General features: G+C 37.4%; 1 protein-coding gene across 2 annotated transcripts; it reads left to right on the top strand.

The window, feature by feature from the left end:
• The first annotated feature begins 19,639 nt into the window (after positions 1-19,639).
• Positions 19,640-46,770, top strand: PEX2 (peroxisomal biogenesis factor 2). Of its 2 annotated transcripts, none has more exons than XM_040546094.1 (2): positions 19,640-19,800; positions 41,551-46,770. In XM_040546094.1, the coding sequence occupies exon 2, from the start codon at positions 41,577-41,579 to the stop codon at positions 42,489-42,491; it is 915 nt and encodes a 304-aa protein (XP_040402028.1). In that variant the 5' UTR covers positions 19,640-19,800; positions 41,551-41,576; the 3' UTR covers positions 42,492-46,770. The 2 variants fall into 2 exon arrangements, with proteins under 2 accessions (XP_040402028.1, XP_040402027.1); XM_040546093.1 differs by lacking the exon at positions 19,640-19,800 and adding an exon at positions 20,040-20,212.
• Positions 46,771-72,089: the final 25,319 nt, after the last annotated feature.

Here is a 72,089-nt window from a genome sequence, read left to right as displayed (position 1 = left end):
AGGATATGCTTGGCATCTTAATAGGAACATTCCAGGATATTCACTGTTCAGGAAAGGTTTTACTTGTTTTGACAGTGTTGTCTTACTTTTTTTTTTCCCCCTCCATTTAGGTTGAGTGAGCTGGTGGCCTTTATCAGATATGCACCACAGAAACACTGTGATAGCAAATGCATGAGCTATCCTGGAAAGAGTGGAAATCTCCCTGAAGAAGTCCAAAATGGACAACATAAAAAATAATATTCTCGGTTGATGTTGCACATACACAACAAGTGCTGCCTACTGTCATGATTTTGGAGCTCTGCTAGGCACTTATCATGAACAAAATTTTTCAAAGTGATTAGTTTCCAGAGTTTATACACAGAGCTGTTTAGCAAAAAGTCATTTAAGCATTCAGGACTTACTTCCACATTGCTAACATATCGTAACAAAGGAATATCAATAATGTACACACATTTAACATTCAATAGTTAAACTGTGACCGTTCCTTCTTTCCATTGTTGCACTATCACCATGAATCTTAGAATTAGTATGGAAACACTAATCACAGTGATCCGTATCAACACACCCAAAGTATTTCCTAACATTTTATTTGTCCATAAGGAAATGGTAGAAGGTTCACTATGAAGAAGAGTTCATGTGCACCATAACAGGTTAAGTGTACTGAGAAGGCCAATGAAAATGATTAGAGAGCTGGCGATATTGCTTGTAAAGGAAAACATTTCAAAATTAAAACCACACAATCTCCCTGCAGAGGATTAATAGGCAACACATACAGCCACTTTGATACTAATAATAACACATAATATTTATACGGCTAATATTTTGAATTATTAAAGAATTGCTTAGAAAAGAAAAACAAAATACAAGCAGTAATAAATAAGTACAGAAAAAAATCTGCAGCTGAGTATCATGAAAAACTACTTGGCAATGAGATCTGCAAAGCAGTACAAAAGCATCCCAAGGGAAGTAGTGGAATCTCCATCATTTGGGATATTTAAAACCAAACTAGACAAAATGTTGGAAAATGTTCTATAGGGAATAGTCCTGAATTGGTAAGGAGACAGACTGGATGACCTAACAGGTCTTTTTCCATCTGTAATGTCTATTACTCTGTAATTGTCTCATGTCCTCAATCCACACATTAAGCAATCCTCACATAGCTCCAGTGCCAAATGGTTTGGTTCCAAAGCTCCCACTCTTTCTTTACTCATCATTTAAGACTAGCAGAGCAAATCCTACTTAGCAATGAAAATGTTCATAGCAAGATGAACAGGGAAAAGAAATGATTCTGAGGCCCATGTAATGTTTCTTACACCACAGGTTCTCAGACTGCTAATGCGCACCATTCATAATGGTACCATTAGAATATGAACAGCTTCAAAATGGTATGCAGCTCACCTCAGTGCTTCTGCTTCTTAGTACTACTTGCATTTGTTAAGTCAGCATTTGGTAAATCCTGCTGCAACTATGCATGACTTTCAAACATTTCTATTAGGCAGACAAAAGCTTTTCAGCTTTGAGAAAATGAGTAGAGTTGTCAGATCACAACCACACCTTGCTGAACACCTGTGAGATTCTTGGGTTTGGCTTTTTGTTTAACTGGAGCTTAAACAAATGTGGTACTTTAAATGTTCATGCTTAATGGCTCTGTTATTCTCATGATTGTACTATATTGTTGTTCATCAAAAGGAGCATATATTAAGAACATCTAAAAGTAAGAAATTTACTTGTATTGAACACATTTCATTTAATAACAGTTCAAATCTATGGATTTTGAAGGGTTTGATTTCAATTTCCAAAAGATAAATGTTTTGCATTACATTACATATATATGTATACTTTATATAATTCAAAATACTGGATTAAGTACTATAAAATCAAGTCATAATTTTATTGTCTCTGTAGAGCAGGGTAATTCCACTAAAACTTTTTTTTTTTTTTTGGGGGGGGGTGTTTTTTGTTACATTTTATAGCAATGTTAACATGTTTTTTACATGGATTTCTGCTTTGCTTCCTTTTACATTCACGCTGGCAGAATTAACCTGTTAGCATGGGCAAGCTTAGGTCCTTTCCTGGCACAGCACACAGAAGTTATCACATGGCATACATACTTCCAACTTATTACTCACATATTAGGAAGAACATCCAATTTTGAAGACAGAAATTATAATAAATATGCTAGTTACGTACATTTTTAACACTAAATAATAAAAATATCATGCTGTATAACACTGAATTTTCCATTCTTGATTTTGCTTCACGGAAAAAAAAAAAACACAATATTTGACAGTACCTCATTGATACATCATTATAATTGCCTGTTTCATTCGAGGTAACCAAGTATAAACGGCAGAAATAATGTATTTATATAAGATGACAGATTCATGTATATTACTTATGTATGTACAAATTAGCAGGAAAATTCAAAATATATCTCAGGTTTAAATTAAAATTCAACCATGTTTATTCAAGCTATTTGTTCTTTATATGAAGGACCTATTTTATTTTATTTTTAATGGTTTTAGGTAACATTAATGTTTAAAATGTCCTTGTTTTAATTATGATGTCTAGAAAAGTTTTTGTGGATGTAGTGCATTGTCTTCCCAAACGCACCATCAAAAAACTACCACACTACACAAAACTGGAATGGCAGAAGCCATATTAGTCGCAAAAAGCTTAAACAATTAAAAGCGGAAGTGCATCTTGTCACTGTATGGAGAAAGGTATTAAGCAGTACTGAAAGCAAGCATTGGATATCATTAAGTAAACAGTAAATTAAGAATAAGCAAAAAAGTACCATTCGATATCAAAACGAGATTCACCTCACAGATCTAACTTTTAAACTTACTGAGAGCAACCCATATAGACAACGGCATTAGCTTTAGAATAGTGTTAGCTGTCCCCATCAGCTGGCAAAGTTATCTTCTATAACTCTAGAAATTGGTCCCAGGTTAGTAGAAACATCAGCAGTGCCCAAAAGTGACAGGCTACTTGTTAGCTCAGCTAGACTTTACATGACACAGAGATAGAGCTGAAGAAAATACTATTAAATTATATGGAACTTAGAAAGCATATCTAGTAACTCATAAGCATTATCAAATTTGTTTCAGATAAAGAACAATAAGTCCATTCACAGTATTTGAGTTGCATTTTAGAATCCTTTTTCTAACTCTTCATCTTGAATCATGTTACAGTTAAATGTAGATGTAAGCATTACTACTTTCATGCAAATACAAGTAAAGATTTTTATTTTTTTTTAAAGACCTTTCTAAAAACATCCAGTATCCCATATGCACATTTTGCTTCATACATGGCAGAGAAGCTGCAAGACATGGCTATCAACATGGCTGCCTCCAAAAGGAAGAAGTGGCTGTCTGAAAACTTGCTGCTTCCTGCAGCTGACAGCTGCTTCCCGTTCAAAGGTTTGGATGGCTACCTCTAATCTCTACTGCGACTGACTTCCATTTCTTGAGAATCATGCACCTATTCTGAAGAACAGGTGCATTTCTCTCTTTCTGAGAACAAAAGAATGGCATAGGATTAAGGTCCTGTTCAACAGCACCAGTACTTGGTGCCAGCCTCTCTTCCCTTATATCATACTCCTGACCTTCACATCTGTTGTTGCACTGTGAGCTGACAGATCAATTTGTTTGGTTTTCGTATGTGGTCATTTTTGTATCCCTATATACAGAAAACAATGCAAAGGTTTAATTATACCATGTGAATGCCCTGATAAAATCAGACATATTTGGTCTGTAAAAGAAGGATGAAGCGAGTGCTTTCTTTCCATTTGTAACCTAGTTACTTTGCTTTCTTATTAGAAAACAACATAGTAAAAGGACTGAAGAGATGCTGGAGTGGTCACTTCACGTTTATCAAACCTTTTCCCCACAAAAGATAAAATAAGTATGGCTAACAATACTAGTAGTAGTAGTCCACGTCTGGACGCCTACCTGGGCAGCCTGCTCTAAGGAGCCTGCTTTGGCAGGGGGGTTGGACCCGATGATGTTTCGAGGTCCCTTCCAACCCCTTCGATTCTGTGATTCTGTGATTCTAGTAGCCTGTAGATCTACCAACTGCATACAAGTTAAAATGAGATACAGAGTCATTGAAACTAGCACTAGCATCATTTTTAGCTGGTTAGTCTTTTTTTTTTTGCTGACCTGTCATACCATAGTGTTAAATGACCTCCAATTCCAGTTTATAAGACTTCAGACTCTATCATATTCCATCATATTCCTACAGCATTTGTTCAACAGGTATAGTGAGTACCCTCACTATAAAAATTAACTCTCACCTAAATCTGCCCAATTTCACCTAATGTCCATTGACGTGCTTAGTTTTCTACTAGGTGTACGAGCCTACTATCAGCTACCTCCTTTGGGTTTTTGCAAGTTCTAATTAAAGCTTTTCTTAAGCTTCTTTAGTTAAATTAGCTTTTTTGTTTTTCTCAATCATGGTATTGTGAGGGAGAAGATATAATCTATTTTAGCAAATATTTTGGAGAATCAGTAAACTCAACTTATATGGAGAAAGATATGGGAAAAAATATACACGGGAATAAAAAGAGAGAATAACAAGCAACCACAAAGCTGGAGAAGGGGGGAAAAAAAAAAAAAAAAACCTCCTGCAAAGAAAATTCTGTTTACAGCAAGTCAGCAGTGATGATCTTATATTAGCTATTTAGTCTGCTTTCAAAATGTTCAAAATGACAGCATCCAGAGAAGCTTTATCACTGAACTCTCTTTCAAAATCTTCAGCTGTTTGAAGCAAAACTCTATTGCGGTCACTTAGATGATTTATACAGAACTGAAACTCATATTTGCACATGAGCTGAAAATAAAAGACAAATTAACCCCACACCCATAAAAAAAAAAAAAAAAAAAAAAAAAAAAAGGATCACCTTGTTCAAAATTTTTACTAGAGTTAAAAAGTAAAAAAAACTTGAGTTAAAAAAGAAATTGTTCCTCATCCTTCTACATTATTTCATCATTCTTTCTTTTATTTTTCCCCCTAATTGTCATAATAAGTGTGCCCATGTCACTTAATATGTACTGAAATAAAAACAACTATGGGGAATCAAAATGTTTGAAAAAGTAGCCCCAAGGAATTGCTGAGGAAAAAGGCAAGCTTTCTTACTTTTATTAGAAGTTTAGACTGAACTGAAGGTTAAAGGTTCTATAACATACTAACAACATGGTTTCCTTTAGGATATAGCTTTTGGAAGCTGACCAAGACAAATTTTAACTCCTTGTACAATTCTAACCCTGTTTGCTAAACAAACTTCTTTGCCTCATTCAATTCCTTTTATAAACTCATGACTGACACAAAGACTGGAAGAAGTGAAATTATTTTTATTAATTATTCTAACTCTCAGTTAAAATATAATACTTTTACTTTTCTACAGCTCCATCCTTTTCCCCATGTGAACTGGACTTTGTCTCCTTTACAAAGCACCAACACACTTTAAAGTAATGAATAATTATATATGAATGTTTTAGAAATTGAGGTTCTATACAATATTGAATTCCATATATGTCCTTATGAGAGACCTAAAATAGTACCATACTTGACCAAAACAGATTTCATATGAAAGCAATAATTACACACAGGACTCCCTGAGGACTACCTCGCTGGGAAAATGCTGACATACTATGATGTTAAGACCAACAAAAAGGAATATTTTCATCAAAGTATGGAACCAGGAAATTGTTTTCCAGAACAAGAATAATGCTATTAGGATTTAAGAAACGTGGCCTAACCAATTGTAACATAAGTAAAATGAGATAGTCTGTTCAGAGACAAGGATGGCATTTTCTGAAGTGTTAACATTAGTCAAAATAAAGCCATTGAGAAAATAAAATAATTGAGAAAGTTAAGAAAAATTTGAAATTTATTTGAAAAAAAAATTGAAAATTTTGAAAAAAATGAAATTTTGAAAAATTTGAAAATTAAGAAAAATTGAGAAAATAAAATAAATAGCCATTTGAGAAAAGTCTGAATGAACAGAAAGCTGGAATTCTAAAGAGAAAATTCACATCTTCACCAAATTTTCATATTCCTATGAACTAAATGCAAGTCTCAACAATATTTACTTATTTTTATCTAATGAGTATAGTTAACTGCTTAATTATGAATTAGAACAACTGTAAGATGGAACCACCAATTTAAAAATGTAGAAGAGATGGGATTTCAAATGCAATGTCTCCTCTGGTCTTTGTTATTTAACACCACTCTTTGAGGAACATTCCTGTTAAATGCCTATATGAGACTGAAATTCACAGAAAAATCTCTCCCTTCACAGTAAGCATCTTATTCATCCCATGAGTGATAATGTAAGTATCTTACCTTTTAGGAAAAAACAGCAGAGGAAAAGTTAATGCCCTTCCTTTTCTTCTTTTTTCCCCCCAATATATCTGTAAGGAAACAAGTGGTACACATTTATGTCATGTATCTATCATTCAATCAGTTTTATCTAGCAGTAATGTGCATATGTTACAGGCTTTAAGTATCACGGGCTGTAACAGTGACCTGTATGGCAGGAAGTCACGAACTGCTATGTGCCGGTCTAAAATTGGCTCCAGCTTGTCCCAAAGCAGATAAAATTGATGGGAAAACAAACAAACAAACAGTATCAGAAAAGTGCACAGCATCTCTGCTTAGTCATATCTAAGACAGAGGCAGCTGTGAGGGGCTGGAGACACATTTGGTGGTGGTGGGACACTAAGCCAAAAGCAGTAGGGACACAACTGAGGGACTGTGACTAAGGGCCACTCACAGCAGGGCAGGGACACCCCCAAGGTTCCTAATGTTCTCTAGCCACTAGACAGGGCATGGACACCCCTTTGGGACTGTGGCTTGCAGGAATACAGGAACCATTAACACAAAGTAGCAGATAGAAACCATCACACAGACCACCCCAACCTCCTTTGCTGCCCATTGCCATACCAGAGGTGTTCACATGGATTGAGTACAACTCACAGCAAAATGTACTTGTACTGGGAAGCAGGTGAGGATATGTTTATGGAAGTGTTTGTCTAATTGCTCATCATTTTCTTTTTCTCATCACAATCAGAGATTCATGCTGGTTCATAATCAGTTATCTCAAGCAAAATTCTGCAACTCTGGATTGTTTCACATACCATACTAGCTTAAATTTTAATCCAGTGACCTACTTCCATGAAAACTTAAAGTAAAATGAATTGCCAAAGACATTAAAACTTGTGTGGTACTGAGGAGGGTGAAGAAAAAAAAAAGTGGAAATAATCTCTATCAATTTCTTGACTGATGGTAGAACAGGGAGACAGGCAGCAGGCCATTCAGCACTTGTATTCTTTGTAATAAACACAAGTATTGTTTGTAATAAGCCACAGCACATGATGCCTTTTGCTCAGCCAATAGAAGCAAAAGGAATCTGAGGGTACTACAAGTTTTTAAAGGGACATAAGAAAGAAATTAAAAAAACTGCATGGAGATTCAAGGGATATCAGAGGACTGAATGTATAAGGACATAAGTGGCATTGCTTCAGATAGCCCTAAGGATATCTGAGGTTACTACTAAATAAGGCCGGAGAAAGAGAGAAGTAAACCTAGATTTTACAGTGTCAGAATGTAGGGGACCTAGGATACAAAAATCAGTTATGAAGACATATGCTTTAATTCCATGGCACTGTAGCCACCAAGGATGGGCTGAGAATGGGATACTACTCATCCCTCCTGCAGCAGCTGCTGCTGCAGGTAGTCAGGTGTCCAAGACACCTGGGACCAAGTATGCCATCACAAAAATTTTGCCTTCTCATTCTTGTTCCAAAGAATGCTTACTTTCTATGCAAGATCCACTTGTACACTATATCATTTTGCTGTAAAATGACAGAAAGTGATCTTTGATGCAAATTATGGCAGCTTCCTTCATCACTCACTTGCTAATTATTTCTTTTTAAACAATTTTGATATTACTTCTCATTCTGTCCTTACTATTCACAAGATGGTCCCTATAAGACCTACATTTTTAAGTTTTACCGGGGAAAAAAAAAGAAGTATTTTACCAATAGAATATTTTAACAAACTAATTAGTAAGAACTTGAAAGCTATTAACTTACTGAAAAAGCTATTAACATATTTTCATTACACTATCTTTCAAATTAAATATTATCTATGAGACTAGAATCGTGTCTCTATTCTGAGAGGAAACCTCTTTGCTAAGGAGATTAATTTAAAATAAAATAAAATTAAAAATATATATATATATAACTTGTGGTGGTTTCACCCTGATGGGCAGCTAAACTCCACCACAACCACTCTCTCACTGCCCCTCCTCAAAGGCAGGCAGAGAGAAAAGATGATGAAAAATGATTCAAGGGCTGAGATAAGGACAAGGAGACCGCTCACCACAGGCAAAATAGATTCAGCATAGGGAGATTAATGTAATTTATTGCCTATTACTACTAGACTAGAGCAGTGAGAAAACAAAGCAAACTAAAAACACCTGCCCTTCCATCCACCCTCTTCTACCTCCTACCCCTGAGCAGCGCAGAGGAATGGGGGCTGCAGTCAGTCCATAACGCTTTGTTTCTGTAGTGGGTTTATGTGGCAAGGTTTTGGTACCGGTGGGCAGCAGGGGTGCCTTCTGTGAGAAGAATCCTGAAGCTGCCCCATGTTAGATGAGCCAGTTTCAGCAGGCTCCAAAGGGACCAGCCGCTGCCCAGAGCTGAGCCAATAACTGATGTTGTTTGCGCATCTGTGAGAACAGATTTTAGAAAGGGGGAAAAAAAAAAAAGAGAAAAAAAAAACCTGCTGCACAACACAACAGCAGCTGGGAGAGTGAGGAGTGAGAAACAGCCTTGCAGACATCATGGTCAGTTCAGAAAGAGGGGGAGAAGGCACTCCAGGCGCTGGAGATGAAGTTCCTCTGTGGCTTGTGGAGAGGGTCATAGTGGAGTAGGCTGTTTATAGAGGACCTCATCTGCTTGGTCTTCCTGATCAGGTGGCCTGTAGCAGACCCCCACTATAATGTCACCTATCCCTGCCCTCACTTTAATCCTGATCCATAAGCTCTCAGCTCCTCTTTCATCCCCAGGCAGAGCTCCATGCCCTCCAGCTGCTGACTGACATAGACGGTGATGCATCCCCCTCATCCCCCCTGCCTGCGATAGAATCATAGAATGGCTTGGGTTGGAAGGGACCTCAAAGATCATCTAGTTCCAACCCCCCTGCAGGGACGCCACCCACTAGATCACTTTGCCCAGGGTCCCATCCAACCTGGCGTTGAACACCTCTAGGGATGGGGCATCCAAAGCTTCTCTGGGCAACCTGCTCCAGTGCCTCACCACCCTCAGAGTGAAGAATTTCCTCCTAACACATCATCTAATTCTCCCCTCTTTTAGTTTAAAACCATTCCCCTTGTCCTGTCATTATCTGATTGAGCAAAGTGTTGCTCCCCATCTTTTTTAAGTCCCCTCTAAGTACTGAAAGGTTGCAATGAGGTCACCCCAGAGCCTTCTCTTCTGTAGGTTGAACAGCCGCAGCTCGCTCAGCCTTTCTTCGTAGGAGAGGCACTCCAACCCCTTGATCATCTTTGTAGCCCTCCTCTGGATCCACTCTAACAGATCAACATGTCCCTCTGCAGCCCATGAGGTACCACGGTGGTGCAGATCTCCATGGAGGAGACCACAGTTGAGCAGGTGGACCTGCACTGAAGGAGGCTGCGGCCTGTGGAGAACCCCCAGTGGAGCAGATTCCAGGCCGGACCTGTAGCCCATGAAGACGGGACCACACAGGAACAGGTGACCTGGCAGGAGCTGCTACCTGTGGGGGAACCATGTTGGAGCAGTTTGCTCCTGATGGATGGACCCCATGGTACGGACCCACATTTGGAGCAGTTCTTCAAGAACTCTCTTCAAGAGCTCCTGCCTGTGAGAAGCCCACGCAGGATCAGTTCAGGAAGGACGGCATCCCGTGGGAGGAACCCCACATGGAGCAGGGGCAGAGAGTGACCATGAAGGAACGGCAGAATTAGGAAGTGTTAGGGACTGACCGCAGAGCCCATTCCCCCATTACCCTGCACCACTCAGGAGGCGGTGGTGCAAGAGGTTGGATAGGGGGAAGGTGTTTTTGGTTTCTTTCCTGTTTCTGACTTCTCTAGCTTGTTAGTAAAAAGCAATAAACCTTACTAGTCTCCCTATTCTGAGTCTGTTTTGCCCATGATGATAATTGTGAAGCGATCTCCCTGGCCTTATCTCAACCCTTGAGCCCTTTGCATTGTATTTTCTCCCCCTTTATCTTTGAGGAGGGGGAGTGAGAGAGTGATTGTGGTGGAGCTTGGCTGCCACCTGAGTAAAACCGCCAGAGTCTCTGCCATTCCTTCACAGTCACTCTCTTCCCCTGCTCCAGCGTGGGGTCCCTCCCATGCAGCAGCTCTTCAAGAACTGCTCCAATACAGGTCTATACCACAGGAACAGACAGCTATCCACAGGCAGCAGCTCCCCCCAGACCCCCTGCTCCTGCGTGGGCTCCTCTCCATGGGGTGCAGCTCTGGCCCGGGGCCTTCTCCTGCGGGGGCTCTCCATGGGCCGCAGCCTCCTCCAGGCCACATCCACCTGCCCCACCGCGGGCTCCTCCACGGGCTGCAGCGTGGAGATCTGCTCCATATGGGACCCATGGGCTGCAGGGGGACAGCCTGCTCCACCAGGGGCCTCTCCACAGGCCATAGGGGAACTTCTGCTGTGTGCCTGGAGCACCTCCTGCCCTCCTGCTGCACTGACCTTGGGGGCTGCAGGGCTGTCTCACATTCTGGACTCTTCTCACAGAGGTTGCCCCTGCAGACCCTCACTATTAAAACCTTGCCACATAAAGACAGTATACAACTTTATAAGTGTCTGTGTATTTCCCTTACAGTCATTTATAAGTGGTGTTCTTTGTACAGCAAATGCTTCGAAGATGTCAGACTTTGCCCAGTTAAAAAAAAATCGAATATTTCAGCTCCCCAAGTGAAAAAACGTAACTAAGCTGGCACTTAAAAAACAAAGTACGTAGGAAATATTTTGTCCTTATTAAAAGTCAGGAAATGTTTTAAAAGGAAAATCACACTCATTATTTAATGCAAGAGTTTGAAATAAGGCATATGTGATGAACTATCTCAATATTGTGTTTTCCCAAACCTTGCACCATTTCTCACCTTTGAGCAAGTTGTGAATCTCTGCAAATTATATTTTGTGTATGTTCAGCAGAAACTTCATTCCAAAAGAAAAAATCTCTTAAAAAAAAAAAAAAACTATCCCTACTAAGTGTTCTACAACTTGGAGATGAAGGAGCTAATCCATCCCTTTGTTGTCTCTGTTCCAGGCTGTAACAAAGCCAAAGACAAGAAAAGACAGCAAGGGAACATCTTCTGTGCATTTTGTTCCTTCACTAGTTGAGCGCTGAGAGTTCACATATGACGGAAGCATAACAGAAGGAAGAAAGACCAAAGACAATTAGGTAGATTAGATAGACAACTGCTAGTAAAACAGTGAGGTAAAAGGTCAGAAAAAAACAGCACAAGAAACTAGGGAGGAACTAAGATGAGACAGCTTCAGACACATATTTACTCATGAAGAACAATGAGCAAAGTCAGAATAGAGAGTAAAGCAATGATAGCAAGAAGAAAAAAGATGCCAGGAAAAGATGTTAAACAAGAGGGACACAGACAGATGTGGTCAGCTGAGAGGAAGTAAAGGACAATTCTGTACCTATATAATGTAGGAGCAGGATGTATCCTGCTCAGAAACTTGAACACAATCTGAGCCTATAATTCTCAGTTTTCAGTGGTCAGCAAAGCACATGCTTTAACAACCTGTAGAAGTCAGCGCAAATATAGATGACTGTCATTAGTACTCTCTCAAACTAAGTAGCAGATCACAATGAACTATGTGAAAATCAATATAACTCCACATGATGAAAACTGTTTTGTTTTGTTTTTTGTTTTGTTTTTGTTTTAGTTGGCTTCAGTTAAAAACTTAGCAATTCATATTGATAAAACTACAGTTTTTATTAAAATTATTAAATCAAACTATTTAATTCCCTTACCAAATTCAAAGTCATTTAAGAAAAATATCCTTCACAGTAAGCCAATTTATAAAATCAATACAGCAAAAGCAATCTTTGTATTTACCAAGTTTTCCGTCTAGATAATCAGACAGATAAAAGCAAGACTTGTCTTGATAAACATGCATGGCCCCGTTTTTTATTCATTTAAATCTTTTTTGGCATATTTCATTGTGAGGGTTATAGAATAGTATGCTTTCTTCATTAGCTACATGCAATGCTAAAGTGATGTTTACAACGAAGTTTGGATTTTAATGTTGACCTTTGTATAATCATCAAATATAATGTAAACACTGTAGTATACCTGCTTTCATTAAAATCTATACAAAGTAAGAGACACCCACGGTTTGAGAATCAAGTTAGTGTACATAATTCTGCAAAGATCTAAAGGACAAAAAATGCCAAGAACCTAAAGTGTCAATCTTAAAATGAGAAAGATACTACAAAAAGAAGGTGCTTCCCCAAAAGAAAATGAGACACATACCTACAAACGAGACAAAGCATACCTTCCTTATCTCTAGCCACTGTTCTGAAGAATCATCTTCAGCCTCGTATCAGAGCAATGTTGACTGCAAAGCACAGAAAGCAAATTTGTTGCATTAATAGGTACCATTTCAAACAGTAACTTTTCAGATTAAAACTGCATTTTACAGATATGCAAAGAACTACAAAGCTGAAAAGAAGGATTATAAGACAGAAAGGGTGCTCTTCATTTTAAGAAATATTTCTATTGCTCTCCAAGGAGATTTATTTCATCCACCATATAGTATGTGTCAAGAGTTATGTTGATCCGTCACTGAGAGCTAAGTACCCAATAGTTTTTACATTACCATACACCACAATAGCAATCCTTGACATTGGTTATAAGTGTCAGACAGAACCTTCATTAATTGTCATCATTTCTAAGACATAAAAGAAACCCTCTCTTCTTGAATGTTATTACACAAAAAGTGTACGTTATCTATATACAGCAAGTGCAAAAATGTTTTGTACTGTAATAATAATCATTTAGAATATATGGGATAGAAAGTGTACCATTGTTAAACTGTCAGTCAAAACCCTTGTTATACAAGGATAGAACATCACATCCATCTATAACAGCCTTTTCTGTCAGTCAAATGTGTTGTTCTATACAAATCTAACATCCATTTGATTTTTAAATTGGCAGAGGCTGTAAAACATTATTCTGATGTGATACCAACGTGATCTAAGTTGCTGTTGATATCAGAACACAACAGAGGTTTCCTCTAAAATCCAATTCTCCTCCTCCTTTTTTAGGTATCTGCATAACTTAGTTGATTTTGCATGTATAATTATATGAATATTCATATGTTTTTTTTTCTTCCATTACATCGCAAAGAATATGCTTACTGATAATCTCCTCTAACTTGAAATAATCCATAACGTGAAAATTCTATCCATTTGATGAAAACATTATTACCATAGTACCCTAGTTTTTTATTAACACCCTAGAAAAAACAGCAAATACTCCTGTTTATCCATTACATATGTCCATTCAGAATCACACTAGCCCATTTAAGCCAGTTATGAGCAACAGTGGCTTATGAAAATTGAGTTAAACAGCACTGAATTCCTATAGGATTTTTCTGTGACATTAGTTGCACAATGAACAGAATGGAACAAACTATTTACTTACAAAAGAGTACAAAGTTGGACTCTGTCATCCCACTGAAAAACCAAACAAAAATAAAAGGGGCAGAAATAATTCCAATTTGATTATAGAAGAAGAATGGAAAAGAATAAATCAAGAAAGGTTCTTACCCTTTTTAGGCTATTCCCATGCATAATGTCTGCAATTTTTGTACTAATGCACTGATTTTTGTACCTTGGATCAACACAAGTAGAGAAAGCACATCAAATCAATCTCTCCAACAACCACTAACAAATGAAACCATACATTTTGTTCCATCTTTGAAGTGTGCAAGTAGACGTAATAAATGTACAGGTTACCAAAAGCATTATTAGACTTTCATGTCTTTTTTTTTTTAAATTATTATTATTTACTAAGTTCGTACAGGAATCATTAGTCTAGAGTAATTTATTATTACCCTCACAATTATTTGGGCACATGCAGCACAGCACACCTTTTTCCTTTGGTGCCTTTTAAAGCAGTTGGCATACACAACAACTTTATGGAATACTTCCTAATGATTGACAGGATTCTAAAATCCTCAAGAGCTCTTGGGGCAAGTTCAAATGAATTGTTACTGAAATGGTATCACAGATCCATTTTCCACTTGCACTGTTTTAGTAACACCTACAGTCAAAAGTCAAGAGTACCTATGCCAGTTTTCAGACCCCTAAAGCTTGAAACTGTTAACGAAGGCATAGGACTATGAAACAAAAAGGCTAAAATGAAGACTCAGACTTTAGTTTACCAACTCAGCTAGCTTTCTACAGAACTGGGGTAAGCGACTGGATACAGTAACATCATAACCTTAGTGAACGAGAATTAGAAGTTATATACACAACTGTAGTCGATTCAAAATCAGACTATAACTCAAACAAGTCCCAGTATCCTGCTTTTGTTCTCAACTTCAACATTTTACCTTCCCATTAAACTACCTCATATTTCTGACTTAGTTAAAATTTAACTATTATATCTCAAAAAAAAAAAAAAACTTTAAAAATGTCTACCTCATCCTTCTTGTTAAAACCATAATATAAAATCATTATACTTAATATAAAATCATTTTTAAGGCAATTGGGAGTTCACGCATGAAAATTAAACATAGGCAATTAATGCAAATAGCATTTATTGCAATATTTATTTAGTAGTATGTCAACTGAGGCTAAAATATAAAGCAGCTTGCATGAAAAGCTTGCATATCAATTCCTTGTACAGTCTTTCCATTCTGAGAAAACTAATTTATTCAGTACAGTGCATTGTATATAATCTATTGTTTAGCCTTATAACATTCCACATGGCCAATCATGTTACGCTAACTACTTCTGCTTACATGCTTTTAAATTAAAGATAGGGATAAAATAGGGCTACTCAGCCTCAACTACCATTTAAAATATTTGAATTGATATATACAATGAAAAAGTCTTCACAAAATACGCAAATTACAGAATCACAGAATGATTGAGGTTGGAAGGGACCTCTTGTCCAAAGCCTGCTCAAAGCAGGGTAAACTAGAGGAGGTTGCTCAGGTATGTGTCCAGTCAAGTCCTGAGTATCTCTAGGGATGGACACCCTAAAACCTGCCTGGGCAACCTGCTCTGGTGTTCAATCACACTTAAATTACAGGGAATATAATAAAACACTCACTTCATGACAACCATTATACTGGCAAAAATAATATAAGCATTGTTATACTAAAGAGAAAAAACAGCTAATTCGTTTTTGAAGATGTTGATTATTCTCTTTAGAAAACTGGTCTATAAATAGTATCCAAAATAGATAGATATATTTTTCCCCGATAGAAGCTTCCTTCATGAGAGGTCTGGTGCTTGACAATAAAAATGCATAGGACACAATCCCTATCTCAGCATGCCATCAAAGATAAACTTAGGAGAAAGAACCTCAAGTATACAGAAGCACACCTAAAATCTTGGGGGGAGGTAGGTCTTTTTTTTGCAAGGGTTATAAAACAGACGTGTTCCTTCTTTTTTTTTTCTGGATAAGCATTGGTACTAAAAATGAAGTGAGCTAGATTCAACTTTCATTTTTAACTTTAACAACATTGTATGTACACTTAATGTAACACTGAGAGGAATAACTATTTCTTCGTTAAAAGAAAAGAGTAATGGATAAATAAACTCAGGTTACTTGATATAGATATATATTGAAATTAATCTTTGAAGTTCACATGATGAAAAAAAACTTTGATAAAACTATATCATACATTTTATACATTGGAGTCAAAATCTGAAAGTATACTTAGAAAACCATTCACAAGATTTTTCCATGTATTTCAAGATACTGAGACAAAAGACAATACCATCAATACCAGTTGAAATTTGTTGCTTTCTAATAAAGACTATGAGCCATATAAAGGCAAAATAAAATTAATCAATCAGAATAGATGCAAGATCTTTATGTTACTTCATAAACAGCAGAACTGATTCACAAAATTGAGCTTATATAAAGGACCTTCACCTGACACTGACTTGTGGAAAACGGACTCCACAATCAGTAAGATTGTAAAGTACGTATGTTTATTCAGTGCTGGGCAGCACGGGGGATAGTCCCACCAAAGTCGTGCGCACCTGATGCGGCAACTTGCCTTGGTTATATGCAGTAAAGAGTTACATATGCATGAAGTTTCACAATATGCCTATACATATTCATATCCTGTCCCCGCTTCGTATCAAAATTAGTTCCAAGGAGTCATTCCCATAAACTCCTCCCATCTGCACTTGCACAGTGTATTCTGGTGGTGGTCGTCGGGGGTCGTGGGAATGAAGATTGATGACTCTTCCTCGTCACCGCTAGTTGACCTCTTGTCTTTGCGCAGACTTAGTTGCTCCTTGGCTCTTGTCCATCCGCAGGACCAGTTTCTACCAGTTTCTTAAGATAGGCTCACACTCTTATTAGGAGACTGACCTTGGTAAGGGGCCCAAGGCTTCTTGCTTTAGTTAATTTGCACAATGCACCATAGTTAGCAAAGACACTAAGTAGCATCCTAGTTTAATGCTGTCAGCACTCTATCTCTACTTGATAAGATTCTCCTAACTCCCTCCCACAACACAACAAAAAAAAAAAAAAAAAAAAAAAAAAAAACTTAAACTGTGGAGGTTACCACACAATCTTTTCCTCCAGAAGGTAAATATTAAGATTCATTCTTTCACTAGATTTATACCTTCAAAGACAACTCCATCATACTTAATTTTCAAACTTATGTAAATAGTGACAGAAGACAGCACCCAAACTTTAATAGTAACAGTAAAATTCTAATCATGATTTTGATCAATAAAAACATATAATGTGTATAAAATATAAAATGATTTGCCTACGATACAAACTCTTCCCGCAAAAAAAAAAAAAAAAAGATTTTCAGTATAATTCCCCTGCCTTATGCATCACAAAGCAATGGAACAGAATTAGTTCTGTCAGCAGATCTACATCTCCACCAGGGTTTTTGCTGGCTGTATTGGTTAGACTTTTTTTTTTTTTTTTCTTTTCACCTCCTGAGCTGTCATTGTTATGCCGGTAGAACACAGCTGGATGGACTAGTCTTATGTTTTCAAAGCACAGAACAGACATTAATTTATGTCTACATCACTACGAAGCAAGCAGGTATTTTACATATGGGGAAATCAAAGAAAGGTGAAGTGCTTTGTCTAAAGGCACTTAGAAGAAATGACTAACAGAGCTATAATTAAAATTCAACATCAAGATTCATATTAATCCTCTAGACCTAACTGCCTTTTTCAAAGTGCATGATTTGGAACATCAAAAATAAGAATCAATCCAGTTCCTCTCAGTGTACATGTTAATGATAAAATAAAACACTACATTCATCTTCTTCCTCTGCATTAGCATAAATAGCCATCCTTAGAAATCAAATTCACAAAACCATTTAGATTTTAACGAGATATTTAAAAACAAAGTCAGGTCACAGTTAAAATTTAAATTCCACATTTGATTTGGCCTCCATGTCTATGTACTGAGAGACTCCTAGGAAAAAACACACATACATACAAAGTATGTTAGTATATCAACTTATACTAGACTGATTTAATTAGTTTGCTTTCAACGCAAAGGTGCAGCACCTCAGCAATTATGAGATCGTTAATACAACAGAGCATAACAGCACCTTTAGAGGTCTTGTCTAACCTCTAGGCACACATATAACTCCCATTAAGGCTAATGGGAGTCACATGTGTGCATCCAAGGGAGAAGAGGCCCATTAAAACTGATACAACATATCCATTAATCTTCAGGTCACTCTTAAGGTCAAACATTATAAAAATGTTTATGAACAGTACTTACTAGGTATGCACAGTGGCTACTTTGATTTTAGGACAGACCTGTGAGCAGTTAAGGCCATGGAAAATGTCTGCTTTAAAAGCATCACCATGTTTCAAGTAGCAGCATGGAAATTTGAGAGTGCTTTTCTATAGTGAGAGAGGATGTTTTTCTATCTTCTGAAAGAATTAGAAGGATAGAAGTGACAGAGAAGGTTAGATACAATGAAAACCTTGGACAAAGGTATGCTCTAGCTTTTCATTTCTCTTCCATCCCCCACGCTTTCCTTGTGTTTCAGTCCCTTAGTTGTGGTTTTCTGCTTCAGGAAGAACATTTAATTGCAGTGACTAAATTCCTAATCTGTGAAGTCTGCTATAAAGACACTGCAAATAAGATTTTGATTACTGAATCACCCGCAAACCACTACAATTCAAGCACCACTTGCAGGGTGGAAGGAGCACTGAAAGTTTTTCAGAGAGAAAGGTAATCTTAATTTGCTACCGCTTTCATTCTGCATATCTGAAAATTCTTTTTTTTTTTCCCACTATTATAATATAGTTTAAGTAAGCACATTCTTTTCCAGCTTAGAAAAAGCTAATGGTACCTGTTTTCAGCCATTCAGTCTATAAAACTGATTTAATTGGAAATGAATTTGCTATCTTCATCCACACAGAGTCCTGGAGGAGAGAGAGATTTCTCAACAGCATGGGGGCCAGATGATTTCTGTATGAGCAGAAGGTACAGCCCAAGGAAATGCAATTGTCAGATGAGTATAGAAACAAGGATAAAATTCAGACATGAACTATCCATTTGTTTAGTGTTTCTTTCAAGAACTCGAGGGGGGGAAAGGTGGCTTCATTGCAGGTTTTGTGCTTGTGAACTGTTCTGAAACTTGTCTTCCAGAACCAGTGTCAAAACTTTTATTCTGCATGCAAGATTCATTCAGTATTCTATTACAGGGTCTCTGTTTCAAGCATTAACAACAGCACTGCAAACTTGTGTTCTGAGGCCTCGTGTGACAAGCAGAGATGGTCAGCTGTATCTGCAGTGGCGGGTCAAAACACAGGCAAGAGGCTGGAGAACAGTCTCTCACCTAGAAAGTATGGCTCCCAGAAAGAGACAGTAAATAAAATCAGCCCCAAAAGGATGCAGCAGTGATTGGCCTTGAGCTACAGGTCCTCTATTGTTTTACTGGGGTATGCCTATTTCACGCCAGGTCTCACTTCATGATGTTTTTTAAGCACTGATACAGCTCTTTGTACCCTGCACACGGAAGCGTTCTTTGTTTTTAACTCAAATTTGCTGCCCAGAACCGCAACACCCAGCTTTCCAATGGGGTTTTCCTCAACTGAAGGTGCACTAAGCTCAAGCTTTTTGTACAGAAATGAAATCAGAAGCTCAATTCTACACGCCCTCCGCCTTTTTCAGGTCAGCCCCTGTCTGAAAAGCAAGTCAGGCCCGAGCCCGTGACCTGCTTTTAGCACACGTGCTAAAGTGGTTTATTTGCACACGCCACCCAGCAGCCCCAACCCCAGCTCCTTTCTTCCTGTTCCCCAACGCCCCCATCGTGCTGCTCCCAGGTCCTCCAGCAGCAGCTGCCCGCCCCGCCCCGCCCCCTCCCTTCTCCCATTGGCTCCGCCGGCTCCCGCTCAGCCGCTTGATTTGCTGTGCTGCCTGTCAATCAATGCCCCGGCGCGGACACCGCCCCGGGAGACCTTCCAGCGCGTCATCTCGGCGTCCGCGGGCATTTCCTGTGCAGACGCTGTAGACGCTCACCTGGGGTATCTATCGCCGCGGCCGCCGCCGCTCTGGGATGCGGGCACTGCCTCGGTGACCGCGGGCTTGTGGCGGCGGGGTGGAGGAGGCCGGGCCGGGGGGGCTCTGGCCTCACGGGAGGCTCCGGTCGCACGGGCCTTCGCGGGGAGGCTGGAGACGGAGCCCCCCGTGGCAGCCCTGCGGGTTGGGCCCGGCCACGGGCAGGGCCGGCGCTGGCAGGTCCCGGGGGCGGGCGGGCGGTGAGCCTGCTGGCATCGGCCCCGGGCACTGCTTGTGAAAAAAACTTGTGGTTCTCCTTTAACGGCCTGCCCGGGCTGTGCAGTGTCGTGAGACCCGCCGGTGTGCTTCCTCCCGGTGCCTGCCTACCTGAGCATGTAAAGGAGGCTGCAAGGCTTCCAGCTAGGCCCAAAGCGTAAGGTAAGAAAGGAGGGAGCCTTAGCATGTCCTCTGGAGAAAGGACAGGGCGATGGATTCGATTGAATTCTTAGGCCGATGTCAGCTGAGAGAGTCAAACAATTGTAGAGCTCCAGAAGTCTTTCCTGTAACCATGGTCTAGATCACGATCACAGGTAACTAGCAATAGGACAGGAGGGAATGGCCTCAAGTTGCACCAGGGGAGGTTCAGGTCAGAAATTAGGAGACATTTCTTCTCAGAAAGAGCAGTCGGGCATTGGAACGGGTTGCCCAGGGAGGTGGTGGAGTCACCGTCCCTGGGGGTGTTTAAGGAAGGGTTGGACATGGTGCTCAGGGGCGTGGTTTAGTGGGTGACATAGGTGGTAGGGGTATGGTTGGACCAGATGATCTTGGAGGTCTTTTCCAACCTTAATGATTCTGTGATATACCTCAACTCATAGATACTTGCTGTTGGGGGGATGGCACTTTTCCACTTTCTGTTAACTCGATTTTGTGCAGCCTGCAACTGTTTTGCAAACTAATGGTTTGTCACAAAGCAAATGTAGATTGAGTCTGATGGCCAAGTTACTTTAGCAGAGAGGTTAATTCCATTTCATGACACAGTCACTAATGAGAATGAGAGGACTGCATACGTCTTTAAATCCAGAGTTCCTGGTATCATCTTTTAACTGCCGGTGGGAAGGAAATGTTAATCGAGGTCAAAGATAAGTATGGCCACTTTGTAGTAAAACCCAATTCCAGTACAATCAAACAAGTGGCTAAATATTTTGCAAGTTACTGAATTCTTGTCTGACTTGTTTGGAGCCATTATTAACATGCAGTTCAGCAGCAGTTGCTGATGAAGCATTCACTTTGAGACTATTTTTATTTATTCTGCGTGAAAAGGTATTTATTGATGCTTTCTTGTACAAACATTTCTTCTCTTTAAGAATCTGTTTAATCTCAGTAGCAGTTTTTCATTTTCTGCATGGTGTCATTATCACTAGTTTATCTAATGAAGGGTTTGGTAAGAAAACAGAAGTATCATTGCTGGGATATGACTTACAGTAGAAAGAAACTGTTAATGAGGAGTAACAATTCACACCTCTGAATTCTTTTGTTTAAGTCTGTTCACAGGGCATGAAGTCATCCATTGCAGTTACTTGATCTGGACTTGGGGAGATAACTTCACACCTACAGGATATATATATTAACTCTTTAAAAAGCTTTCTCTCTTTTTTTTTTTTTTTTTGTAGAAATGCAATAGGCCAGTAGGGTACATAATGTCAAGAGTGTTGAAGGGATTTAACGCTTACACTTTAGTACTGTGGAAATAGATGATTGGAACATCTGCTGTGGTGGCTAGTGCTCTTATTAGAATACTTATTTAGAATTAAAAAAATTATATTGTCCACATACTCTGTCTTTGGAGATAATATTTCAGCACTTGGTCCATATATGTCAGCATAGATACATGTTGTACATGAGATATTACACCACGAATAGGCTAGTTCAAACTAATTTCAATTTCTGTAAAGAAAAGAATTAAAATCCTTTCAACATCTTACCATCTTATACATTAATATAACATTTTGAAAATAACTTGTGTCCCTTTGGGTAAATTGTACGTTTCTTTTATTGCTAAAAATTTTTAGAAGATTGTGTCTATCTATGCAAGCGTTACATTATTAAGAAAGCAGCATTATTATTTTTATTTTAAAGAATCTTAATATTTTTAATGGCTTATGCATTTGCACTTTAATTACCATGATGATTATGTTTTCCATTTTGTTAACCTACTGATAGAGTCAGTGAATTGGAAAGTGAAATAATGCCTAGAAACATCATCTGTGAAGGTTTTGCAAGGACCTTCCAATCATATCTTCTCATCTACCAATCTGGGTTGTATTGTGGGAAGGTGAAAGAGGTGTAGTATTTTTTGTAACAATTGTGTGTATACTTTTATTTTTACAGTTTTTAAAGTAATGATTCAGTGTCTCTCTCTATATATATAGAGAGAGTACAGCACATTCTAAAATTGCATTAATCTGGGGATAAAACAGAAGAAGAGGCAAAACTTCAAGCTAAAATTTATTTCAGCTAAGTCCCTTTAACTTCTAGTCCTGCATGGGTTTAAACTTGTGTTTTTATTTGTTGAGATCATCCTTTCCAGACCCCAGATGAAGAAAAGTAAGAGTTTCACTGGAGTTTTAATGGAAATTAATGTTGATATAATTGGGTAAACAATTAAAATTAGACACCACATTGAATGGTTAAATTTACTTGTGTTGAAAATGTTGCAGAACTCTAAAGTAATAGAGGTGAACTTATATGTTTCTAAATACACTCCTGTTAAGGTGTCTCAAAAGCTGTCATTAGAACTCTTAGGACATCAGTACAAGCACATAAAATATCATCCTCTGAACTTAGTTTAAGACAAGTTTAACCTCTTAGGTAATGGACCTTCGGATGCATTAAAAATCCATTCTCTGATTAATAAGCTGTCAGGTATCTTGAATGGTATGACCCATTTCGTGATGGTGGATTAGTAAGGATAAAGCAAGATACACCAATCATGAATTTGAGGATACAAACCCTTATTAAAAAAGTAAAGCTGATTCAACCTAATTTCATTATCTAAGGAGAAAAATGCATTTACAGATAATTATTTAAAAATGTAAACACTCATTGCTGGCTTTGTTGACTGATAAACCGTAACAGAAATTGCAATCATAGAATATACCACGTTGGAAGGTACCCACAAGGATTGTCAAATCCAACTCCTGGCTCTGCACGGGACTTCTCAAAAACTAGGCCATGTGTCTGAGAGCGTTGTCCAAACGCTGCTTGAACTCCATCAGGCTTAGTGCCGTGACCACTTCCCTGTGGAGCCTGTTCCAGTGCCCGACTGCCTCTCAGGGAAGAACCTTTCCCTAACACCCAGCCTGACCCTCCCCTGTCCCAGCTCCATGCTGTTCCCTCGGGTCCTGTCGCTGTCCCCAGAGAGCAGAGCTCAGCGCCTGCCCTTCCGCTCCCCTCGTGAGGGAGCTGCAGGCCGCCATGAGGCCTCCCCTCAGCCTGCTCTGCTCTGGGCTGAACAAACCAAGGGACCTCTGCTTCTCCTCGTACATGTTGCCCCCCTAGACCCTTCACCATCTTCATAGCCCTCCTTTGGGGACACGAATAGTTGTATGTCCTTCTTATACTGTAGTGCCCAAAACTCCACACTGTGCTCAAGGTGAGGCCATACTAGCACAGAGCAGAGAGGGACAATCACTTCCTTCAAGATAAATATGCGTAGGCAAAATGATTTGGCTTGATAAAGTGCTCGATAACTGTGATTCTAAAAACTCTAGAGAGAACAAAATCAACTAGTTTGATAAGGTAACTTTGCTTTTGAGTGTCGCACCTTTTTTCATTCCAAATTGAATGTCTTTTGGGCAAGGAGGGTGTTATTTAGGTTTGGGAGGGATTTTTTTTGTTTGCTTGAGAGCTCTGTGTGTTTGTCTCCTTTTAGATTTTTTTCCCCTTTTTTTCCTGAGACTGCAGATATCACTTCTTTTGTTAGTGAAGGCAGTGACTCACAGAAAGCTTTTGATACTTGCTGTGATTCAGGACATGTAGGAAGCAAATGTTCCTGTGATGGACTAAATAAAACTCAATTAAAACTTTCAAACAGGTATTGATAGTGTATAAAGACTTCCTTAGACAAGTTATAGAATAGGAAAGGTAATTTCTATACTCTGATAGTTTTTGACACTGTTACTAATCTGAGGACCTCCATTTGTGCTTTTGACATCAAATGCTGTGGTGCAAGTCAAGAAAGACATTTGATCTTCTCTAGTGTTTAATCTTTTATAGCTTATAGTCTTTTATAGTGACAGCTCTGAAAACTGCTCAAGGCTGCTACTCAGAGAATATTTGGGAAGGAAGGAGTGAAACATTAATGGCTATTGAGTATCAATATCATATGACTACACAGTAATCAATATCAAAAAACATAAAATGAATAAAAATGTAGGTCATTGAGGGGGAGGGAGTGATGTCTGAATCCAGTATTAGCATATATCTTGTTATAGTATATCACATGGTATTTCAGAAATAAAACACTTTTTATCACATATTCAAAATGGGAGAAAATAAGAATGTCTTTTACTATTCTTTTATAAAATATCCAAGTCATTTTAAAGCTTTGCAGTTCAGAGAGAATATGAGGAAGGAGATGAACAAATGTCTAAAGGAAAACCTAGTCAGTTAAACATAGACAAATCATTCAGCAATATCAGCTTATGATATAAATAGCATATTACCTGTGCTTTTTTTCCATGTTGGTTATAATGGCCTACTATTTTTTTAATCCCATAACACTATTGCATTTGCAATCTCTATGTTTATTCATTTTCACTGGGATTAGAAATCAAGAAGATCTAAAAAAAAAAAAAAAAAGGAAGAAATTGGCTAACACTGATAAATATTTAGGCATAAATGCAACTTCATTAAATTAGTGTGTAAATTAATTTGTAAAAAGCCTGCCTGGGGCTGAATCTGGCAAGGAAAGTGAAAGGTAACAGAAGGGCTTCTATTTGGGCTTCTAGAAGGGCTTCTTTGCCTCAGTGGCAAAAAGAAGAATAGGGAAAATGTGAGCCTGCTACTGAAGGGGGCAGGAGCCCTGGTGACATGTGACTTGGAAAAGGTTGAGGTAATGAAGATCTTCTTCACCTCAGTATTTGCTAGCAAGACCAGCTTTCAGGAATCCCTGAGTCCAGTGGAAAGCCTAAAGCAAGGAGGATGTGCCCTTGGTAGAAGAGGATCAAGTCACATAATACTTGAGCAAACTGTACATACGTTAAGTTAGTAAGGCCTGATGTGCCCATAAGTGCTGAGAGATCTGACTAAAGTTATTGTGAAGCCACTCCCAATAATATTTGAAAGATCATGGTGATTGGGAGAGGTGTCTGAGGGCTAGAGAAACTTCATCCTCTACTCTGCCATTGTGAGGCTACACTGGAGTGCCCCACATCCAGGTCTGGGGCCCCCAGCACAAGAAGAATGTGGATTTGTTAGAGCGGGTCCAGAGGGCGGCTACAAAGTTGATCAGAAGGCCGGAGCATCTCTCCTATGAAGAAAGTCTGGGAGAGCTGGGGATGTTCAGCCTGAAGAGTAGGCTCCAGGGTAACCTATTCTATTTTCAGTATTTAAAGGGGGCTTATGAAAAAAGATGGGGAGCAACACTTTGCTCAATCAGGTAATGACAGGACAAGGGGGAATGGTTTTAAACTGAAAGAGGGGAGACATAGATTGAGTATTAGGATTAAATTCTTCTCCCAGAAGATGGTAAGGTACTGGAACAGGTTGCCCGGAGAAGCCGTAGATGCCCCATCCCTGGAGGTGCTCAAGGCCAGGTTAGATGAGTCCCTGGGGCAACCTGATCTAGTGGGTGGCTGTCTTCAAGAAGAAGAGTACAGAGAACTACAGGTTGATCAGCTTCACCTTGACCTCTGAGAGGGTTATGGAGCAACTAATCCTTTAAACTGTTTTCAGACAATAAAGGTCAAGAAAGAGCTGAGAGCAGGTTCTTTTCAATGGTTCCCAGAGCCAGGACAAGAGGCAGTAGGCACAAAATGGAACACAGCAGGTTTTCTCTGAACGTCCTTTACTGTGTAGGTGATCGAGCATAGGAACAAGTTGCACAGAGAGGATGTGGAGTCTCTCTCCTTGAAGATCTTCAAATATTCTTGGAAACAGTCCTGGGCGACCTGCTTGAGATGACCCTGCTGAGTTGGATATCATAAGCTTACAATAAATGCACTAATCCCTTTCTATTGCCCCTGTTATCACATTTATTAAAAACTAAAAAATTAAAAAGGGGGGAGGGGGAAATATCAATCCGGAATTCTTCTTGTTGTTGTTAGTTTACAGTAAATACACAAACAATATTTGTCAACCCAGTAGTTGAATTTCGCAAGCATATTGTACTTTAAGAAACACAGAGAGGGAAACCCCTTTTACTACTTTCAAATGACAGAAGAAAAAAAAAATTAAGCAAACCTCAAGAGAGGTCTGTTTTTCTTTAAATTGCAGTTAACTCTATCCTGTAAGTACTGTAAAGTGTATGTTGTTCCTTCACATTATGGGTATACTTAGCTCTCTACAAATATATTTGCCTTATGTATATGTGTAGCATATGCTAAGCTCATAAGAAACAAAAAAAATGAAAAGGATATTTTTGCACTTGTAAGTAATGTGTGCTGTTAGATGATATTCATTTGGCCAATTAAAATCGTTCTTTCCTTAGAACATGTTAATGTGTATTTCCTCACAACAAGGGCTGGTTTCCAAATGTGAACTTTTCAGGCGCAAGGTCCAAGTTCACAAATTTTCTTATAACAAATAGAGAGTGAATTTAATATTTCAACATAAATGATGGTAACTCTTGTATGACAAAACCACTGTATTGCTGCTGCACTTCATGATGACAGCCTCCAAAACTTGTTACGTGTTTTGGAGTGCAGTGGGTATGGTATTTTCAAGCAAGCTGCTTATTCTGTTTTGGTTTTGTTTTGGTGTGTTGCTGTTGTTTGTTTTCTTTTTTCTTTTTTTTTTTTTTTAGCATAATAGAATAGATACTTTTTTCACATAGACCAGTGAAGGGGGAAGAGAAAAGATTTGGTACTGTATCTCTAAAACTAGTATGCTCTAAACACCAGCTAGTCCATAGCACTCCCAATACTCTTTGAGTAGTAAAGTTAAAAACAGTGAATTAGGAAAAAAAAAAAAAAAAGTGTTCTGCTAAAAGGCTGCAGACTCATGAGTCAGACAGGGAAAATGGAAGACTCTGTCTTACTACTTTTCAGGTTACTTAAACGGCTCTTGCAGCCATGTGTTTGTGCATTGTCAGTGCATATCTAAACTTTGCAAAAAATCTTCAGGAGAGGGAGAACAAAAATATAGTACATCTCTTTGCATGTGGCTCTCTCAGAGACAGTAGTAGGGCTTGTTTGAAGGTAAAAAGCAAGACAATTTGAAAGTCTAAAATTAATTCAGAAAAAGAAACTAAATCTGGATTTTTCAGAGGAAGAAAGGGTGGAGATAATGAGTAAGAAATAAAATTTGAGAAGGAGGAAAAAGAGAACAAATATATAATAACAGGAAAAGAGAGGAGTAATGGTAGTGGAACAACTCTTAATTCATGGGTTGACTCTGACTGGGTCTGAGCACTTCCTCTTTTCCTTGCAGCAAAGGACCTATGGAGTTTTTTAGCCTTTAGATGCAAGTTGAATCACTCTTCATATTCATTGAATTTGTATTAGTATCTGCCTGGGAAAAATACAACTAAAAATGCTGTCTCTGCCCCTGATTATCTCCACTGACTTAGTGTCTGCTAATATTGGCAGTGGAGTTGGAAAAGGAAGAAAATAAATCAAGTTCAAATTCTAAGAAAACTTGAAAAATATGTTCAAAAACAATATTATTCAAAACCAATGTTATTAATTCTATAAGCAGAAGAGCAGGCAGGAGATATCACAGGTCGGGGCTAGCATGAAGAAAGGAAATTTTTCCTGAAAGGAAATTAATATAGGGCTATGACTCTGTGGGGCGTAACTAAATCATGAATGTGGATTCGTGCTGGAATTGCAGAAGGACTAAGAAGCTGTCAGAGGTGTACAGCTCAGGTTGCATAGTAAGGAAGTTACTATTCCTCTTCAAATCTGCTACTTGTAATGTGTGTGTGCACCCCTGCTAGTGCAATCTGAAATGCTAGTCAAGGTACAGGGTTGAAGAGTGTGTAAGATTTGGGGACAGTGAGCACATCTAATTTTCTAAGCATCCTTATTAGTCACTGTATGCCAAACATTTCAGACTACAATCATACCAAAGAGGTAAGAGTTGGGAGAAATCACATGGTATTCCTTATTTAAGCAGAGTAGGCTCTCACCTGCAAGTCTGCCTGAGTCCTACAGCTGACTTATACAGGTAATTCTTTGTGTTCTTTTCATTTTCTAAAGACAGCAAAGAAGTCCCATTATTCAGACTTACGGTATTTTAGTGTTATCCTTGCACACTCAATGTATCAGGCTTGAAGACTAAAAGAGCAGTTCAACTCATTAAATAAAAGGCTTGGGTTTCTATCTACCAGTTGATTGATGGCAGATGCAAGAGTATGTCAAAGGCAGACAGTCTTGTGACTGCTTGTTTATTTCTTGGCCTGATGCGGGGCATACTGATATTGCATGGGTCTTACATGATACTGTGCTGACTGGTTTGTGTACCAAATCTGGAGAAAAATAAATTGAAACAATTGAAACAGGATTGTATGTTCTTCAACATAGTAGAACAGTTCAGCAGAGTGTCAAATGAGCATTGGCGCTAGTCTGCTTAAAAGGAAAAAAAAAAAAAAAAGGAGGGGGGGGAGAAATACCAAGTTGGATTAAGATGGGAGGGAGTAACTAGCTTTCAGAAATTACATCAGCTTATATTTCTGCAGAACTGGAGCCTAAAAAGTGAGACATATGCTGATGTAAAGTACCATTCTTTATCTTTTCAGTAGTTGAGAGTTGCTGACTATAGTTAGATCCAGTTATTATTGTTACACCATATAGTGCAAGACCAAAACTTAAAACTGATGGTGAACAGGCTTAACTTCGTATTGATGAAGGGCCTTGGCTTTAATGTGCTGTAAATATGTACAGTCTGTTTGGTTTTACATATAGTACTTCTCTTGGTACAGGTGTAGACAAAGGTTAATTATGAGTTATCTATGCGTTTAGGACAGATTTTACCTTTTTTCATCTAATAAGTATTTCTAATAAAAGGTTAAAGGACATTATGTTCCTGCGGTGTAGTACTTGAATCAGCACTCGCATATCGCTGAATATTCATGACTGTGCAGTTGGTATGCATGTGTGTCAGAAAAAAAAGAAAGATGGAATAAAATCTGAGCAATGGCTGTGTTTGCAAATGATGAAGCTAAGGTATGTTTAATGCAAAATTTCAGGGTTCTGTCATCTGTGGTAAATTATATTTAATTGTATTTGAGTATGTAGAACAGGCATTGCTTCTGAGTCTCTTCTATATATCTTAGTCTTCATCCTGGCATTTCCAGAACTGTCTGGTGATCCATTCATACAGATCAGACAGAAGCAGAACAGAAACACAGCAGAGCTGTGAAATGGGAATTTAAGCAAGATTACTTTTTTTTAGTAGTATGGAAGAAAGGCATGGAGGCCATAGAACAGATGCATAAAATTAGCATTGGCACCGTGCTTGACAAATAAGGCTATGTGAGATACAGAGCCCTTAAAACAGTGAAAAACAGATATTACATGTTAGTACACATAAGGCCAACTTCTTGGGTAAGTAACAGTAACCAGCAAATGAGTAGTTAGGGCTATAACTGCCCACAGCGGGCGAACAACCACTCATTCATGTTCTTCGAACCATTCTGAAAATGATCTGCATACGTTTGCCACAGTGTGTTGTTTTACCTACTTAGCACAAAGGATGGCACGTCTAAGCTTTGCATCCTTTTCACTTTTACACATGAAATGCATTGTAGACTTTTGCTTATCAATCCGTATATCAGAACCTGGTATCCTCATCATAACCAAAATCTATTCAAACGCAAGGATCTTCCTGTCATCTGCTTATGTGATTGTCAGTGGTTGAGACCTACATTTGTAGCATAAGGGATCCCTTGTGCTCATACCTTCTGATACTAGTTTAGTCAAAGATGTTGTCTCTTCTACTTAACTCTCATAGTCTCAACTGTCAGAGTGCTTCAACCAAACCCTACACCATTTTGATTTAACTACAGTAAATACAAGGTATGTCTTCAGACAATTCTTGTTACCTGCTACTGTTTTCAAAGGCAAAATGTCAATATCATTATTAGGCATATATTCTGGCTCTCCATCTTCGTGTTCAAGATGTGTTTTTTTAGAAAAAGCCTCAGGAAGTTACCATGCAGTGTCTTTTTTCAAGCTGTTTTTTTTTTTAAACATTCAATTTGATTAAAAGCAACAGCAGTTAGCTTTAATTTAGTACAGCAGGGAATGGGAATTTGTGTGTGGAATTGATGCATCCCTGTAGAGATTTTTGCAATTTGACATGCTATGGAAAAGGAGGAAATAAAATGGGGGAAGAAGAGGAAATGGGATATGAAGTAAAGAAGAATAAGGATTACATGCGACTTACTACATGCTTATTATTTATTATAATAAAATTAGAGCCATATCCAGAAACTTGGAAGGGTGATGCTATCTGTGCCCATTATACTGCAGGGAATGCAAATATATAATCGGCTTTTGTTCCCTTCAATTTGACATCACAAGGTTTATAAGGTAATGTTTTAAATATAAGTTATACAGTAATTAGACACTCAGATTTATTTATTTATTTATTTCGTCTAATTATGTCTTTTAAGAGTGTTGACTCATCACAGATTTTTCTGAAGTCAATGGGAGCTCTTACCACTCAGTGTATCTTTAACTCTGGCCAATAAAAGTCTCAGTTGCTAGCATTCATTGAGAGAATGTGTTGCATTGATGCAGGATTTTCAGTTTCCATCAAATACTGACAGAAATAACGGATGAACAGCTTCTAACAGTGCAGCGCTTTTATACTGCTCTTCATTACTGTTTTATCAATTCTGGCTCTTGTGAGCTGGTTTTGATTTTGTAACTTGAAGCCCTAATATTTTGACTTTGCCAGGTTGTTTATGGAAGATAAGTCAATGAGCTATTGTTATGTTTTTTTGCTGTCTCCAGGCATTCATCAGTTGTTAATCTCTCGCATTGTATGAAATCTAGGTTTGCTGAGTTGAATTTGGAAAGGCAACCTATGATGGGAATGTATTTTTGTCTTGTATTTGGTCTTCTGGCATTCAGTGTAAATGTTGTGGTTTAACGCTGGTAGACAGCTAAGCAACACACAGATGCTCTCCCTCTCCTCAGCAGGACAGGGGCAGGGGAGAATATGAGATGGATGACAGAGAAGCAATTTAATGAAAGGAGAAAAGAAAAAGAAGAAAAGGCCACGCATGGAAGCAGAGGGAGAAAAAAAATACTCTCAACTTCCAATCAGCCAGTGAAGTTTGTCCATTTCCTGGGAAGCAAGGCCTCAGTATACGTGGTGGTTGCTCCAGAAGACCTTCATAAGGAGTGTCCCCCCATCTATCTCTTTCTCCCCCCAGCTGTTGCTGAGCAATGATGTTACAGTGTGGGATATCCCTTTGGTCAGTCTAGGTCTGCTGCCCTAGCCGTGTCCCCACCCCACCTCTTGCCTATCTTCAGCCTACTGGCTTTTGCAGGGTAGTTGGAGAGACAGGCTTGAAGCTGTGTCAGCACTGCTCAGGAGTAGCCGAACATCAGTGTGATACCAACACTGTTCTAGCTACAAGGGCAAAGCACAGACAGCACTGTATGGGCTGCTGTGGGGAAAGTTAACTCCGTCCCAGCCAGACTCAGTACAGTAGCATTCTGGAATTTGTTACTAGTTGCTCACTCAGCATCTTTAATAAAAATCTTGATTTCATCTGTGGGATTCATTCAGTGTATTCCTTTGCTTTTTCAGCTTCTAAAAATAGTCCTGTTTCCCAGGAATATCAGAAATAAATGATATCTTCTGTGAGTGCAGTGTATTAATGATATTTCACTTAGTGCTAGTAGTTATTTCAAATGGTTGAAGAATCACTTTGTTCTTTACAAAACGATAGGTGTTTAGCTGAAGCATATCAAAATCCAGACAGTAATACAACATCAATCTTCTGTAAGGTCATTTTAGGTAATGATGAAGTGATGGTATTTTTAAAGTGATTAAGAGACAACGCAGTTGGTTCTTCCAACTAGTCTTTGATCTGAGAATATTTCCTCTACACTTGAAGAGCAAGGAAGAGATGAGAATTAATGATAAAACATGAGGTTTTCAGCAGCTGGGGTCTAGGTTTTGTATTTTATTATGAGAGTAGATGTGAAGGAAGATTTTGTAAGTACCTATAGTTTGATTTCTCGTCTTTAACATTTATTGATTTCAGATTGGCATCTAAAGCATCTACTATTGAAATAAGTGAAAAGAACAGTTAAACAGAATATGTCTTCACTAAACATCAACAAAAACAAACAAAAAGCACTTTGCACTAGAAAAAATCACAGCATTCTTGTGATGGGTGGCATATTTTTTCACACTTATCTGTTTATATCCTAATCTTGTGAACATAAAAGAAGAGTAGACCAAGGGTATAAATGTGAAAGTCCAGTGTCTTCACTGTAACTGTAGTCTTAATGATATTGCCACTTTATTTGCTTGGTTGCGTGCTCTCACAGAGTATGACAACACTGAATGTGTAATACTAGGTACACTGTAGCTCCTGAAGTAAACAGGAACTGTGTGTTGGTGATGTTTTCTTCAGAAAGTCTATGATTCATAGTATGCTCGCTACCTACAACGTCCTCCTGATTGAGCTACGTGAATGCTAAGCTTTTGCAGAATCTTACCTCTTGGTGTTTTAGTCCTTCCTACGTTGTTTCAGGGAGTAATTTGTGGGCCTACAACTTTTCTTACTGATATGTCATAATATTCCTTAGTGAAGGATAAAAAATTGTCACAGTTCACTTTTCAGTACTTAATTGCATACTTATTTTCATTTTTCTTTACATTATTTCTTTATCATTTATGATGGTGGATAGGAGTGCTCTCTCAGCCCAGGCTAAGAGCATTGGGGTTATTTAGCCTAGAGAAGAGAAGGTTCCAGGGAGACGCCTTCCAGTACTTCTGGACGCCCCCCCTTTAAGGGGGCTTACAGGAAAAATGGGGAAGGATAGCAGGAAGTGTAGCAATAGCATAAAGGGTAACAGTTTTAAACCAAAAGAGGGGAGATTTAGATTGGATATTACGAGGACATTCTTCACTCAGAGGATGGTGAGGCACTGGCTCAGGTTGCCTAGAGAAGCTGTGGATGCCCCATCCCTGGAAGTGTTCAGGGCCAGGTTGGATGGGGCTTTGAGCAACCTGGTCTGGTGGGAGGTGTCCCTGTCCATGGCGGGGGGTTGGAACTAGGTGATCTTTGGTCCCTTCCAACCCAAGCAGTTGCATGAATCCAGCTGAAGTAAAGAAGGCTTTATGTTTGTTTTCCAGTCATTCTCTTGTAAAAGGTATTCTCATAATGTCTACTGCGGAGCAATTGTTTTGTGTAATTAAGGTCGCTTAAAAAGAGCAGGCAGGGAAGAATGGAGTTCTGTGCTGTGTTTTATATCAAAATTATATGTCCTTGTTATTAGGATGTTATAATGTTGAATGTTTCTTGGTAAAGGTAGAAATGAGAAAAAACAAGAATATGGTGAAACTTACTTTATTGTACCTACTCAAGTGAATATGCATGAAGCTTTTAAAAATAATTAATGAAGCACAGGAAGAAATAATATTGTTTTCAACAGGTGTTTGAGCCTTGGAGCTCATTCTAAAGATGGTGTAAGACACCTTCTATCAGGCTTTTAGAATTAGAAGACAAAACTTCTATTTTAGAAGGCTGAGGAAATTTGTAAGGGAGCAGCTGTTTCAGGGTCAGCTCTGACTTGAAGAGTTACTTGAAAACTAAAAGTAGAAGAGACTTTTGTTTGGAAGTGACTAAAAATGTTAGATTCACTATGAAAAGTTTAGGAAATGAGCTTCAACAATTGCAGAGCCCTTCTAGGTAGAATATTTGAACTTTGGAAGAAGATTGTCAAGGCTATAAAGTCTGTTATATTGTGTTTGTATCCAATCTTTTATTTGTGTTGAGATAGTTAATACTAATAAAATAAACATTAAAGAGATGTTATGTATCAGCAATTCTTCAGTGTCCTGGAAATCACAGAATCTTAAGTCCCAGGCCAATTCAACACAGAAGTTTTTCAGCAGACTTAACACAACATTAGAAAGAGGACCTCTGTGACCATCTGGGATATTTAAGCTTTTGTTCATCCTAATATTTCAGTTCTACACTCATCTTCCAAAAATCTTTCAGATTATCAGTGATAGTCCAACACAGTATAAATATGGAAGAGGTCAGGACACTTTTTTTTTTTCCTTCTCCTGATGCCTCATTTAAGATGTTTTATCAAAAATTTGAGGAGTAAAGAAAGACGGTTCAAGTAACTATTCTCTGTTCTATAAAGCTAATCTGGAAAGCAGAATTACAGGAAAAGAGTCCGTCTTGCCTACTTAGTAAGACAGAGTTCATTTGTATGCAAAGATACTATTTTATCTTAAAAACTTTTAGCACTTATGAAAATCCTACAAGTAAACGCAAAAATCCTACAAGTAAACGCATAAAATCAAAGAGTTGTCTGAGCAAAAATAATGCTCATTATTAGGGATGAATGTAAAGGAGTAGCATAAGAAAGTGGTGATAAAATCAGTGACTCTAAAGAATAAAATAAGAGTCAATTTACAAAGCACAAGAATAGAACCAAAAATCTCATAGTCCAAAAATCTAAGAGGCAGCATAAAGGGTCCATTACCTAGATCTCTTATTTAATAAGAAAGGAGGACAAGTAACCGACTTTCAGAGACTGATTCTTTACTTTGTAAGAGATATACTGTGACCTGCTACTTCATAAAATTAATTTTAGACAGGAAAAAAGAGTGGAACTAAAGCACAAAAAGAATAGCCTAAGGAATCTTAATATAGATGTGCTCAAGTGACAAATTCTAAATTCTAATCAAATTCTTCTTAGAATGACTGTGGAATTAGGCACCGCTGATTTTATTTATTTATTTGTTTAACATTCTAGAGAGTTAAAATAGCCAGAAAAGTGCTGAAGGTGGTCTGTGTCTGTTTGCGTTTGTCTCTTCATTCTTTTGTTAAGAGAGTTATCGAAGCTGTTAGTTTCAGTTCCAATTTAAGATTCAGGAGCAAATATTTTAGCAACTAATCTGTACCTTAAAGTAATCAGAAGAGAAATTGTAAGACAGTATGTTTTGACCTTTACATGTTTGTAAAAAATCTCAATATTTACCTCTTAGAAAGGATGGCAAGCTTAGTAAGGGAGAAACTTTAGGTACAATACTACTTCATTTTAATAAAGTCTTTTTCCTCACATAAGCAAGCTGGTGAAAGATAATATTGTCTCCATTAGGTGGTGGTATTATCAGCATCAAGTTGAGAAATTGCCTTTACAGGGTAATTATCTATAGTATCCTGTCAAAATGCAAAGGCATTAATGAGATGGATGGTTGAAGAGAACACGCTTACAAAAGTTACTGATGTTGTTAAGTTGAAAAGGGGTTGAAAGTTTTGGTGGTTTTTTTTTGTTGTTGTTGTTTGAGAATATCTCTGAAATCAACAAGATGAAATGCAGTGCATTTCATGCAATGCAAGCATGAAGCAGTACGTATAAAAGGAAAAACTCAGATACATAAATACAAATCAGGAAATAATTACTCAGTAAAATGACAGAAAAGGATCTGGAGATATTGTAGACCTCAGTTTAAACACTAACTATGACACTGAAAAAAAAAGTTTTATTCTGGAGGATAACAACATGTAGGAAATAGCATATCATCTAGTTTGGCAAGTCTTCTATATACTGTTGGTCTTCTCACCATCCTCACCATTTTTTTCTCTTGAGATAATGCAGACAAACTAGAAATTCTTCTCTGATGTTGTTATTCTTTTCTCCGGTGGAATGAAAACCATCTTTATTTATAATAAGAATGATTTATATTGAGTATGAGAAACAGATTTTTGTGTAATTAAAACACTGTAACTGTGATAAAACACTGTAACAGACTACCTAGAGAAGTTCTGGAATCTACTTTCTTGGTAGTTAAAATTTTCTCTAGGTATTTCTCAGCCTACATTCATGCTGAGTTAGGATTGGGTGGTCCCTTGTGGTCTGTCCATCGTCAGACTATGTTTTATCTGCGCAGAAGAGACTATGTAAAATAGTTAAATCGTGAACTCATTGAGGTGAACAGGGGTGTTACTTCTTGCATGCTAAATGCAGTTTTATGTTAGTGTAGCAAGGTAATGTTTGGTTTTGACTTAATAAATTATATTTTTTATTTGGCTTCCAAAACAGTGTTTTGCTGAATCATACTAAAAAATATTTTGACACTTCTATGTATAATATGTCAGTCTAATGCTTCTGCTAGAAAAGCAGGGAATGAGATTGCAGTAGCACTGAGACAGTAGAAACCCTTTGATTACTCATCCACAGTGGAATAGCCCCATGGAAAAAATAGCACTCTGGACATTACTTGGATTTGTGTATTTCTGCAGGCAAAGTTTACAGACCTGTAAATTTAAATGTAGAATTTTTGCAGGCAGAACGCATTGACAAATATGCCTGATGGTAATACATCTCATACTGATAGTCCCAGAACAGGTCAATAATAATACTTATATTGATAGCAGCAGTGCAGGAGATGTTACTTGGTATTATAGCTAAAATCTATGTTATCCCCTTAGTCATAATTACATTAATATTGGCAGGCTGTTGACAATACTCACATTACTATTGATAGATTTCTGTCAATAACATGTTTCCAAATAAAATATATTCATTCATAATTTGTACAATGCTCAATAACAGCACTAGCATATACCAGAAGAAACTCTTATTTCCCTGGTGATATACATTTTTTGTAGTTGTAGTGTAGTGTGCTGTAGGATTGTTGATTTGCTTAGGTGGAAGAAAAAAAAAAAGACAAAGTGTAGGTTATTTAAGACAGAAAAGTTCTTTTGGGACGGACAGACAAATTTTTAGTTTTTGTATGCAATATCTGTGAAGTTGTAAAATCAAGGAAAAACATTCATGTAGTAGTCTTTAGAGTTTTGTCTTAAAGAGTATTTATGTACCAAGTTAATCATATACAGAGCTTATTGTTTATTTTCACCAGATTTTTTTGACTGTTCAATTCTGATCATAGATTATATAACCTATGCGTGATGGCATCCTTAACTGAGCATTGATATTTGTCTTTTTCATTATTGTGTCAACAATTCTGAGTTCTTAAGTTCTTCTTATTTTAAATAATGTAAAGTAGACCAAATTAAAAAAGAAAAAAAAAGTAAGGACATGACAAACAGCATTTAACTGGAGGCAAGACAACATTCTCTTTATGGTCTGTTAAGCTCAGCACAATATCGAATGTAAATTTAGTATAAAAAGGTAGAAGTGAAATGTATTGACATTTCAGTTTTAGGACAGAGAGCAGATTTCTCACTTATTCCTACTGTAAGACCACTATGTATGAAAGCAGTACAAACTAAAAAATCTAATAAAGTTCTGAAAGGTTTTCATATGAAGGAAGTAAAGAGGAAAAAAATATTCTTTACTTACTATCATTTGAAAAAACAGCCATTACAGACAAAAAAAATATAATGGGAATTCCCTGCAAAATAGGGAAAGTTCAGAATTTAGGGCTGTTCTCTTGAACAAATAGTTGCTCTTACCTAGATCATTAGGGCTTTTGAAGACATTTTTCACAGGTGAATATGTGTTTCAAATTTTCCCTTTAAATGTATTTCTTTGGGAAGTAAATAGGTAATGTGTGTCTCAGGTGGAAAATCTACCCTGTAAATGCAGTAAAACCTTAAATCAGTTCTGAAGTAAGTATAGTTTATAGCAGAGTGCTTCAGCATGTAAGTAACGGTAAGCACGCTAAAATGTGCTTACACGTTAAAATCAAAGCTATATTAATATAATGTTTAAATAACTTGCAGGGTCTGGTTAACAGCCATGACCTATGGCAAACTTTAGGTATGCTTAGCAGTGATCAAAAAACCTGGCAATAATGTTCCGTTTTATTGCTTACATTGAGAATTCTTACCTAACTGTTGGGGAAAAAAAATGCTTTTCATGCATAGTAATATTATAAGCATAATTTAAAGGAATTTTAGAGGAATATATATAACTTGTATTAGCTGGTTACATTTCTGTCTTATCCTTCCTTTTTCATATAGTTGACATAAAATTTACTTTGAAGTTGAATCAAAATGTTAGTTGGCAATTCAGGAAGAAATACTAAATTAAATATGCCACAGTTAAACAGTATATATAGTATTGGTTTCAACTTTAGGAAAGGAGTTTTCATGGATTTGGGATGATTTTGGAAATTTGACAAACAGTGGTTGGACTCATTGGTTCAAAAGTGGTTTCCATTTTCTGTAAACAAAATTCTATCCCACACTGACAGGCTCACTGAAATTACTTCCTTCAAATGAAGTTCTATAAAGGGTCAGGGACATGAAAAATATGTGTATTTCTAGTCACAAATCAGTTATGTTATACGATGAGCCATGCACAAATTTATTGGAAGGTTGAGGTCCAAGGTCAGGGGAAAGATCTTGATGACATCTAGTCCATCCTTCTGTGAAAACAGGGGATAAATTCAATGTTAGAAAAAGTAAATTAGGACATTGTTTGACCAAGTTTTAAGAATCTCCAGTGATGGAGATTTCACAGTCCCTCTAGACAAACTTGTTCCAGTGTTTAACCACTCTCATGAAGACATTTTTTTTCCTTATGTCTGGTTGGAATTTCGCATGTTGCAACGCATGACCAGGTGCCACTTTTTCTTTCATTGTGCATATCACAGAAAGGTTTGACTTAATCTTCTCTGTAACCTTTAGGAAGTGGGAGATTACAATTAGATTGCATTTAGCCACCTTATCTTCAAGTTAAACAATCTGAGTTCCTTCATGCTCTCCTCATATATCACGTGTTGGGGCTCCCTGATGATATTAGTGTCTGGACTCTTCAGTTTGTTGAAATTTCTCTTGTAGTGGTGATAGTAAAAAGTCAAAACTGGATGCCTGGTGTAGACCCAGTAATGCCAAGTAGAGGGGGATGAACATATCTTTTGGTCTGTGCCATTCTAATGCAGTCCAGTAGGCATTATTGCCTCAAGGGTGCACTGGTGATTTGTGTTCACCTTGCTGCCTACCAGAATTCCCAAGTCCTTTTTTGCAACACAGTCATCCAGTCAGTCAGTCCACAGCCTATAGTGACCAAGAGTTCTCGTGTATTTTGTGATCTGTTTTGGTCCTGTGTGTTTGACATGTTTTCCTTCAACTTCAAGAGGTTCCTGTTGACGCATATCTCACTTGCTGAGGTTTCTTTAAATAATCTAGCCATACTGGAGGAAAAAAAAATCTGCAAAGAGTTAGCCTACTTACCTTATTTACACTAAATCTACAAGAACAGGATCTCAGCCCCTGGGATGGTGCTGGAAGACAGCTGGAAAAAATGATTGAGTTGATAGATGATCCACTAAGACTTTTTTCTGTGGGTATGGAAGTTTGGTGAGATGGCCGTTAAAATAAAATTAGGGTTTTGAAGGGAGATGATATGTATTGGAAGCTGTACAGAATGCGTATGAGAGGGTAACCAAAATGGGTGGGTGAGAGTGAAATGAGTAGGAGTCACTGAGATGTTACTAGACATTAAGAAGGCACTAGATTAGGGGCTACGAATGAGTATCATGAGGCTGGAATGACAGGTTCCAGAGCAGGCTGGCAGAGACTGGGGTTCCTAAAATTGTAGTGGGGTGAGAAATGAGGGCTGGGAGCATGGATATTCATTGGAGCTGCTGTTAATGAAGAGATATAGGGAGATACAGTAGGGGCCATATTGATCTTGTGATCACAAAGTGGAGGAGGTAAGTTATTGGGTAGTGCTTTCCAGACAAACTTCCTGTGCCTCAGTGCTTACTACAGAAAAGGTGGAAGTGCAAGTGAGACAGGCTTGGTATACCCTTGTTTACTGGCTTGTCAGGCTGGTGGGGGGTCGATGGTGGGAACCTCAGTTTGCCCAGAGGGGGTGGCTTTATGCTACCTTTACTCATATTTTATTTGTTAATGAGGAAGGAAGAGTTAAAAGAAACAAAGTGGAGTTATTCCATGCCCTATCCTTGTAGTCAGTCATGGTTAATTGGAAATTAGCGTTGCTTAGCATACATTAAGAACAAAATCATATTTCCTATGAGCTTTGCACAGTATTTCCTTACAGACCTGACCAATTACAGGTCATATTTCTGTAGGTACAGAAAACAGTACAAATGGTACAAATAAATAATATTTTATACCGGGCTTTAAAACTTTTGGTGCACAGTGTTTCAGGGTGGCATTATTGGTTTGGAGGACTTTTTTAGTATTCTTAATATCATTAGCAACCATTCATATATAGGGTCCTATATAGCACTTTTTATTCAAAGTGATTTTGTGTTACAGCAGGTTTTCCGCCTATAAATTTGAAGAATTTTTTCTGTACCTTCTCCAAAAGGCTGTCCCTCATCTGTTAGAGTCTGATTCAGAAGTTGAAATATGTTGCACACTACCTGAAATATGCCCCTTTCCCTAAACCCCTTTGTCTGTTTTCTGAATAATAATTTAAAAAAATAAAAAAAAATCCAAAAATCAGCTAACACACAGTTTTTGCATTGTGGAGATGTTATCCATATTTTGCTCTTACAATTTATTCCATTTATTTTCTTAGTTAGAGAATTCCAGATATGATGACATCTAAGCTAAACAATTTTTTTAAATATTTTTGTTTTTCTCTGTAATGTTCAAACAGGAAGAGTATATCTTTGTTGAAGTTTCTAGTATGCGTTAGTCTTGCTAGGATCTTGCTAGGAAATCTAATATATAAGGAATATAAGTAGTACAATTCTGCACCTGTCTAAGACTCTGGGAAACATATTCTGGCTTTAGTGATGTTCTGTATGATAATTGATGGCTGAATATTTCTTTAATCTTCTATAATGATTCTTCCCTAAACTAAACTGCCTTTATTTAGCAGGCTTTATCATTCCTGCCTTAATTTTCTTCTATATTTTTCTGTATGTAATCTGTACATTTTTTTGTATTGGTAAGATTTTTACTTTCAGCTGCAGCTACTGAAGTATAATTGGAACAGTGTTTTCTATCCACCCCACTGTTCTCTTCTGGATTTTTTTTCTGCTCATTTTCCCTGTTTTTCCATAAACCATCTTAATTTTAAGGTTCTTCCATTTTAAGATCCAGTTGAGTGTAACAGTTGTGCCCAGGATTATTATTTTTTTTTTAATTTACACAATGAAATGTTAAATATGTGAAATTTTGTGACTATCTGAAACAGGTTACATATTTCTATCTAACCAAGTAAAAGTGTTACTATTTTTGAAAAATAGTCCTATACAAACTTTTGAGAGGCAATTTTATACTGTCAATGTAAAGCTTGCTGAAGGGACTCGTAGTAATTCCTGATAACATAACCATATCTAAAGAAGCATTTGTTATTTATTGTTTATTGCTGGTATATTACAACTTTGTTATCTCTAGTAAGAATAAACATAGCAAATGCTCTATTACACTAAAATCTATTTGTGTTTATTTCTAGAAAGTTGTTGGGTTTTTTGTGAAGAAATGGCCTCCAGCGTTGGAAATGAAAAGAGTGTGAATCCTGTGCTTAGAATAAGTCAACTCGATGCTCTTGAACTAAACAAAGCCTTGGAACAACTAGTGTGGTCCCAGTTTACCAGCTGTTTTCATGGATTTAAACCAGGAGTGCTGGCTCATACTGAACCAGAATTAAAAGCATTTCTATGGTTTTTACTATGGAGATTCACTATCTATTCTAAGAATGCAACTGTGGGACAGGCTATTCTGAATATTCAGTACAAGAATAATTTATCTCAGACAGAAAAATACCAGCCTCTGAGCAAACACCAGAAGTTATGGTATCTTATTTTCACTGTTGGTGGAAGATGGTTGGAAGAAAGATGTTATGATTTATTTAGCAATCGTCAACTACAGTCCTTCTGTAAAATCAAGCATTACCTTAATTTTGGAGCTGGACTTCTTAAACTATGTGGACTTGTAAATTTTCTGATTTTTCTTCAGAAAGGAACATATGCAACACTTACAGAACGCATTCTAGGAATTAGGTCAGTTTTTTGCAAGCCACAAAGTGTTCGTCAGGTAGGATTTGAATACATGAACAGGGAGCTCTTATGGCATGGTTTTGCTGAATTTCTGATCTACCTGCTACCACTCATTAATGTACAGAAACTGAAACTCAAAATTTCTTCTTGGTGTTTGCCTATTGCAAGTCTTTCTAATAATGAAAACACATTAGCAGTTCACTGCAAGGAGTGTTCATTGTGTGGGGAATGGCCTACCATGCCACATACCATAGGCTGTTTGCATGTTTTTTGTTACTATTGTATTAAAAGTAACTATTTATTTGATATGTATTTTACGTGTCCTAAGTGTGGCTCAGAGGTACACAGTCTTCAGCCACTGAAATATAAAATTGAAATGACAGAATTTCATGCCTGATAGGGGAGTTGATTTGGTTTTATACTGTACATGAAATACTATAGTAGAGATCAGTGGAAAAAAATCAGAAATTACTATAAACATCTTGAAAGACAGTTTTGGAGATTCTGTAGTTTCTTGTAACATTTGTCTTTACTGGTATTATTTTTTTTATTTTTTTTTTACTGAGTAACAATGTCAGTTTGCCCATCTGAAGGAAGGAAAAGAACAGACTTCACCAGCTCTTCTGTTCTCTCAGACTACTTGTTCCCAGTTTGGTATCCCTGTGTTGTCAAGTATCTTCTTAGATCCATGGTCTGGCAGCCCACCACCTCCTAACTTCATGCTATACTCTTCCCTTAGGGATAGATGAGAAGATGATGAATAAGCTTTTAGCCACTTTGTAGATTTTTTTCAGCCTTGTAAAAGCTTCTTCCATTGCCAACATAACTAGTAGATTTTATGTGAAAGTCATCCTAGTTACACCTAAAGAATAGTTTTATTTTTGAATATTTAAAATCTGAATTCTCAGTGTGATGCTCCGCTGAAAGAAGGAAAGGTGTAAGACGAAGTCTTATCTTAGCAGATTATTAATAGTTTTCATCAGATTCAGCCACCATAACAGGACATATGGTCTATTTGTAAGAGAATAACCTTTTAAGTGATCTGTCTGGTCAACAGACAAAAAGTTAACTTGGGCCTGCAGGAGATGTAACCATCTCCTGGTCAAAGTACACTTTCTAGATCTTCATCAGATGACAAAACTCATTTTCTCACCCACCAATGTGTCTGTGATCTTCAGTGATGTACGTATGATCACCTCCCGGTACTTCCCTATGAAGCTGAGGGACACAATCTATCACCCACTGGGGTGCAGAAGCTACCTGAGGTAACGTGCATTATTCTAAGTCAGATACTTTGGAGAATACAGTTTGCTCTCAAGATGCTGTCTTTGGGACTTGCCACTCTTTCTTTGGAGTGGTGATGGTGAGCTCCAAACCTCACTAACGGCTTACTACCATAGAGAAAACAGATCAAACCCAGATATGTGTGTGTAAATGTACTAAAAAATGGGTAATTGTGGTAATTGTTCCTGTTTGGGGCTATTACTATTTGTTTTTCTCTGTTGGCTTTGTGATGTTTTTATTCCCTTCTTTAATGCTTCATCCATTTAGTTTCTGACTTGGTTTTATAGGGTATATTATTTTTTTCAAAATTGCAATCTTTTTTTTTTTTTTAAACAGAAAGTCTTACCCATAAGTGTCTTGTTAACACAAAAACACATTTTATCCTGCTCTGGCTCTTAAATCAAATTTGCAAAATCTTACACAGTTAAACCAAGTAAATCACTTTATGATGACTGGGTTCTTGATTGGCTATCATCAATAATCAGTCCCAAAAATAGTATAGTAACAACTGATGCGTACCTTTGATCTCCTTTTACAAAATGGTTTATTACATTCTTCAGTGTCTGATTAAAACAACCCACCAGTCTATTTGTTTGAAGATCTTAAATTCTGTTTTTTGATCTTTAGAGTGACACATAATGCTTTCATCTGATGCAATTAAATATAGTTAGTAGGATCATAAGTATCTTTGGGCAGCCCAAAAATTCATTAATTTTGCTACTATTCTCTGAGTCTGTTTAACAGAGACTTCAGAGCAACCGCTTCCAGATACCGTGTGCTGTAATATATAATTTGTCAGTGTGTATCAGCAGCCTGCCAAATTTCTGCTATTCGCAGTTGCTATTTGAGCCATGAGGTACAAATATGTCCTTATTAGAAGTATCAAAGCTAGTAAGTCTGTTGGAGAATATCCTTGAGTCACTAGCTAGTGCTGAAGTGATTCTGTATCAGTTATCTGTGCGTACCTGTGCGTTACTTAATAGATCTTCCCAAAGAAATGTAATAGCAGCCTTGACTTGAAGGTGGTCTCCAGAAAGGATTATCAGTATTCTGGCTACCTCTCCCCATAGCTGTCCTTATTAATTAAGATATATACACATCCAAAATCCAGTGTTCACAGGTTATAATCATAGCAGACCTTTGTTTTCTGTGGACTCTTCAATCTTTCTGAAGTCACAGTGCAGTATTGTGTCAGAAGTGCCCAGATTTTCTATATTGGACTCCTTTAGGTGTTATGTTCTTCTTAGTTAAGAGTTGACTTCTTTCCTATTCAGTAATGTTTCCTTTTCCTGAATATTTAAATAATGTTTTCTTCCTTATTCGCTCTACCTCTGTCCGTTCTGCGCTTTGACTTCCTTAACTAAGCTGTACAAGTTTCCCAAGGTTTGTTTTATCTCTTGCAGCTTCACACAGGTGCAAATCCTAGTACCATGTATAGTCTGTTTTTCATCCCTGTTACAGTATCAGTACTATACCTGTTCCTAGAAATTTTGTACTTCTGTTGTACAGAACTATACCACTGCTGGCTCTGGTATACTGCTGTTGGCTGCCCTGTTTTTCTTATGGAGTGTAACCTTTGATAATTAACTGATGATGGATTATCATACCGAAGCATTGGCATACTTCTGTAGTACCTCATCATCAGCATGTTAGCTTTGTAGCCTGCAGCACTGATAACGTTTGTAGTCTGTCTCTTATGGTATGGATAAGGTAATGCAAACTGTCTGAAATTCTTTTCCTACAAGGCCAACAAATTTGACTTCCAGTTTGGTATCTTCAACATTCTTCTTAAGTGCTTCTTCTGCACTGGTTCCTGAGGACCCGAAGTCTATTAAGAATAACTCAAAATATTTTCAGATTCTTAGCTGCTTTTCCAGGGATTAGTAAGGCTACTTCTATTTTTCATATTTTAAGATTATTCTAGATTTGGTTTTAGTGTACAGATACCTGCCAGAAACTTAGTCCTTGGCTCCCTCTAGAACTGTCCTTGCAAAATCCAGAACCTTACTTTTAGTCCAAATGCATCCATTTCAGAACCTCATAAGTGCAGAATATTACAGAGGAATAATTTTAATTTCACTGATGGGAACTTAATATATTCTGTGGAAGCTACAGATGTATTTAGTCAACTGTTTTCATAATCCTTATTGAAGATAGGAGAACACTTAAATCTACTTTAAAAATAAGAGACTGATTAGTAATCATAATAAAGCTAACCTTCCACCTGAATAAAATGGAGAGCTGTGATACAGGAGAATGTTACCTCAACCACATTCACTTCGATTGTACATTTGTAAATTTCATGTGCCATTTAAACTGTTTTTGAACTATGTATAATTAGTCCAGTGTTCAGCCAGTTGGCTGTTTCAAAAAGACTTAGGGTATTTAGTGCATGTCATGCACTGTAGGGTATTTTTGTTTGCATTTGGAGATGCAAATATTCTATACATATTAATGGCAGTGTGTGTCCAAACTTCAGAGTGGCTTTAGTTCTTATATTTTTGATGCAAGTAAGCAAGTACCATACATCTCACAGAATTAGAATGTTTAGGAAGAGGATGGTTCATTTTGTTGTTGGTTCTTGGTGGTTTGTTGTTGTTGTTTGTTTTTTGTTTTGTTTTTGTTCTTTAACTGACATCTTCCTCTCTGCCCTGCTCCCCGCCCCCAACTGTCACCATTTGGTGAAACCTTTGGTCTGTTGTAGTCAAAACTCCAATTGCTGAGACCAGAATTTCAAGTTGCATATTCAAAAATCATTTGCTTTCAGGGTAGAGTTTTAGGATGACAAAGTCAATACTCAGCAGTTTCCTTACAGCATAGTAAAATTAACTTTTTTTTTATATACTGCAGTTCTGCTTTGTGTGTCTTGTGATGTGTAAGCTGCAGAAAAGTCTTAACTGAAGAGATGACAGGAAAAAATAATAATTTATAGACTAATCAAAGGATAATTAATTTTATATACTAATTGCATGGATAATTTGTCCTCATAAGCATTGTATTTTCAGGAAAAAAATACTGCAACAAAGGACCAAGATAAATCTACTGATGCTTCCTGCAACAGAAAGAGTAAATTTTATTTTGGAATATTAATCTTTTCAATCGTCTTCTCTAAACTAAAGGCTTTTAGTGTTCATCTACTATGAGAATGTACTTCTGAACAGTTATATACGCAACAGTGAAAAGGATCAATGCCTAGAATTTAAGAAAGCTAAAGGACCAGAACTCTTACCGAGCTTACTGAGTCTTGGATATGAGTTACAAGCCTGTATTAACAGTTTTGTTTGTGCTCTGTTGTAGGTCTTGTGTGCTACATGAACATTTTCAATATATCAGAAATAAATAAAGTCATTTTTGAAGAAGACTAATTACTTTAATAAACATGTTAGAAAATTCTTCATGTGTTTTGATTTGAATGAGAAATACCAGTTGTCATAAGGTATGTTTTTGGAGGTATTTAGAAGAAAGGAGTTGGAGGATGCTGATTCCCTGCTTCCACAAATCACTACTGTATGTACTCCGTATGCTGTAAAAGAGATCTCCAATAAGTAGTATTATGTAAGACTTAAAATCAGGAGTTTCAATATTCTGTAAAAGATGACAGGGATAGAATCCCATTTCTGCATTACCTGAAAACATCTATTTATCTTTCCATACATGTGAGATGATGTAGAGGAGGGTGATCTGGACAAAATGGTGGAAAGATAGTAAAAACAATGGAAGAAATGTGTTTCCTAAATATGGTCCAAACTGAGGAATGTCCTTATTTGAGGATATAACTGCTATTGCTGTCTGGGATGCATCATTCTTATGAAAACCAAGTTGGCTTTTTTTTTTTTTTTTTAAGAGAGATAGTTATCATCCCTATTTGATGGTTTGACTGTTACACCATTTCATACTTTAGCATTTATGAGACCAAAATGCCAAGAGGGAAAATAGTTTATAGTTACAGTTCATTTTAAAATAGTTTCTACAATTTTAGATTGCAAATCAATTTTTTAATTGATTTTTTTAAACTCTCCTTTTGAGTAGACTAGTTGTATTTTCCACTTCACTGTGTGCTTGCTAGGAAGCCGTCTTGGCTTGTACTAAGAAGAAAATACTGTGGCGTGGCTACATGTACAGGATAAAGCCATTTACTTGCTGCCATGTTAGGTAGTAAAGCTCATGGTCACTTACTTCTAGTAATAAAATTATTGTAGCCTGAGCACAGCACTTGCAACCAAAATACCAAGGAGCAGTTTCAAAATGGTGCTTCATGCCTTTTCAATGACAATATCTTGTTCATTCCCAGGTAGAACTGATTAAGTAGATCACAACCATCTTCCTTCAAAAGGTTTTTCCCTGTTGTCACCACCAAAACATTCACTTAAAATTCTTACTGCAGTCCTAATAGCATAGTTCCCTCATTCCAAGGGAGCCCACTTCCATGGCAGGATCCAGCATAAGCCTGGCAATGTCACCAAATAGATGGCATTCAAACAAAAGATATTTGTGAGGGGATCCCAGTCCAGGACCAGAGGAGTACACAAACACGTATAGTGAGTGATAGAGGGCATCTGCCACGGCCAAGCAGTGATCTGTTTCATTCTCTCCACCTTGGTTTTTGTACCTCTGCTTAAACTGTCTGTTAACTGCATAAGACCTATCCTGTGTAGGAGGTGTGTGCAAACTTGTTCTGCAGCAGTAATTTTAGGTAGATATTATAGGTAGTTTTTAGTAAGTACAGAATCCCTATTTGCATATCTCTCTGACCCGAGGTCTACTTAGAAAACTTCGGAATATCTCAGGGAGGTATTTCAAGGAGAAGGTTGTTGGTCTGCACTCTGCATCATGCTGCATTGGAAGAGCTGTAACAGGAACTAACTAGCACATCGGAGTAGTCCAGGAGACATACTGACTCTTCTCCTTTCTTCTGCCATTATCTGTATTCACTACAGCTGTTTGTCTAACCTTTGGCTGCAAAACTGAGAAGTTTGATTGAACTAACTAAATTGTTCTGTCACATCTTGTAGCTTTTAGACACTTGCCAACTTGTTTAGAGATCTTACCCAAGTAATTTTCCAGAACACAGTCAGCAAAGGAAATAGCCCAACCTAGCATCTCCAAATTGTCTATGCAGTTGGGAAGGATTCCTCTGCAGCAATAAGTGTGACAGAGATCTTCCCCACAAATACACTGTCCCAAAAAAGTGATGGCTTAGTGGTTCAGTAGAGGTCTTCAGGTAAATATGCCTGATTCCCTAACAAGATTGCTAGTGTGCCCTCTGTAGTTAGCTCTCATGTTGGGGGCCTAAAGATAGGGTGCAGAAAGGTTCTAGTTGCTATGCCAAGAGACAGGGCAAACGAGGGCAAGGAGACAAGGAGGGTACCCATTACAATAGACAAAGACAGTAGAGTTTGTTTCAGTGTTGACTCTTGACATTAGACTTTGTATTAGCACTACATACTTGCAAGAAATTTTAAAACACACTGTGCATTAAAAGAGGTCTACTGCCTGTTACATAATTACTGTGAAGGAATCTTCTCCTATCATACCAAGTCTTGAAAGTTTCTTAGCCATGGTTGTGCATGATGCAACAACATGGCTGGCATTCTGGATGTCAGTACCCAATCTGTTCCTGGAGATCTCCATCTTACAACAGGAATTGAACATCTGACTGAACATACAACGTGAGACCCATTCATCTGAATAAAGATCCATGACCCTTTTTAAAAAGGCATTAGAAGCAGTGTTCATGACACAGACACAGAAGCTGATTAAGCTTTTATGAAAATGCTTTTGAATTGATGAACAGTTGCCAGTCTCTGTACTCAATTAGGTAAGAGTTTCTTATATTAGTGACCACCACAGCCAGTCTTATCTACAAAACAGTCTCTGTAATTAGCAAAAGCCTGTGTAATGTGGACAAAATATTTATTGATAATTCCTAACTCCAGGCTCCTTTGATAAAGGCTTATACCAAAGACTGGATCCTGTGGATTGTCCCACATAATAAAGTCAATTGGTTCAAAGCATTTTTCAAAGATAGATTCAGAAAGTCAATAATTACCATCACTTCAGGGTAGTATTCATGATGCTAATGAACCATCTCTGATTTGTTCAATATTATCCCAGAAGATCAGAACAGGGACAGACTAGAGGCAGCGAGGGGTATTGGACACAGGAATCAGAGCTATATAGAACAGTGGCTTCAGGATAAATGACATGAGGATATCAAAGACGGCCTTTTCCATGCGTGAGCTTTTGCAGTCACTGCTGTTCATTCCATATACATAATGGTCCCATGCAGTGAGTAATATTTCTCCTACAAAACCAATCTTTCAATGGTCAGAGCATGCTGCAAACACAAGAATGAGATGGGCAATTAGCCAAGTGGCAAAGCTTCTATTACATGCACTGTGGAAAACAGAGTAACAGTTAAGCCATGCTCAGGCCAGCTGTCTCAAGGTTTGCTAGCATAAGGCATAGATGGACCTGCAGCATGCCTTTTCAATTGCACCCTTTTCACAATCCCTGTCACTGATAGCAGCAACAGCAGGCACTGTGTAATGATTTGAAAGGTAAGGCACAAAGGAATGAAGGTTACTTATTGTGCCATTACTCAGTGCCGCTAAGACTCATCTTCATAAAAATATAAATAGATCCAAGAAAGTGTGGTACATTAGCAATACTTGAAAACCAATATAGATGTCAGACAAGTGAAGAATTCTAAAGAAACTAGCACTTGAAGTTTTTCACTTGTACAGCAAATACAGATTTTGCTAAAGAAATGCAAAGTGTTTTCGTCATTAAAAATATGTATCTGTACATTTCTAATCACTACAGTTATTCCTGGAAATATTTGGCAGGATCAAAAAAAATCACATTCAAGCAGTGACATCTTTTACTGAAATTATCTCAAGCTACCGAAAAATAAAATAAAATAAAATAAAATAATAATAAAAAAAATCTATTAATTTATCAAAAATAGAGCCACTAATGGTAGATATACAACAATCTTGACATATTTGACAGTAAAAAGTAATTTTTTGCATTTTTTCACAATGATCAGTTCTAATCCCCCAGGTATCAGTTTAATTCTTGCTTAAAAGAGACCTAGTGATTTTTGGTTTTGTTGTTATTTATTTTTTTAGAACTGATCGGTACTTTATCTTTTATCATCCTCAGAACAGTTTCTTCAGAATTGCAATTTTCTCCTGTACTCAAGACATTACTCACAGAAAGAAGAAAGTGAGACTCTGACAGTCAACACACATCTTACATGCAAACCCAGTAAGCTGATAGACAGTACAAGAGAAGGGGCATGCAAAGAAGAGCAGGCACTTGATTGACCATGATTAAGAGAGAAAACCTTGCCTGGTTTTGAAATTTGAAATGTGAGCAAGATATTGCTCACAAGCAAATTTTCTTCTGTATTTCAGATCTAATTCTTGAAGCAGAAGAATTTTTTACTTAAGAAGAAGAAATTATTCTGCTTAAAGGTATGTTAACAGAGACAACAGTGTTATTACAGTCCCTGTTATTTTTTCTTTTAGAGGATGGATTATTAATATTCTATTACAGAAGTAAAAGCTCTCTTTTGGCATTTTATAAGCAGATGATATTCTGCTAGTGACTGTCATTTTAGTAATATGTTGGTCTAAATTCTGAATTCTATTATTTCACATCTACAGCAACTGAAAGTATATTTTTTTTTATAAACAGCAAACTTCACCTCATAAAAATTCATTACATAAGGGCATAAACAAGTACTTTTCCTTCCAGTCATTGGCAGTAAGTGATTCATCAGTTTTCCGCAGAAAACCAATTTCATTGCAGATGTTCTGTAATTTCCAGAATCCCTGAATTGTAGAATCATATCATCCAATCCTAGTGCAAGGAATGCAGGATTTATTTTATTTATTTATTTATTTTAAAGAAAGAAAAAAAGAGAAGGGGAAAAAAAGGCTGTTCTTAGTCTTTTTAATAGGATTGAATATCATTTGCTGTCTCATCAGTTTTGTGAAATAACCATAAAGTAATCAGCTTGCCATTCTTTCCATTGCTATACAGGCTATCAACTTACCCACTATGCTGATTCCATAACAAGTACATAAGTGAATAACTTGCAGGAGAGAAAAATCTTCCTTTGAGGTTAAACAAAACGTACCTGGCTTACAAAGTTGTCTCTCTTTCCTCCCTCCCTCCCTCTGTCCTTCCCTCCTTCACTTCTTTCTTAAACCTGTAATTAGGAGACTAGTAATGTATTAAATAAAACAATAGAATACTTCAAAAGACAGAAATAGTTAATTAACTACTGGTTCAATTCTGGTTTATCCCAGAAATAAAGGATGACCCTGAAAACTACTCTTTGCAAACACATGCAATTCAGTGTAGAATCATAGAATCATAGAATATCCTGAGTTGGAAGGGACTCACAAGGATCACTGAGTCCAGCTCCTTGCTCTGTACTGGACCACCCCAAAACCAAACCATGTGTCTGAGAGCATTATCCAAACACTTCTTGAACTCCATCAGGCTCAGTGCTGTGACCACTGCCCTGGGTAGCCTGTTCCAGTGCCCAAGCACCCTCTCGGTGAAGAACATTTTCCCAACACCCAGCCTGACCCTCACTCCTCTGTCCCAGCTCCATGCCGTTCCCTCGGGTCCTGTCGCTGTCCCCAGAGAGCAAAGCTCAGCGCCTGCCCCTCCGCTCCCCTCATGAGGGAGCTGCAGGCCGCCATGAGGCCTCCCCTCAGCCTGCTCTGCTCTGGGCTGAACAAAAAGGGAGCTCAGCTGCTCCTTATATGTCTTGCCCTCTAGACCCTTCACCATTTTCATAACCCTCCTTTGGGGACACTGTAATAGTTTTATGTCCTTCTTATGTCCTTGGCCACTGTGGTACCCAAAATCACCCACAGTACTCAAGGTGAGGCTGCACCAATAAAGAATTTAATCCTGTTCTGTGTGGCATACAGGATCCAGCCTACTGTGTTTCCATAACATTAAATTATGTTGACACCAAATTCAGTTCTGATAGCTGGAGGAGGGTAAGGAGATAAAGGAAAGAATACATTCAGGTGAAAATGAAAATGGGGTGGGAAAGTCTGAAACAGAGAAACCAGGCAGGTGGACAGTAGGAAGTAAAAATAATTATTTTCCAGTAAGGAGAATGAATTTCACCGTTAAGTCCAATAAAGGGTTGAATCAGGGCGTTGTTCAACCTGATCTTGAACACCTCCAGGTCTGGGGTATCCATAACTTCTCTGGGCAACCTGTTCCAGTGCCTCACCACCCTCTGGGTGAAGAACTTCCTCCTAACTTCCAATCTAAATCTCCCCTCTTGGTTTAAACCATTCTCCCTTGTTCTGTCATTGTCCGCCTGAGCAAAAAGCTGCAATAAGCTCATCCTGGAGCCTTTTCTTCTTCAGGATGAACATCCCCAGCTCTCTCACCCTTTCTTTATAGGAGAGTTGTTCCAGCCTTCTGATCAACTTCATAGCCCTCCACTGGACCTGTTGTAAAAGATCCACATCATTCTTGTGCTGGTGGTCCCAGACCTGGATGAAGCACTCCAAGTGGAGCCTTACAAGGGCAGAGTATAGGGGGACAATCATCTCCCTCAGCCTGCTGGCCATGCCTCTATTGATGCAGCCCAGGATGCAGTTGACCTTCTGGGTTGCACACATGCATTGCTGGCTCACGTCAAGCTTTTTGTCTACCAGAAGCCCCAAGTTCTACTCTGCAGGCCTTCATTCAATGAGTTCTCCATCCAGTCTATACTCATGTATGGGATTGCCCTGACCCAGGTGCAGCACCTTGTACTTAGACTTGTTGAGCCTCATTAGGTTCATGTGGGCCCACTTTTCAAGCTTGTCCAGGTCCCCTTGGATGGCATCCCTTCCTTTTGTTGTATCGACTGCACCACTCAAGTTGGTGTCATCTGCAAACTTGCTGAGGGTGCACTCAATCCCATTGCCTATGTCATTGATAAAGATTATCAATTATTAAACAGTACCTGTCCCAGGACAGACCCCTGAGGGACTCCACCAGTCGCTGGCCTCCACCCGGACACAGAGCCATTGACCACCACTTGTTCTGGTGGTCTTGGTATGTCTTTCATAGCTCTTTAGTTTCATATGGAATCAAGTGCTTACCAAAGGAAAGAAAAACAAACAAACAACAACAGATATAAATTAATTGGCTGTCTTCATCAGTGAAAGCCATTATTGCGTTCAAGGTGGTTCTGCAGAATTATGTAAGCCTTCACAGCTGTCTATTTCCCATTTTGTTTTCTCCATAGCTACTATTCTTAACACAGCATGAAAGAACACTTCTCCAAACATTGTGACTCACAGAACTAATTGCAGAGCAAGATCCAATCTTGCATCAGTATTCACAAAAATAATATATAATTTGATATTGAAAATATTGGTGAAAGTTCTAAGGGAGAAATCTAATTTTCAAAAGACTGAGAAAACAGCAAAATACTGATCCAGCTGAGTTTTGTTGACCTGAGCAGATTTAAGATTTCAGCAGATATAACAGTTACACTATGTCTATGCTATCAAACTGAACCTGCCAGGACCTTGCATTTTTTTGTTGCTGTGGCCAGGTGGCATGGCACAGTCACCATCTATGCTGGTTAATTCACCATTTTTCCCCATTGTAAGTTTACACGTATACATAGAAACAACTACAGACCCTTCATTTTTAAGTCATTTCAAATATATTTGGCAAGGTATACACTTTACATGTATTGTAACTATGCTCACAGATTTTGCACTGTAACTGATCTCAATAATACATAAAAGTAGACAGATGATACATGCTGCCTTCTTATACTAACCCCCATAGCAATGGACTTCCATAGAACTTAGGGAGCCATAAAAGGAGCATCAGCTTCAACTTTGGCATTTCTGATCCTGCAGAAGAAACTGAAAATATGCTCTGCTTTCTTATTGCTTCTCCTGTTCACTTTTTTTCCAAGGCAGAATCACTGTGTGGTTTCCCTGTGACTGTAAGAATAAGCAGAAGAGTTGTCCATGTTTCCAAGATAAAATCCATATGACTTGCTAAGAACAATGCTACAGAAATAATCTGCCCATCCCTATCCAACCTAAAACACTGGTTAGTACAGGGACATGAGTTCTGGCCTGCTCAAGACCTAGACTGGTCTTAAGTGTGACCAGCTCCTACGTTCTTTCTTTCCAACCTTATTTCTGCCTCCAAACCACACAGAATTAAGACATTGACTATCTGTTGAAATGTGGCATACTTTCTAGAGGACAGTACACTTGAGCTACCTGTAAAGCTGTAATCATATTTAGTCTCTTACTCCTTCAGAAAGCTCAAAAATTTGTCCTGTATGCTTATGTAAAACTATATGGGGGGGGGGGGGGGGGGGTGTGTGTGCAAAAATAGGCACAGTACTCCAGGTGCTCTCACCAGTGCTAAGGATCACCTCCCTTGGCCTTTTGGTGATATTTTGCCTAATGCAGACAATAATAATTTTAGTCTTCTTAGCAGCAAGGACACATTGCAGATTCATGTTCAACTTCATGTCCTCCAGAACTCCTAGGTCCTTTTCTGTAGAACTGCTTTCCAGCTAGGTAGTCAGCAACATGTATTGGTGCCTGGGGTTGTTCTCCCCGAGTTGCAGGACTTTGCACTTTCCCTTGCCGAACTTCATGATGTTCCTGCCAGCCCACCTGTCCAGCCTATCAAGGTCCCTTCGGATGGCTGTGCGGCCCTCTGATGAGTCTGTTTTTTGTCATCTGTGGATTTACTGAGGGTACACTCTACCCCATTGTCCAGATCATTAATTAAGATGTTAAACAGGATGGGACCCAGTATTGACCCCTGGGGTACTCTGCTAATTACTGACCTCCAGCTAGACCTTGTGCCACTGACCACCACACTCTGGGCCTGGCTGTTCAGCCAGTTTTTAATCAACCTCACTGTCTGCTCATCTAGACCATATTTCAAGAACTTCTAAAGGGAGATCTTAGGACCTTATGAAGGACAGTGCCAAAGGCATTACTGAAGTCCAGGAAGACAACATCCAGTGTTCCCCCATCATCCTTCATGTGCCTGGAAATGATTTCCAGGATTAGCTGTTCCATCGCTTCCCAGGGATCGACGTGAGCCTGACCAGCCTGTAGTTCCCTGGGTCCTCCTTCTTGCCCTTCTTGAAAATAGGAGTGACAGTTGCTTTCCTCCAGTCTTCAGGCACCTCTCCCAGTTCCCACAATCAAGCAAAGATTATAGAGTGGCCTCACAATCACATCTGCTAGCTCTGTCAGCACTCGTGTGTCCATCCCATCTGAGCCCATGGACTTGTGAATGTCTAGTTTGCTTAAGTAATTCTTAACGTGATCCTCTTCCACCAAGGGAACATCTTCTTTGCTCTAGCCTTCCAGTCTGGTCTCTGTGGCTTGGGGTTTCCTGAGGGCCAGTCTTGCTGGTAAAGACTGAGGCAAAGAAGGCATTCAGTACTTCTTTTAAAGCCCTTCTTTCTGCCTTTGGCATCCCTGGCCAGATTCAATTCTATCTGGGCTTTAGCTTTTTTGACTTCTCTCTGATACTTGGACAATGTCTCTGTATTCCTCTCAGGTTAGCTCGCTTCCAGATTGATAGCGTAGATATATATAGAAAGGATGAACATTGATGTTGGCATTGTCTGCATTCGTTGTGTATACATTGAGATAAAGCAATGGAGTAAGTGCCAACCAAAGCAAAGAGAACTGATCAGTCTTAAGTTAGTGTGGTAAAGACTGAGAAATTGCACACTGTCAGTAATGAGGAATGGACTTCTTCTTATAAGTGTATATATATATATACATGCGTACCTACATGTAAGGTGGTTTATTAACTGTTGTTTTTAGGATCTACTGTTGTAACATCATAAACTTTCCTGTTCATCTGAAAGCAGTGCAACTGTCTTCCAGGGTGCCAGAGATTGTAAGATCAGACACCTAAGGAGAAGAATTTGTACATTTTTCTAAGAATGAGCTGTGGCAGGACATAAAAATATGGTTCAGGAGAAAGAAGCAATAGACAAATGAACAGAAATAAAAAGAAGAGGAAGTAATTTCAGACAAAAGCTTAAGGATGACTTGAAAAAAGGGAAGGCACTTGGCAACTGGGGACAAGAGAACTTACCTCATGCAGCCCGGTGGAGTTGAGGAAAGCAGCACATAAAATGAAAGAAGTTGATTCTTACTGAGGTATTGAAAACTCCTATTGAATTAAGTTTTTCCTTTAAGATGCCTTGCTGGAGCTTTCTGTCTGAAAAACAATCAGCCTGCTAACTGCAGACTCCAACTGAATATGTGGGAAGAGATTTTTCTTTCTGTGATATAGCTTGCACTGACATGTAGAAAGGAGGCTTAATACTATACTTTATCATTAGTCCAATGAAATTACAGATATCAACTCTTTTAATAAATTAAAGTTATACCACATGGAGAAAAGGATTAAACCACATACAGAATTAAGGCTATCTTCATTCTTTTCTGGTTTCAGACCCATTGAAATTAAAGGACTAGTTTCAGAAAGTTGCTAGGAGACCATAATCACATGTGTCAGAATAATACATTTTTATTTAAAATAGGAAATGTTGATTAATGAACATACTTAACAGATAATGAGTAAAGGTATCGAAAGCATCTATGTTCTATCAAATTTCAGGTGAAACATTTAATTTATATGTTGAAAAGCCAATGTGAATTGAAAATTTTCAAGGTAAAGCAAACTAACGTGTGCAGCTAGACCTGAAGGACACAATGGTTTCATAAGTACTTGATTAGAAACCCCTAGATACAGTACTGAGAAGCACAAGAAAATGTTTCCAGTTTGCAAGGCCAATAAGACTAAAAAGAAAGAATGAGAAAGGTTTAGATGTAGGAGTCTCATGTAGGCATTTTGTTGAAATGAAAGTAAGATGAGTCAATTACTTTGTAGACAGTGAATGGATTTAAAGGTAAGATACTGGAGAAGATGCTGTATACACAGCATAATCAAATTAGAGAAGACTAAGCAATAATTGATGGTATGAAAACTTCAGCCTAAATGAAAAAAAAAATAACATATTGAACCGTGAACAGAAGGCTCCTAAGATTTCTTAAACCAAATCCAACAATTGCATCTATAGCTCTGTTGATTTAATTTATGCTATGACAATTTAAACAGATATTTTACACTGAAAATTCTAGCATGATACTTTGCATGTAAGATTAATGATCCTTATGTTCTTGGAATCTGAAGTACAAGTGTTCTGTGCTCTAAAGCCACAAGGTATTTACTCCCTTTCTTGCTTTTACATGTAAGAGATGATATATAATAGTAAACTCATTGTGGTTACCACCTCAGACTCATGTGCACAGCATGGATTGTGTTCTTAGTGATTCACATTAGAGTCTTGACAAGGAAACAAGTCAACAAGACCCATACAAACCAAGCAAAAATAATTTTAATGCTACTAACGATTTTTTTTTTTTCAAGCAAGCTAACACCTGAGAAGACACGAAATGAGATACTGGTCCAATGTCTGGCTTCTGACCATTCCTCATGCTGGTTAAAAAGTTTATCATAGATATAGATCTTGCCAAGTATTTTAGGGAAAAACATATTTACTAACAGAACGGGAATCACAAAACCCTCTTGAAATAATGGTGCTTTGAATTAAGCTGACAATTCCAATGTGGGATCATCATCATAAAAGCAACAAGAAAATATATTTCTTTGTGATTTTACTTGGTAAATAGTAAAGCCAGACATTTCTTTTTACCAAGCCATAATTAGTTAATTCTAACTTAAATATTTCTAATAAAATATTATATTCATAAGTTTAACTCTAAGTGAAGCAAATATTGTTTCTAATTTAAAAAAAAAAAAAAAGTATTTTCATACAATGAGAAAATGGTCATGCTTAAAACAATTATAATGCAGGAATAATACATTGCTGGTGATGTTAGCTAAAATGACAGCTACTTACGCACGCAGAGCATAACCTGTAATAGTGTTTCACTTAAAAGCAAAATAGATTACTGTTATTTTAGTAGTTGGCACGTATTTGAAAAAGCAAATTGTACAACTGATAGTTTTCCACTATCCAGTAAAATAATAAAATTTTTAAAATAATTTTTAAAAGTTTTGGTAACTAGTAACTGAGAACAGCAAGTGTGGTTTTTGTGTAAGGAAAAGACACAGCCCAAACTCAGAAAAAGTTTGTATTTCCAAAGTTTAGTTTTAGTTCCTGCTGAAAGAATTGCCATTAACAGTTCCAACACCCTTGTTACTTTTGGTCTGAAGAAACCTTTCCAAATTGGAAAGTACTGGTACTACAGATTCCTTCCTTGAATGGTACATTTATCACCTACCAAAAATAAAAATGAATAAGAAAAAAAATACTGTTTATTATTACTTGATATAAATTACAGACTTAGATGATATATATTTGTTTGAACATTGATAGCATCATTATTTAGTCAACTTTATATGACATGATATAATTCTGCAATTTATTTTTTATTTACATTCCAATTTAATTTAACAGCATGTCTTGAATCCTTATATTAGTTAACAAATTCTAACTCACCAGAAGTACAACATGAGTAATCACCCAATAATTAGCAAAATTAATTCATTTATTTTGTGTTAAAAAAAAAAAAAAAGTGTAATGCACTGTGTAAATAAGTGTACTCTTTTTCTTCGTATACCTTCGATGAATTATTTGTTGAATCATAAAACAGAGTTTGCTGTTCTTAGGAATCTTCAGAAAGCTAAATTTCATAGCTATTATATGGGAAAAGCAAACCAACCAAAAACAAACAAACAAACAAAAAACAACAACAGAAAACATAATTTATGAATGTTTGAATATTCTAAATATATATCAAAGATGTTCAATGTATACCAAAGATAAATTTTGGACTATACATACATGCACAGACAGTTTGGCTTTAAGATTTGGTAGGCGATTACAGAGATTTGTTGTTGTGCAGTTCTTTCTCCACACAATGAATTTACTCTGAGTTTTTATTTCCATTTGCGTCAAAATACCCACAGATGCATTCAGATTCTCACTGAACAGTTAAGAGCTTCATTTCCTTCATTTCAGCTGAGCAGTGAGACAGTATAATAAAGTAAATGTGGCTTTGTCTACTATTTCCCTCTCACCTTCAAAGCTGTTGATAGTGTTCAACAGTTATCTTGAACAGAGTTTAATTTTATCCTCCAAACACTACATGATTTTCACACATAAAACAGGTGTATAAATTTATGCTTGTGAGACAGAAAGTGTGGAACAAGGAATATCTACATGATCTTACACAGTATGCAGTACTATCAGTAATTTTACACAGATCACCACAAGAGTGGAGTTATAAAGGCATACAGACCAATTCTAAGTCCTGTCTACATATTTGCTTTGATACTGCTACTTGTAATTATATAACTACCTAACTGGAACAGAAGAGAGAAAGAAACAGAAGGAATATATGAAGGATTGTCAGTTCAGACTACAATTTATTCTTAGTGACAATATTCTGTCAGTTTCCCTAGGACTGATTTCGGCTGCTGGGCTAGAAGTGAAAGTGCAGCATCAAAGTAGAGGTAGGATTACCTCTATTAATCAAAACCTTTAGACAAAACTTACAGATTTGCTAATTTTTGTTTGTTTTGTCCATTTGTACCATCAGAACAGCCAGAACTACTAACCCAATTGTTCATCTAAACTGTTCCTGAAGAAAACTGCAGTAATTGAGTAATTATTTTTTTTGTTGCAATGTCCTAAATGTTCTTTAAGGATTTGGGCTGGCAATTCAAGGAAATTGATCAGGACTGGAAAATAGAGAGACTGGTATATTCAATCTCCAATTTTATGCAGTTGACAATGTTCTTGAAAAAATGGATTTTCAAATTACTTTCATGAAATGTTTTATCTATGTTGCCGTTTTCCCAATACAACGGAACTTTCAAAACTGAAAGTAGTCAAATGCAGGTATTAGGTAAGCTTCTAGACATTGCACAGAAGTTCTGTAAAGTTGCGTAAAGCCTCTGGAGAAGTGTGAACAATATAAAAGGTTCAAGTATAAGTAGAAGAAAAACTGAACTTTACATTCAACTATTTTACTTGATCTTACCATCGTCTGCTACTTTCTCATGAACATTTAATTTATGGTCAAAATCATATGTAGCACATATTAAAAAGTTTTCTGTCTTCAAAATTATTTTTGCCTCTTTCTTAAACTATTTATCCAATGAAATAGTACTTACTGAAAAGAGATTTCATAATTTAGGAAAAGGGGAATAAAGTTTCATTCTCTCTGGCTTTTACTTCATTATTCTAAAAAAAAAAAAAAAAAAAAAAAAAAAAAAAATGCAACAGAGATACATGACAGGATCTTTACAAACTCTCATTCTGTAAAAAAAAAAAAAAAAGAAAATTGTGTACAGAGCACTTTCCAGACTTTCCTAAAAAAAAAAAATATATATATATATATATATATATATATATATATTATGGTAAACATGGCTTAAACTTCAAGGTAAATTGCATTTTGAAAACTTGCTGCCTGCCATCGTCCTTCTCACTTGGCTCCCCTCTTCTGTTTCCCAACCATATTAAGGTGGAGAGGAGTGCCCAGGTTTTATTCCAACAGAACTTGTTTTGAGTTTACAAGAAGATTTGGGAAGTACCCCTGAATCTCACAATGTAATTACAAGCTATAGCTAAATGCCCACCATAGTGCCTCAGTTGTAACAGCTACATTGTCTCAAGATATCAGATACCAGATGTGTTTTTCAGCACTAGAGGAGGAAAAACATCTCCATGCCTTCTTTCTCTGCCTGAAACTCAGTATTTAAGACCACAACAATAAGACTGGATTATTTACTAATCCCAGATAAATTCTTCAAGACTTTAAGTGGCATTGTTTCATGTTCTACCAATATTTAGGAAAGAAAACCAATGAAACTTAAACATTCGTTAAATTTCTAAACAAACTGCAAAGCAATAGTGAAGAGAGATGAACAATAAACCTCAGTTTGTATCTATCTGTATTACAAATAAATGTTTTACACTAAAACAAAAAAAAAAAAAAAAAAAAAATTATTGAAGGACTTGAGTGACCATAATGCACATTTTTAAAGAAAATATTTATACATGTCATGTCTAACAAAATATGCAATTGAGAGAGTAGTTTTGTTGTTTGTTTTTTTTTTAATGTATTATGGATTTTTATGTTGGAGAACTAAAAGACTTTCTAAAGGAGTCAAAAACTGTCAAAAGTGAAGATTCTGGGAAGTTCTTTACAGTGGGGGACCCAAAGCAAGACGCATGGTATCTATGGTCACTTTTGAAAATCTTTGCAATCTCATTTTAAATTTTTAATCTAATTTCCCATGCTTATTTATAGAATAGTGAAAGCTAAGCCCATATTTGAACTGCAGCCATCCTGCGAGTTTAAGTTATCAGTTATAAAAACGTATGCTGCCCCAATTTCACAAGTCCTTAATTACTCATCTCCACCCACAGAAACCATTAGCAAGTGATACACGATATGTATTTCTTAAAATGTAACACGGAATGCAAAGCAGTGTGTCAGGCTATTCAGAAACTATGCATATTTTGGTGACTCAGAACCATGCACAACAGTATAAGAAGATTAATAAAATTAAGAGTTCGTATTCATTCTCAGTTCCAGTTGGTCTTATTTAAATTCTGGGCTGTCCTAAGGTTAAAAATAAGCCTTTCTAGTTTTAAGCTTTTAAATTGTAGCTTTAATCCTTTGTCTCATTTAAATTTGATAGACTGTATTCAAAGCAGATGGACTATAAATATTCATGAATCTTATATTTATTTATTTAGAGAAATGCTACCCTTTGCTAACCAAAGAGGTCAGCAAAATGCAATTTCATAACTTTCCAGTGATTATTGAAATGTTTTCCACATGATGACAAAAAATGTTGCTTAAGATTTATTTTAATATTTGAACTCAGTATTTCCTCACAGAAAAGTATTGATAGGACATATTTGTAAGGAGTCCCTCAGACTGGGATTTGTATTCCATTTGATGCAGAAAACAAATGTGTTGCATATATTTAAGGAAGGGAGAAATATGATCTGAGCAATTAAAGGCATCATAATCTTAACTCGTTAAGATTTTAGAACAACTCTGGATCGATGTATAATTAATTATATAAATCAGAAGTGAAATAAAATTGTAGGTAGGTTCAGCAAAAACAGATTGTACCAGGGTAATGCTGTACATTTCTTGGCTAAAGTAACAGGTTTTCCAGACAAAGAAAATGCAGTAGCTAAAATATATCTGGACATAAGGTTTATAACAAAATAATTCCCATAGCATTTTTTTTTTAAGTTAGTGAAGATAGAGACTAGTACAATTATTACAGTATAGGTAGGAAACTGCTAAGGTAAAGTGTTAGTATGAAATACAATATTGTTTACAGTGATACTGAGTTGGGATATATTATTACACAGAAGAGGTTCAGACTATAAGAAGGAGCAAAATGGAGAACTGAACATAGGAATAAAAGAGATGGGATGATGAACAACAGTAGGAACTGTGAAGTTTAGTACTAATAGTGAGACTTCAGTGGTTATAGACCGGAAATATTAAAGAAGAAAAAACTGAGTACTATCAACCAGTCACATCAAATTTGTGAACCAGTGATCTGAAGAGGCTATCAAAATGACAGATGTGATCTCAGGATGTGGCAATTAAAGTATTTGAAGTATTGACAGAAAAACAATAATACCATTGTGGAAGGTTTAGTGAGATCTCACCTGAAGTTTCTGCTAGCTGTTTACCAGAAAGATGTAGAGAAGCATAAAGGACTTTATATATCTGTCTACAGAAGACAAAGGTTATGTTTAACTGCACCTATTATGTGCAAATCTCTCACTTTCCTCAGCCCAAGTGCTGTGCTTAAAATTCTGATAAATTAGCGAAGTACTTAATTTGAGACGATCCAGTATGTCTCTGGCATAAGTTCGTGCTTTTTGAATACCTTACCTAAACAAAAGAATTTAGAATGTGTAGGAAGAAAAAGTGGTGCTCACAAAGACTGTCTTAATCCAAAGAATGTTTCAGAACACATAAAAAGAAGCTAATACTCCAAGCTGACTGAAGTTTATGAATTTGTCCTGTCTGTGTAGTGCCTTCTTTTTGTAGTATTCAGACACCAGTACATATAATGTAAATGACTAGAACTTAGGAGAATTGAAAACTATGGTTCTCAATGGTAGTTTCCAGTATATTTTGCAGCCTAGCCGTTTGGGAAATGCAGGGACCAGAGATAGAGACATAGTCAGAATTTTTAGAGGATAAAATGTGGCAAGTTGTTTAATCAGCACACTCATTTATAGTAAAACCTGATTCACAGATGCACTGAATGAAAACTAAGTTGTTAGAGGAAAGGATTTCCTTCCAGAAGAAGAGGGAAGATGGGCTGGTCTACCATTATAACTTACATCAAAGTAGAAAATGTAAAGGTGCAGGTAGAAGGTAGAGCCACCTACATTCAGATCAGCCACACCAAACTATATCCTCATTTTCTTAAGAACATCTCAAGAATGTATCTGAATGATGCTCAGCCAGTATTTTGAATTTGATGGTGAATAACATTAATATATTTTGTATAATTTACACACAATTATTTAGATAAAATAATATACAGAAATATTTAGAAAATAATTTATGTTTCAGACTTCATCAGTGGAATTTCATTTTAACACAGTCTAATGAGTGTTAACAGTCCCAGCAAATATCTGAGATCACTAGCATAAAGAGTTTTATTTTAGAGCATGTTTTTATCTGGAAATATATCAAAATCAAATAATCCCGAGGCCAAAAGTTTTTATACTATGGAGAATTTTCTCCCATGAATCCATGAGAGACTTACCTTGATAGCTCCTATTAACACAAGTGGGAGTTGCAAACCAATCCCCTATGCATTATTTGAAGAATTTATCTCAAAGCATGGCCCAAAGCAAATTTTTATGATAGCTTGGTACCCTTGGGAACAGGGATTTATAATGGCAACAACTGAAAAAGACCCTAATCTATAGTTTAGTGATGGGAATGAAAGTACTGTTATACATTTTCGGTTATTATGCTGCTGAACTTGAACTCCAAATTGTTTCCTTCTTGAAGAAATATTTGAAGTAGTTTTATAGAAATAACTATTATAATGCTTTAAAGTTTCTAAAGTATTTTAATACTATCTCAGATTTCAACCTTTTTTTCTATTCCTCAGTCAAATGGCACAATGTGTAACATCTTGCCTTATTAACAGAAGTTATATAAAACCCTTGAAAAACCACCATGTAAAGCAACAAACACTCTTGTATATATACCTATAAAATAATGTTTTCCTAATATCTATACAGTTAATCTATTACTGGCAATTTTTACTGTGATAAAGAATCTGACTTGTTCTTTGGGTAATCATCTATGTTTTAAAAACTTCCAAAAGGAAATAAGAAAAAGCAAAGACTCTTAAGCTAAATGGCATGAGTAATGCTCTGCAAATTATCTTGTCAATAATGCAGCACAACATTTAAAAAACAAGGTTGATAAAAGCATCTAAATTAGAACTCTACGTATGGATTTTTAGAATCTTTTGACATGGTAAATGTTGCAGTTTTGTAATTTTAGAATTTCTGCCACATTTTAAAAAATAGTAGCAATACGTTATCTCATAATGGGAGGTTCATACTCATATTAGGTTTTTCATAGTTACGTTTTTAGATCTTCCGAAGAGAAAAAAAAATGCTTTCTTAAAATAAATAATGGCAAAATGTTTTATTTTCCAAGTGGGTGTTTCTATTTACAAAGACAAGTTTTGCAGAACCTTGAAAAATGGACAGATTTTGATCTGGTATAATTCTCCTTGATCTCGTGTATAATAATATAGTTTATAGCCTGAAAAATGACTTTGAAATTGTTTTCAGTCAAAAACACAGAATCAGTGAATGGCTGAAGTTTGAAGGGACCTCTGGAGGACATCTGGTCCAAGCCCTCTGCTCAAGAAGGGACACCTACAGAAGGTTGCCCAGGACCACGTCCAGACAGCTTCTGGATGGAAGTAAGGACAGTTCCCCAAGGAGGGACACTCCACAACCTCTCTGGGCAACCTGTTCCAGTGCTTGGTCACACTCATAGTAAAGAAGTGTTTCCTGATGTTCAGAGAGAACTGTCTGTGTTTCAGTTTGTGGCCATTGCCTCTTGTCATGGTACTGGACACCACTGGAAAAGGTCTGGCTCCATCCTTTTTGCACTCCCTCCCTTCAGGTATAGACACTGATAAGATACTTTCTTAGCCTCCTCTTCTCCAGGCTGAAGAGCTGTCTCAGCCTTTCCTCATATGAGAGATACTCCAGTTTCTTCGTGGATCTACATTGTATTCTCTCCAGTATGTACATGTCTCTCTTATACTGGGGGGCCCAGAACTGGACAACTCCAGGTGGTCTCACCAGTGCTAAGTAGAAGGGAAGGATGATTCTAGGAATTCTCTCTGAGCAGCAAAGAGAAACAGAGGTAGAGATATAGAGTGATGGCAGAGGTATAGAGGGTTGGCAGGAGCTGTCCTAAAGCAAGCTGGCTATAAAATGCCATTTTTTGCATACAAGACAGATTTATATGCAATAAATTTTCCACACACTCACTGTGAAGGCAATATGATGGCTCACAGGATGAGCACTGGAAAGGTGTCTGCCCATACTTACTAGAAATTATCTAAGTATCTTCCAGGAAACAAGAAATAGGTTGCAGAAATTAAGAATCTATAAAATTCTATAAAAATGATTATCTACAACAACAGGTAATGTTATCCACAGGGACAGTGGGAAAAGACTTAACAGAGAAAGATATAATGGAAAGACTAACTTATTTAGCAGTCAACCCATTAGCTGTTGTCACTTCATATGTATTTACACATATGCATATATTACTCTAAAATGCACTATAATTGCTGATTATCTCTATGTGAAGTGTAGAGTATGGTAGAAAACTCTATATCATCAGCTATTGGGGGATGAGGAACTAAAATTTGAGGTAAGAAGAATTGTACTTCCTTGCATGAGTGAAATTTGTACAGCACTCAGAAGTTGTGTTGCAAATAACTTCCTCTCTGAACAAATCCTAGTAGAACTTAGGTTTATATTAAAATAATAATAATAATAATAATAATAATGAAATTGTATACATTCCTTCTAAAAATATATTGGGATGAATCCAAGACTGGTCAAACCATTCCATTTATTATTCAGTTACAACAATGATGAATTTGTGCTACTTATCTGGAATCAACAAGATTTATCTGGAAATCAGGAAAAACAAGATCAAGTGGGTGGAAACTGTTTTGGTACATTATTTCTAAATGTAAATTTTATAAGAGCTGGACACCTAAAAATATCATGAATAATTATGCTATATCCATGCATTGCTTAATTCACTTCTACTTGTGTACATATTGATACAGCTGACCTGCTATAACCTGCCAGTCATTATTGCTCTTAGATGATTTTAACCTGGCTTACTTATCTGAACAAGAAGGTTGATTTTGAACAATGGTAAAAAAAGAAAACTATTGATATATTTGGTTTTGTTTGATAAGTTACTTACAGACTTTTTTTATCAAACAATCAGCTCCTGATATACAAGCTCTGCTTCATCTAATATATGCATAAAATGCCACATATGTTCATCTTATACACAATCTTATACACAGATATCTGCATATCTAAGATCCCTTCCCTATTTCTTATAGTATTAACTTACAAAACTTAGTCTTTCTAACAAGAAACTAACAGATTCCAGGGCCTTTTTAAAAATGATAACCATACTTTTTTCTCTCCTTCTAACATAGTTGACAGTCAGATCAATGATTCAAAAATTCAGTTTTGTCTGAATGAAGATGATTAGTCTCTTTATCTTTAAAAGTGTTTGCACCAATGAAATATGCCATACACCTCCTTATTTTTCGAATTATTGCATTTACCTGAAAGAGTATATAACAATTTCATTTGTTTGTCTTATGAAGTACTATACTACATGAGTAGAAAAATCCCACTGACCCTGAATATTCTCAAGACTATTTCATGTTACGGCCATGTTCTGATTTCATTTACTCTGTCTTCCACCCAGAGAAGGTGACCACCAAGGGGTTAAATTGAGAAAGAAACCTCCATCACTCCAATGAAAAACAATGTTAATATATATCCCATGTTTTTTGGCAAGAGAAAGCAAACAATTTGCTATCTATTTTGAATATCTGCTTTAAAATGTTACATACAAGATCTTTCATGATACATACAAGTCTTTCACGACTTTCTTATGTTCAAAATAAGCATTTCTGAATTATTTTAAACTTTGTTCCATTATTTCACATACCAGTAGAATTCCAGCTTATTTATTAAAACCTGAGGGCCCATCATATGATAGGTTGCAATCAATAAAAGTTGTGCCAACTCATGTTATTCTGCATGTCAGGTCATATTGTTACAGCTCAGTCTCTAGGATGTTACAAAGCACTGCCTTGTTTGCAGTGTTCTTTTCGACCTGCTTATACCTGACTCAGGAATTGTTTCTCATAACTATAGCAATGAAAAAACAAACAAACAAACAAAAAACACATGCACAAAAAAAAACCATATATCTAACAAAAGACATTTCCAACAAAAGAAATTTCCATTTCTATCAAAAGACAAAAACAGACTAACAAAGCAATGCACCAATTGTTACTGCAGTGCTTCAGATAAGTTATGCAAACCAAATAAATTACCTTCTAGTAAGAAACTCACATGAGCTCTCAGTCATGTCAGCTTGCTGCCAAACCTGACTAATTTAAGCAAACCAGCCAACCAACCAATCAATCCACAAACTATATTTGACATTGTCAGATCACCTCAGATGCTACAGGGTTCATCCAGATTAGTTTGGTATATATATTTTAAGTAACAATCTAGATTTTCTTTATAAGATTTTTTTTTCTACATTGAGTAAGTTAGGGGAGAGAGGGCTTTTTTGAAGGAAAAGATATAAGAAACAGAATCAAGAACAGTGTGGTAAGTTTTATGGTAGAAACTCACAAGGGACTGATGAGGCCAAGATAAGTACTGTCCATAGTACAGTACAGTACAGAAGCCAATTCTATGACTCTTCAGGGATCAGCTGTTTCAAGCTGGTTTTGTTAATCTAATATATATTTACATATATCCAGAGACAGGAAAAGATTTCTGTTGCCATTTGGTTTTTGACAACTGGTCTGCTATGTAGTTCTCATACATTCCTTCATTAGTGTCTTGGACTTTGCAGGAAAAGAAGACAAGACACTAGGAATGTGGTTTAACTAGGCCATGACTTCATAAATAACACATCTGGGAACCATCTGGCAATGACTCGTCCAGTGCAGGTCATACTTCCTTAGTAATCCATACCATGTGGTGGAAAACTGCCATCAGCCCTCCACCCTGCTAACATGGCCTTAGCATTACTCCTGAGATCCATGGACCTCCTTCTCCCAGAAGAAGACTGAAAATAGAAAAAGGAGGCTGCCTCTTAAGTCTAATGTAGCCCCAACCTTGTCTCCAGTCTTCTGTTCCCTTCTCAATTCTAATTACACTTTAGCATAAAGTGGAATCCTTAATGGAGTCCACTCCATTGGACATTTGCTGTAGTAAGGTACCAAATTTTCTACCCTAAGCAGATTCTCACATTGTTAATAGTTACTTCCATTAGAGCAGCAAGCATCATAATATCTTTCAAGACAGAAAATTTGAACAGAACATACAATTAAATTTAATACACACTCCAGATGAACAATTAGCTGCTATTTTTTTCTTTTCTTTTCAGATAATTTATAAGTCAGTCAAATTGCTCCTGTGACCACCTAAACTTTCTGGTGTGGTATCCTGAAATCTTAGTCATTCAGTGTAATATGATCTGGCTGTACTCATGACCTTTCATCCTAATCTCAAATCTGCCATTATTTTATCTCTCCATTGGTTTTATCATGATTTATCTTGATCCATTCACATGGCCTCTCCCTCATCCTGAATGAATCAGAGCTATCTTCTGACCCCATACTCTGTCTCTTCAGTTGGGCTAATACCCACCCAAATGCTAACAGAACAACTTCCAGAAAAGCTAGCTTCTTGATGGAAGCCAAATGCAGATGATTAGCCAGACAATATATTTACAGTCTGACACTTCATTCTGAAAAATAGACTGAACATTAATATTACTGAAACTGCCCCATCCCTACTCATGTTTTGTTTCAAGTATTACCACGCACAGGCAGAGCTTTTTGTGTTTCCAGTCCCATGTCCTCTTTAGATGCTATCATTTTTATTTCACATGAAGAAGAACCAGTTTACTATAATGCCAGTAATATATATTCTTTGATATTAGCATGAAGTTAAATATTCTTTCTGAATTAACTGCCTTTGATGGGAAGCAACAGTGGCAAAACATCAATTGACCTATGTCTTTGTCAAGTCTGAATAGTCTGAATAAGAACATATAACATTCTAATACAGAAATTTACCTCATCACCCTCATCATTTTAATAATATTCTCAGATTAAGAGGAACTATAAGATGCAAAGACAGTTTTTCCTCTTGCTTTTATTTTTTTTATTTTTTATTTTTTCCAACTCTCTGTGTTGTAAATACTCAAGCCAAGTCTCTACCAGAATTGTATTTTACCTGTTCTTGAGAAACACTGCAACTATCCCACCCTCAGTCCTATTTAATATTGGAATAACCTCCTTATGGGACACCAGCAAATTCTCCATCTCCTTCCCTCTTTGACTGACTTGAAAAACATAAACTTTAGGGTGGTGATCGGCAGCGCAGAGTCCGGCTGGAGACATGTGACTAGCGGTGTTCCCCAGGGGTCAGTGCTAGGTCCAGTCTTGTTCAGCATCTTCATCAACGACCTTGATGAGGGAATAGTGTCCGCCCTCAGCAAGTACACCAATAACACAAAGCTGGGAGGAGTGGCTGACATGCCAGAAGGCTGTGCTGCCATTCAGCAAGACCTGGACTGGCTGGACAGATGGGCAGGAAGAAACCAAATGAGGTTTAATAAGAGCAAGTGTAGAGTCCTGCACCTGGGAAGGAACAACCGCACATATCAGTACAGGCTGGGGGATGACCTGCTGGAGAGGAGCTCTGAGGAGAAGGACCTAGGGGTCCTGGTAGATGACAGGTTAACCATGAGCCAGCAGTGTGCCCTCATGGCCAAGAGGGCCAATGGGATCCTGGCGTGCATTAAAAGGAGCATGGCCAGCAGGACAAGGGAGGTGATCCTCCCCCTCTACTCTGCCCTGGTCAGGCCTCACCGGTCAGGCCTCACCTGGAGTACTGTCTCCAGTTCTGGGCTCCCTGGTACAAAAAAGACAGGGATCTCCTGGAATGAGTCCAGCGGAAAGCCACAAAGATGATACGGGGCCTGGAGCATCTTCCCTATGAAGAAAGGCTGAGAGACCTGGGTCTGTTCAGCCTGAAGAAAAGAAGACTGAGGGGATCTCATCAATGTGTATAAATACCTGAAGTGCGGGAGACAGAGGGATTTGGCCAACCTCTTTTCAGTGGTTTGTGGGGACAGGACAAGGGGTAATGGCCACAAAATGGAGCACAGGAAGTTCTGCACCAACATGCGAAAGAACTTCTTCATGGTGAGGGTGACGGAGCACTGGAACAGGCTGCCCAGGGAGGTTGTGGAGTCTCCTTCTCTGGAGATATTCGAAGCCTGTCTGGACGTCTACGTGGGCAGCCTGCTCTAAGGAACCTGCTTTGGCAGGGGGGTTGAACTCGATGATCTCTAGAGGTCCCTTCCAACCCCTACAATTCTGTGATTCTGTGATTTACTTTTCACTATTTTTCACTATTTCCTGAAAATTGAATTAGTGCCATTTATGTTTAGGGGAAACTTCATTTTCTCCATAACATATCAATCTACCTTAAATTGTTGTTATGGCTGATTCTAGTCTTACTCTTCAATTTAAATAAAATATATATATAAAAGCAAAAAAATAAAAAAGTCATGACCTCTCCAATACTAAGTCCTCAGTTTCTTGGTTTGCTTCTGGAACTGGCCACTACTTGCAACACAGCTGATAAGAAAGTGTCTATTTCAAAGCAACTTCCCAGAATATTAAAGATACCATATCTGTAGTTAATCTTTTTGAATATTGCAGTCATCTTAATGATTTTCACAATACTAACAGTTTTAGTGAGTATTTAATCTAATCTCCAACTGAAGTAGCTTAAGGTAACAGTGAATAGAGAGGAAGACTTACTGTTTTTCATTTGCTGGCAGTATCCCAAACCTACTGATCAAAAGAATATGAGGATAGCAAACTTTTGTCCTCTTATGAACTCTTGCACTAAATAAAAGTTATCTATGGCGGCTCATTTCGTATGACCTTAAACTTCAGCCAGTCCACATACATCAATATATGGTCATAATGTACTGAACAACCTATACATCCCTTGGTTTGATCAGCAAAAAAATCCTGGAGTTTTCACTAAAAGGTAGAATTAGACAGAAATCTAATGCTAACATGCTAGCTTATCAGTATATGAACCGTAGGGTAAATAATAATAATAATAATAATAATAGTAATAATAATAATAATAATAATAATAATAATAAGGGGGGGAGGGGAAGGGAAGGGAAGGGAAGGGAAGGGAAGG

This window comes from Cygnus olor, chromosome 2 (genome assembly GCF_009769625.2).
Source record: "Cygnus olor isolate bCygOlo1 chromosome 2, bCygOlo1.pri.v2, whole genome shotgun sequence".
NCBI classification, from domain to species: Eukaryota; Metazoa; Chordata; class Aves; order Anseriformes; family Anatidae; genus Cygnus; species Cygnus olor.
Note: the sequence above shows the minus strand (reverse complement) of the source record. Positions and strands in the feature narration are given on the sequence as shown.

Excerpts from the sequence above, each read along its gene's own strand:
- PEX2 (XM_040546094.1), top strand. The coding sequence starts at position 41,577 with ATGGCCTCCAGCGTTGGAAATGAAAAGAGTGTGAATCCTGTGCTTAGA.